Consider the following 72,089-nt stretch of genomic DNA (forward strand, 5'->3'; position numbering starts at 1 on the left):
CATCCTGTCAGGGAAGAAACCATATGTCTTATAAATCTGATCAGAATTAATCAGCAGATTTGGAGCAATAAAGCTCACAGCTGACAAAAAACAATATAGAGACCAAGAAATACTCATAAAACAACAACAAAACACTTTGATAGTTATTTGGTGTTTACTAGTAAATGTGCGAAAACTTCTTGGTCTTTTATTTACCCAACTGTGAACAGCAAATATGAATATAGAAAGTCCTAAATCCTCCATCCACTTAGGGAAGAGGGTTCGTTTTGGTGTTTAGAGCAACAGTTTGAGAGTCAGGAAACTCAGTCCCGAATGATCCCACTCCTTGTTTCCAGCTCTTCTCAGAATTTGCCTTTGCTACCGTCCAGAGAGTTGACTGCAGCTTTAGACTGTAGCTCGGGTACCTCTAAATCATTCTGGATACAGTTATTGTGTCATCAGGAATGCACTCACATTATCACAGGCCCATGGATGTATGGGGCCCTGAGCAAGTACTCAGCAAGTTGATGTTGATGCTTCTGAGGCTACAGCAGCCAAAGTCTGCATTTGTGTACAAACCTCTCCCACACTACTGTGTGACATTAAAAGAGCCTTTTATCCACATAAATAAGCTGTTAGCTGTCATATGGCAAGAAGGGTTATGCATATGTACACTTGGCTGTTTTGTAGAGTTTGCGTAAGAAAGGCAATTGGTCTTTTTAGAAATTTCGGAAGGGCTTGATTCAAGCCTTATGAAGTCAGTGGGAGCCTTTCCAGAATCCCATAGTATCACTGCTGGAGGAGCTCTGTGTCAACAGTCAGTTTTGTCAGCAGCTTGCGCTGCTGCTTAAGGCAGGTTTCTCTGTGGTGCAGGTTCACTAGTCTTTTTTTTTTTTTTTTTCTTTTTTTCCTTTTAATTGTAACCTAGGGGTGATTTAATTTCTAAAAGGAAAACATTGACAATTTTTTTTTTTTTTTTTTTAGCTAAAGGGATGTTTCTATTATATATTGGGTATGGGTCAACTTTTATAGGCTTAGCTGATCTGAGTATAGCTATCAGTATGTTTATTCCTGTCAGAAATTTCCTTCTTTCTTTTCTCTTCTTTTCCCTTTTCCTCCTTACAGTATAAAAGTTTTATTTTATTGCATTCCAAATTATTTCTGTCTTTTGTACTTTTCTCTCATTTTGACTTCCCAATATTTTTTTTTCAGGTCTTAAATGGAATGTGAACTCTACAAAGTGTTTCAAATTCACTGTGTTCAACCACTTAAGCAATCTTGCCCACTCCATCTGTTGATATGGCATATATCTGCTGTTGGTCAGCCAATGAATGAAGTCTCAGAAGACTGAGTAAAGTTGTACTACTGAACCACCCCCCATCACATTGCACTTACCATCTTACAAGCTGGAAGAGCAGGCAACATGAGGAACTCAAAACAGAATGCTTAAGCTTAAGCATAGTGTTGTACAAATTGTTTTCATACCATATATTTTTAAGAAAAAAAATAATTAAGTGTTATTTCCAAATTTCCATCACTGATACACATCTGAGTGGAAAATACAGAATCAAAGGAAGGTGTCATAATTCATTGTTTAACCTTTTCATTCCATGTAGTGACTTACTGATGTAGGAAAGTAGATGTGCATGGTGTTTAACAGGCAGACGGGAGAAACAACATTAACCAAAGGATTTGCAATCTGTGGGCCAGCTGTGTGATTAGAGCTGGTTGAAGAAATCTCTATAGCCATGCAGAGTCTTCTGGTGCCAGTTGTGCTGCCTACAGAGCACAGACATTTGATTTCAGCATTTGAGACAAAGAAGACAAATCGTAAATGAAAGACATAGTGCATGGATGTCACTAAATGTAGCAATTTTACAGGCTTGTGAGTGTAGGTAAATGTATAACCAGGTATCAGACATACGTCAAGTTGTTGGAGAAAACACAGCCACACTCATTAGTTTCTAACGTTTTAATTTCTTTGATTATTTCCTTAATTGCGCTTTTTTCTTTCTTTCTTTTTTTTTTTTTTTAATAATCTCATAAATATTATTATTATTTTCTTCCCCACTTAAAAGGAAGCTGAATGAAAGGATGGTGATGTGTAGGAGGAGAGTGGAGGCTGGCAGATTGTGTTCGGCATCCTCCACATTCCCTTATTAGTTTAGTCAGACACATTAGTTCACATTATGAGAAACAGATGAGAAACTGTTAAAACATACATTATGAGAAACATTAGGAGAAGCTGCTAAGCATACATCTAAATAATGCTAAACCAACAGCGACTCCAGCTGAGGACCAGCTGACTCACCAAGCTCTGTAAATCTAATCTTCACAGCACTCACACAGTATGCATATTCCTACTAACCATCGGACAGGTTGAGATGTAATGCTGAGTAATCATTGCATAAACCCTGAGTGGAAGAGATGAAAGAGGGCAAAACACAGAGGCAGTAGTACTTCAGTGAAGGGAGTTGATGACAGCATATAGGTATATGTCTATGCTACACATATTCTTCAGCACAACTTACAACTTTCAGCGAGTCCAGACATTTTATTGAGTGTGTTACATCAAATTTCCATAAGCTTTTCTTTCCCTTCAGTTTTCTTCTCATGTTGCAGAAAGGTCAATTTATGCTCTGTGCAAAACACTCAGTTAAAATGTGACAAGTGCGATGAAGTTCTAAGGAGATAAAAAAGATCTATTTAACAGAAAATTGTCTACAGAAAATTATCTGTGTCTTGGCTGAAATTTTAAAATAATGCTTATGATTGCTCAACTTGCCTTTGTTTTGCGCTAGCCCATGGAAAATATCAACAGGACTGGTATGATATTCAGCTCTACCAATATTTTGACTATTTCAGTTAACATGGTTTGATGATTAGTCCTTAACCAAAAGGAAAACTGCAGTGTCTGTGTGAGACGAGGTCACTCCATGTCACCCAAAATGTTTTTTCCATATAATTCTTTTCTAACATTGGGATTTAAAATCAGCATCTCCAATTTTTAGTATCATACATATCATAGTATTGTTATCATAATAATTTTCACTATTCTTTCAAGTTTTCTTTCAAAGACATTTTTTTTCTTCACGTGGGTATCTTCATGCCAACAACCTGATTTATAGGAAAAGTCTTGCAAGAGAGACTTACAGTTTGCTCTTTTGATATTGTACAAAAAATCATTAATGATTTTTTTATTATTTTTAAGGAGGATGCGGGTCCTTTTTAGATATTTAGGAAACGTCAGTGATTATATGACAACCATTGCCAAAAATACTAAAATGCTATGTAAGATATGTCATTTTCACTGTAAAGCAAGAATAAATATAAATTAAGAATAAATATAAATTAAGAATAAATATAAATTAAGAATAAAATAAAATAAAATAAAATAAAATAAAATAAAATAAAATAAATAAAAAAAATTAATTATAGCCTCTGGTAACAAATGTTGGGTTTTTAATAATTACTAAAGAAAGACAAATCATTGCTAATAAATAATGTACAGCATGTAGTACACAAGTCCCCTAACAGGATCATAATAATTTTGAGTGTACATGTTTGCATGTGTAGGCAGATACATTCCTGTTCCAAAGCAACCAGAATTAGAAAGCAATGCGGGGTCATCATTCTCCTGTTTTTGGCTCTTCCTTCTTTTTAAGTCCATCTGGCTATGTCCCTGCACCTGTCACCCCACCAGCTTATCTGCCTGCCAGTGCTTACCTTAACAAGGTTTTGTGGCAGTCTGCGATCGCTCTGTCTTGCAAACGTTTGCATTTTTGCCATGTTATGCCTTGATTTTGCACCCCTTTTATTTTCTCTTAAGATCTTCCTGCTTTCTGCATGTGTTGGTAGAGCTTTTTTTTTACTGCATGCAGCCTTTGTTTCCAGTCTGTAGCTTGGTTCTGTTAGCATATTGGTTTCACAGTGCAACACATTGCGCTCCAAACAAAACATGTTGCTTAAGGCCAACTTCTTTTAGCATAAATGTGCTGCCGTTCTACCACATTCTTTCTGCAGAGTCCTCTCCTGTTATGCTTAGATTTCTCAACTTCCTTGGTATCTCTCCATGGATAGATGAAGTCTATTATTTTCTCTTTCTTTATTAAGGCTTAAAAACATAGCATAGACTGGCATTTGTTGCTATGTGTCTAAAGCAACAGTTACATCAAAGTACATCAAATTACAGGTTATTGCAGAGTGCTTTTCCAACTACATTTTTTAAAAATTCAGCCCAATTTATATGAAAAGTTGTGGTTTAAAGCCATCAGGCAGCTCAGACCCACACAACCACTTGCTCACTCTCCCCAGGTGGGATGGAGGAGAGAATCAGAGAGGTAAAAGTTTGAGAACTCTTAGTTTGGAGTAAAGACAGTTTACAAGGCAAAGAAAAAGCTATGCACAAGCAAAGTCAAACCAGGAATCCATTCACAGAATCACAGAGTCACAGAATTGTCTAGGTTGGAAGAGACCTCAAGATCATCAAGTCCAACCTCTGACCTAACACTAACAAGTCCTCCACTAAACCATATCACTGAGCTCTGCATCTAAACGTCTTTTAAAGACCTCTAGGGATGGTGACTCCACGACTTTCCTGGGCAGCCCATTCCAATGCCTAACAACCCTTTCAGTAAAGAAGTTTTTCCTAATAGCACACCTAAAACACCCCTGCCGCAACTTTAGCCCATTTCCCCCTCATCCTGTCACCAGGCACATGGGAGAACAGACCAACCCCTACCTTGCTACAGCCTCCTTTTAGGTACCTATAGAGAGCGATAAAGTCGCCCCTGAGCCTCGTCTTCTCCAGGCTGAACAAACCTAGCTCCCTCAGCTGCTCCTCGTAAGACTTGTTCTTCAGACCCCTCACCAACTTCGTCGTCCTTTTCTGGACTCGCTTGAGCACCTCCATGTCCTTCTTGTAGCGAGGGGCCCAAAACTGAACATAATATTCAAGGTGCAGCCTCACCAGAGCAGAGTACAGGGGGACAATCTAGACCTGTTGGACACACTGCTTCTTACACAAGCCAGGATGCTCTTGGCCTTCTTGGCTACCTGAGCACACTCTGGCTCATACTCAGCCGACTATCAACCAATACTCCCAGGTCCTTCTCCGCCAGGCAGCTTTCCAATCATTCATCTCCCAGCCTGTAGCTCTGCTTGGGGTTGTTGTGCCCCAGGTGCAGGACCTGGCACTTGGCCTTGTTGAATTTCATACAGTTGACCTCAGCCAATCGGGCCAGCCTATCCAGATCCTCCTGCAGAGCCTTCCTACCCTCGAGCAGATCGACACACGCAGCACCTAACTTGGTGTCATCTGCAAATTTACTGATGCCCTCATCCAGAACATAAATAAAGATATTAAAGAGGACTGTTCCCAGTACTGAGCCCTGGGGGACACCACTAGTGACCGGCCTCCAACTGGATTTGACTCCATTCAGCACAACTCTTTGGGACCGGCTATCCAGCCAGTTTTTAACCTAGCGAAGCGTATGCCAGTCCAAGCCATGAGCAGCCAGTTTCTTCAGGAGAATGTTGTGGGAAGCAGTGTCAAAAGTCTTACTAAAGTCAAGGTAGACCACATCCACAGCCTTTCCCTCATCCACTAAGCGCGTCACTTTGTCATAGGAGGAGATCAGGTTCGTCAAGGACCTGCCTTTCATAAACCCATGCTGAGTGGGCCTGACCACCTGGTTGCCCTGTAAGTTCGCTGTTTCCCATTCGCAGGCAGGGGTTCAACCACATCCAGGAGGTCAGGGATCATCAGGTGTAGTGGTTTCTTGGGAAGACAAACACTGTCACTCCAAATATTCCCCCTCTCTTTACCCCAGCTTTTATTGCTCAAAAATCCAAAACACAGCATTACATGAGCCTCTATGAAGAAAATTAACTCTGTCCCAGACAAAACCATGACAAAGTTGGAAGTAGACTAGCATTGCTCCAGAAGTTTTCCTTCACATTTTAAATGGACTTACTCCAGGCATGCTTGTACCTCTTTTGCATCGATTTTTCGATTAGCATTCCTGTTAATGAGAAAACAATGATACAAATGTAATTACAAACCAAATGTGAAAATTCCACACACAAATATTTCTACCAACTACATGTATTAGGGAAAAAAGCAAAGACATGTAATGCATTTAATAAGTAATGACTAGCTAACATTGATGAAATTGAGGTTATTAAACAAAGAATAATTGCACAATACTTTCTATGTTTTATCTGCAGTTAAACAAATGTAACCAAAAATGTGGTTGGTTAATTTTGAACAACAAATGTACTTGACTGAGGAAAAACTTTTATTTGCTTGCAGACACTGCACAAACAGAATTTGAGGTTAAGCAGGTTAGATAAATAATTCCTTGTGAATTATTTACTCAGCAATAATACAGCTTCACTTTTTCCTGTCGTTGTTACCTTTAACATTACCTCCTTTTTACCCTTCTCAATTCTTCTGCAGAGAGAAAAAATTGATAGCTATATAGGAGGAGTAGCTGACAGCTTAATGAACAATTATTAGGGTCTCAGGCATATTTTCCAACAGTTGTTCATGAAGAGATGGGTAGTATAATCCACAGCACTGTTTAAGTGGAGCCTCTTTTGTTAGCACCTGCTATTAGAGAGCATAGCACTCAGTTGGACTAGAGTGTTTGCATCTCTTTTAAACAAATTTCCAGTTGTAGGTGGCTGAAAGCAAGCTGCAGCACAAGTGGGACCTCTCTTTCTGTCTCAGCGGATACAGAGAAGCCATACACTATTCAGAGAAACTAAATATTGTCTGTGTTTTGGGCAGATTTTTTGAAGTGAAATAGGGTCTTAAAAATTATTTCTCTCTTTATTAAAAAAAAAAAAAAAAGGAAAACAAAAGGAAAATTGTAACATTGGAAAGCAAATATTGATAGGGACTCAGAGTTAATCTTAGAAACTCCAGCCTGTACTATACCTTTGAAAGGTCAAGGAATCAGGGAAATTGAGATTTTTCTAGTGTACTGAGCCACAGTCAGTAAGGGCTTGGTTTTAAGAACTGTGAAATATAGATTTTTATTTTTTTTTTCCAGTTAACCCAGGTAGTTAAAGAGAGCTTTGTGATTAATTGTGAATGCAGTTATCCAAATTGTAAACTAAAAGGGTAGACACTGTTTTTCTCTTATATAATCCCATCTACTCTTCCTGCTGAGTAGACTGATATACAAGATAGTCCTGTTTTGGTGGCACTAATGGAAGTTGAGTGTTGTCAGTACTTCAGCCTGTTAGCCTGTGCAATTACCAAGGATAATTTTTATTATAGTATTTGTCTTGGTCAAGTTAATTTTGTGATTTCTACTAAGACCCTCAGGACAACCTAAAACCAATAACCTATGTAGTTGTAAGTGACGTCCATGTGAAATTTTTATAATAAATTTGTCATTTAAGGCAAAGACAATTTATCTAGAAAGCAAAAAACTATGTATTTTTCGCTTTACTTAAAGGTCCTATATCAGTACATAAAGGGTACTCAACAGAAGGACTCCGAGAGATGATCTGCATTGATTTTGGCAAGGTAGAACTTGATAGTCACAATTACCCTGTGGAGTTTTTAATGTATCTACAATCAAGGGCAATCAGACTTCCAAAGATGATTGTCAAAATTGGCAGTATAAAAGAATTTGGCACAAGTACTTGCTAAGAAACCTTTTCACCTGTAGCAAAGCAAATAGCATTAACACTGAGCTACATGATCACCTTACATCTTGTGAGCTTTAGTTAAAGCAACCAGTATTATCTATAATTCTAGTTAGCAGTAAATTTTACTTTGTTTTCATTCAAGTAAATCTATTATACTAATTAATGTAATAATTAATTTCGTAAAAAGCAAACTCTAGATATTTTATATAGTATCTTCCTAAGCCCAATGCTTGTGCTTTGGGGTAATGAGCAATGTTATTGTATTATTTCCTACATGGCATCTTTAGGAAGAATGTTTGCAATAAAATGTCTTATTTGTTCCCCCTGTAAGAGAACAGCACTGCACTTTTCTTGGATTAGGAATAAAATCAAAATAAATACAATGTATGGATGTCACAAGAAATGTCATCCTGCCAAAATATAAGTTAATATTGCAGCATCACAGTGATCAAGTTGTCAGTTTGTATGAAACAGTGTTTCATATAAAAGGCACTGTTTGGAAATAACACTGTACCAATTATAAAAGACAGAATCAGAGTCCTGTCATTTCATGATTTGAAATATTCATGCCTTAACTCAAGTACATGAAGAAATGCTAGCTGGTGCAGCAACAATTAAGACTCCAAATGCAGACAGCACTTAGGAAAGAAAATGTTAAGATGTACCATATTTTACCAAGATTGATATATACAAAGTATTTGACAACAGTGTCTTGGAAGAGATTAAATGGACAGTATTGTCATTTGTATAGCCAAATAGAGTACCAGGATATTTTTATTGACAAAACATCCCTTTTATTTTTGTTTCCCTATACACAAGGTTTCTTTACCTAATTTTGTTCTTTTTAATGTCATCCAAACCAGTGCTGAAGACTTTAGATTTTTTTTTTTAAGTTTTGTGACAACATCAGAGAAATATGGCATGTGGATTAACTAGGAGTCCTAAGTGTTTTTTTTGTGCACAGACGAGAAGTTGAAAGTATTACTGGAAAATTAATAATCCTAATTCATGGTGCAGTGTCTCTCTCAACTTTGCAATGTTATTTACTTTAATTCCAATAATATATTCCCTATTCAGCAAAACAGCATTAGAGAAATACAGAAGGGAAGTTTTACCTTAATTTTCTCTTGTGTCAGTGTTTCATTTCAACTTTCATTAATACTACTGAGCTTTTGTATGTGTTGAGTGACTATTTTTTCAAGCCTCTTGAGAGATGGAAAATCATTTTTAATCTCATTTTACATCAAAACCCTGATTCATTGAGAAGCTGAGATACTTGCCTGATGTTACATAAAAATGACCAAATCCAGTAAAATATGTAAAAATGTGAACAAGTACACTAACACTGAAGTCAAAGTCAAATCCAAATCTTAACAACTGATCACCAGGAAATACAAGATGTCTTTGAGATGTTTTAGATTTTCAGAAACACGTGGTTGTAGCTGGTTACCATATTGATGTACAAAATATTTACATGAAGGTTTAAAAGCAAGTTTTCATGACCAAAGACAGTTCCATCTGAATGGCTTAGAAAGACAATTTAAGTATAAAGGCAGTCTGAAAATAAGCCAAATTTATCTCACCTAATCATTTTATATACTGGGTTATGAATGGGTTTTCTTGTAATTTTGTCATTCAAATTCAGATGCAGTACTGCTGACCTGATTATAAGAAGACATGGCTTAACAGAGTTAAATTGGGCAAAGAAGGAGGCACTGTGAAGGTCTACAAAAACCGCTCTTGGTCCTCATGTCTCAGAACGTCTTCAATACTTTAATATTTTATCTTACATAGTTTCAGCTTTGCAAATGTGTCATGGTTTTGGCTGAGATTAAGTTAACTTCCTTCATGGAGTCTCATGTAATGTTGTACTTTGGAATTTTGAGGAAAACAATGTTGATAACAGATTTATATTTCAGTTGTTGCAGAGCAGTGCCTAGACAGAGCCAAGGCCTTTCCAGCTCCTTGTGCTGTCCTGCCAGTGAGGAGGCTGGGGTTGCACCAGGAGCTGGGAGGGGACACAGCAAGGACAGCTGGCCTACACTGAACAAAGGGACGTCACATACCATATATATGTATTTATATATATAAAGCATCATCATATTCACCATCATTGTCATATTCATCATCATTATCATCGTATTGATAAATACTCTTTGGAACCACTCTGATGGCATGGGTAAGAACAGGAGTTGGCCTGTTAGTACCTCAGCACCTCTGTTTCCAACCAATTAAAAAAAAATCAGCAATAAAAGCTGGGGTAAAGAAGGAGGAAGGAAGGGACATGGGGAGTGATGGTGTTTCTCTTCCCAAGAAACCATTACATGTGATGATCCCTGACCTTCTGGAAGCGGCTCAACACCTGCCCGCTGATGGAAAGCAGCAAATAGATGCCTTGCTTTGCTTTGCTTGCATGTGTGGCTTTTGAGTTACCTAGTGAACTGTCCTTATTTCAACCCATGAGTTCTCAGACTTTTACCTCTCTGATTCTCTCCCCCATCTTACCTGGGGAAAGTGAACAAGTGGCTGTATGGCACTGGGCTGCCTGCTTGGGTTAAACAACAACAAAAGGTGAAATGTGTGGATCTGGACTCCACTGCACTACATGAAAATACCAAGATTCACATGGTAGTCAATGTATTTTCTTTCTTTTTTGAGTAGTACTATGTATCTACACTTCCTCCTTGTAATCTATATCTAAGCATGTCTTCAGTAATGCTTTTACATGGTCTTTCAGGATCATGAGACAACACTACTCGACATTTATATCTACAAGTCAATGGATAGATCTTGGTATCTATTCCATCTCTATGTTTAGTTTATATACATAGCAATTGAAATGTCTCAGACGTACAGCAAATATTCAGAAGTCACATCAAGGAGGCTAGGAAAGAAGACAATATATTATGAGAGCAAATAATTCAAGTGTGATAAGTGTCACCTGACAAAACCGGTTTGGGTTTGCTTTTTCTCAGTTTGATCTGACAATTTTCCTGCTGATATCTGTTATTTTAGGCTTTTCATTTAAAGACAAACAATTAAGTAAAGTTAGTAGTTTAATTCTTTACCTCTACTGGCACTCCAGCAATAATGTAGTCCTGTCCTGCTGTACACATGTAGCTTCTATTTTACTGCTATCAAATAATTGTGAGTTTTTAAGAAAATCTTTTTTTTTTTTTTTTTTTTTTTTTTCTTAGCTGATACTCAACAGACCAGTAGTTTCATCTACTCGAAGAGGTTCTTGTAAATGGAAAAAAATCAGAACATATCTACATATCAGAAAATACCTACATTTATTTATTTATTTATTTTGTAGGCTTTATGTGGTTATTATGTTTTCATATAATATAGTCAGTGTGGTATTTATTTAAAAACTTTTCATAACTGTATTTAAGTTAAGTTATTTAAGTATTCATAACTGTATTTAAGTTAAGTATCTGATCTACCAAAATTATTAGATTATTGGATGTTATTGGCTGAATATTCTTAACATTAAAATACATGTATGTTCAAGGTTATCATAGACATTAATTATGATTTTTTATATTATCTCTGACTAGCTAGCACCATTTTGGAAGGAAAGGTTTACCCAGTACCTCATTGTGGCATTTTGAGATGTTGCTTCCTTTCAGTCTGTTTTTGGACTCTGTCAGGTAGTAATGCAGTCTGTGAAGGCAAACATAGATTTGCAAGGAGGCAAAATTGTTGGGCTTGGTCCCTTGGACACTGACTGCCAGCACAGATCTACAGACTAAAGCATGCAATTTTCAGGTTAGTGGTACCATCCCTTGCCTGTAAATATCAAAACGAATCTCTAGTGTCCCACCTATGACAATTTAATCTGAAGCCAAGTGTTATGCTCCTTTGCTCTTGTTTAATGTCTGTATCTCATATGCATGCCCTCTCATCACATGACTATGGTTACATACCCTTTACATTAGAAATTGTGGTCAAAGTGAAACCCTGAAACATCTTCAGGAGACATCTTCTTTTGTCTCATTTTTGAGAAGTTTCCTTCTAATTTCAGAATTCTGGCTTCAAAATTAGCCAGGAGTATCTGTATGTTTCTGACCATTCTATTTGGCAATGGTGGTAGTGATGAAAAGAGGAGCCCACTGATCACTGTCTAAGTTCAGATGGTTGATAAATGTTAGGAGTACACTATCTCTTACCTTGGCAATCTCCTCCATAGAAATCTCAGCAGGAAATTATTAAACCAAACCTCCACCTCTCTTTTCCTTTTTTTCCAGTAAAACCCTACAAGGTGAGTTTTGCTAAGGTTCTCTCACAACTTTTGTATATTGCTGTAGATCAGACTAAACATTGATGGCTGGCTGCATTACCCAGAAAAATTGCCATTTGATCAGACAGGCTTGGCTGAAGCCTTGTAATTACAAAATGATTCCATGACAATATTATTAGGAAGAACTAGAAACCATTGATTTATTTAGCACTTCATTGAGCTTTATTCAAGTTAGAATCAGATGTGCAATAACTCACTATAACACCACTGGAGACATAGGCAGACCTACTTTTGTCCAATTGTTCTGCCAAGGAATAGAATTCCTAGTTGAAATGGAATGAAATAAAATGTAAAAGTAGGTTAAAAAAATGGCTGATGTCTTTCTTGTCTTGTCAGATTTCCAGAGCTTTTTCAAAGTCTTTTGAATCTCTCTCCCTCCCTCCTGATTTGTTCACCTGTTGTTCATCCTTTTACTCAGCCCTCGTCTTGCCATAAGTAATAATTCAACTCAGTCTCTATTAAAGTATGTAGGACTAACTGTATATAACTCAGTGCAAACTTATCAGAGGAACTGGGCACAAGAGTCGGCTGGAAATCCGGCAAGTTAATATGTAAGTTGAGCTCACGTGGCTTTGTCCTAGATACAGAACTACTCCTAAGATGCTTCTTGAAGCTACAGAAATGGTCAATTCAGATGGCAACACTTCTTTCTTTAAGCCAGGAACTTAGATCTGCTTTGCTGGTCTTTGTAGTGGAAATAACATGGTTTTCTGTTAAAATAGAAAATATGGACGAGCATGGCAAAGGAGGAGTTCTGAAGGGGAACAGAGCAAGCAAGGGCACAGGTTATCAAAGCAGGTTATCGGGTCTCTTTATGCTTGGAAAGGAGGGAATCCTCAGATTTATGATTTACTCAGACATTTCCAGTTTGTGCTGATCTTTTACAGCTTCAGTGATCAGTTACTCATGGCTGTTTTCATGATCTGAATGTGAGGAGGTAAAGAGAAACTTTTGTCTGCACCTAAAATTATCACATACTTCGAAACATTGTCCTTTTATTCCTAACAGTAAGTTAAAATAATAAAGGTGAATATAGTCTCACATGCTCAGATGAAAATTCACCTCAGCTGGGGAGCAGCACTAAATAGCTTTATCACAGAGATCGATCAGACTGTGGGCTGGGGATAGTCCTCATCATGATGAGTCAAAGCGAGCAGATCTTTGGAACATCTTACTGCCCAAGGCAATTGCTACCAAGGGATAAAGGAGTCATTATGGGATGCAGGAAAAGGGCAGTTCGGGATTGCAAAAGAGGTACTATGGCCTGTCTAGGGAAGGAACTAAAGGTAGGGAAAGGGAGGGATCTAGATAGTTTGGGGCAAAAACAAGTATGGGAAATGAGGAATAAAGGGATAAAAGGGGCCTGGTTCTGTGTGAACAGGTTCCTGGTCAGTACACTGACATTTAACTCTATTTCTAAGTACTTTCGCAAGTGAGGGATTCTCTGTGTGCATGTGTGTGCATGGAGTCATGAGTGCCAGCAAACAGTCAGACCACAGATTGAAGGATCTGTGTACCAGCAATGGGAGCAAAGGGAGGGACCATAATACAAGCAAAGGGAGGGACCAGAATGAGTGGACAAAAGTGTCATTAACTTGGCTGGGACCTTGCGTCATGTGGGCTCACATGTTCATGTTGCCAGCAACTGGAAAAGGTGAACGTTTCTAGGCCAGGGAGTGATTGATAGCAGGTGTCAAGCAGGACTAGGGATTTATGACAGGGTCTGAACCAACAGCTGGAGCAGGACTTCAGACCCTGGTGCTTGCATACCCAAGTGTCAGCAACTGGAGATACTGGGATCCTGGGGCAGCTGCTGGGAAGACTGGAGGTATTCACACTGTACATATGTGTATATATATATAGACATATATGCATACACATATGTATGTTCATATATGTATATAAATATATGTAAACACAAATATTTGCCACTCATGGACCTTCATTCTGCTCAGCCAAGGTGCTGTGTGTGCTTGTGTGAGTACCCTGTGAGTCTACCAGTGTTTATCTGTGTGGCTGGTCATGTTGATTTGGACATATGCAGTGTCCATATATGTGTGTGTGTGCGCACCTACTACACGTGCCCAGCCATGTTGTTGGTTGGACTTGTGGGCATGCAGATGCAGTGGCCTCACCTGTGCTAGGCTGCCAGATCTGGTAACTCCTAACAAGTAGTACCTCAGTAATGTGTAGGCTTTGTTGCAGCCCTCCGTGGGAAAGGCAATTTTGCTATTAGTGGACTAAGACATGGTATCATACTTTGAAACAGTTGATCAACAAATATTTAACAGTAATGGAGTATAAGCATTAATAATAGAAGTGTTATTTAACATCTAAATAACACTGATTTTAAAACGTCAGTAGCAATACATAATAAATAAATAAATAAAATAAAATAAAAAACACATAAACACATACTAGTAAGTAGGTTGAAGGGACATATGTTAATATCCATGCCAAATATTTCAGTAGCAAGAAAATGTAAGCATACAGTCAATGGGGGAAAGTTTATATATCATTTAAGTACTACTTACATTTTCACTGGAACATACAAGTAGCTATTAAAGCTGCCAACATCCACTTTGAAGCAATTTCAGTTACACTTGTGAGACAATGATCAACTTAATCTTTATAAACCTAACTTCTTAATTGCAAAATATAAAAGAAAAAAAAATATTTTAATAATTACATTATTTATCCATATGTGTAGATCATGTTTTCTGCAATCAGAAAATAAAAAAACACATTTAGTACTTAAAAGTGAAATGAAAATGACCAGCTTAACACACACTTCTCAGCTCAACATTACTTTATTCCAACTGTAGAAATAAGTTTTGAAGAAGAGAGTTGTTTAAGACCATAGTAATAAATAGTGATGAACTTACAATGAAATACAAATTTACCAAAGATATATTGTGTCAGACTAAACTGTCATCTTTCTCTTTTTAGATGGCAGAGTTTTTCAATAGGAAACAGGAAAGTATCTATGCAGTAAAGTATCTGATGTAGTAAAATATAGGAAATTATTATTTACATTGCAGTAGATAGAGTAGAAAGATCATTGAACAGCTAAAGAGCTAGCTATAGGAAGGATGAAAGCAGACTGCTGTTGAAAAGAAAACTTTGGCCAGAAGAAAATTATTGATGGAAGTCCCTCCTAGTCATTGCTAGGAGCAATGTTATAAAAAATTTCAGTGGTGACTTTAGCATGGTGAATAAGAGGTGGCTGGTGAAATCTGCTACTGGTAAAGGGAAGAGTTAGAAAGAACTGGAGCATCTCCAGTATTTGAATGAAAGCAATGGGATAAAACTCTTTAATATGAAGTGGAACCTTGTGGACTTAAAGACTTCAGCCACTAGGAACTGGGAACCAACATGTGGAAATGGCTGCTGGAAGGAATGGATGATTTACTCTGCCATTGGATGTTCCTCAGTTGCCAAAATAACATGACATAAATGAACAAATCAAATAAATAGAACAAATGCAATCATAAAATTCAGTACTGAAACTATTTCCAGTGGGAAAACAAACAAACAAAACTGTCAGTGAAGGCACTGATGGCACCAGGTCTAGCATATAATACTTTTGTTTAGCCCAGAAGTGGTCAGGCAGTTGGTCTCAATGATCTTTTTATGTTCCTTTTAACTGAACTTTTCCATTCCATTCCATTCCATTCCATTCCATTCCATTCCATTCCATTCCATTCCATTCCACTCTAAATTTGATCTTAAGTTTCCCAGAAAAGTTGATAAATAGGAAGGCCCTGCAGAGGGACCTGGACATGTTGGATCAATGGGCAGAGGCCAGTGGGAAGAGGTCCAACATAGCTAAGAGCTGGGTCCTGCACTTTCGTCACAACAACTCCAAGCAGTGCTACAGGCTTGGGGCAGAGTGGCTCAAAAGCTGTGCAGAGAAAAAACATATGGGGGTACTGATTGATGTTCGACTGAACATGAGCTGGAAGTGTGCCCAGGTGGCCAGGAAGGCCAATGGCATCCTGGCTTCATCAGAAATTGTGTAGCCAGCAGGACCAGGGAGGTGATCGTCCCCCTGTACTCTGCTCTGGTGAGGCTGCACCTTGAGTACAGTGTTGAGCTTTGGGCCCCTCACTGGAAGAAGGACAACAAGGCCATGGAGTGTGTCCAGAGAAGGGCTAGGAAGTTGGTCAAGGACCTGGAACACAAGTCCTATGGGGAGCGGCTGAGGGAACTGGGGTTGTTTAGTCTGGAGGAGGTTCAGCGGGGACCTTATTACTCTCTACAATTACCTGAAAAGGATCAGTCTCTTCTCACAGATAGCTAGTGATAGGACTAGAGGGCATCGTCTCAACTTGCACCAGGGGAGGTTTGGGTTAGAAATTAGGAGAAATTTCTTCTTAGAAATGGTAGTCAGGCATTGGAATGAATTGCCCAGGGAAGTGGTAGTGGTACTGTCCCCGGGGGTGTTTAAGAAAAGGTTGGTTGTGGTGCTTAGGGACATGGTTTAGTGGGTGACATTGGTAGTAGGGTGATGGTTGGACCAGATGATCTTGAAGCTCTTTTCCAACCTTAATGATTCTATGATTCTATGAAAGGTGCAGAGGACAACTATTAGGGCAATAAAAGGAACACAATTTTTCTTGGAAGTTAACATTTTTGATAGGAGTCTGTGTTGCTTTAAAAATTGTATGAAAATGAATTGGAATGTTAAGCAAAATGAACAACAAATACTGTTGAGATTATAAAACAATTTAGCACATTCTTTTTATCTTCTTCACATTGAAGCAACTCTGTTGAAGACTGTAAAGTATCCATAAGAAAATTGCACTGGGATGAATTTCTTTTAACATATGCAGCCTCTTTTATGCAAAAGAATATGAATGAATTCTGGAACTTTTTTTTTTTTTTCCCAGGAATTTCTCTGGGAAAAAAAAAAAAAAAAAGGCTCCTCTTCATTTATAACTGCCCCTATGTATGAATCTATGTCTGCTTGGAAGCACCCACTATTCTAATATTTAGGCATGGTGTATTTTCATTTAAAGATAAAAGTGAAAGAAAACATGTGGGAGAAAAAAATCCCCAAAGGACTGAATTTTGAAAGGTTAATTCTGAGTGCTGAGGGTGTAGTGTCCAAAATCATAGAATCTATTTGACTGTATCTGATATTATCCTTCTTTATAGCTGACGAATGTTAACATTAAAAAATATGAAAATGCCCTCTAGTTCTCTTCCTTTAATCTTAACACTGGATGACTGCTCCACTATATTAATACTTGCTCTGACTGTTCTTTTGACTCCCTTGGTGATTTGATCCATAAATCGCTCCTCTCTGGAGCACAACAAAAAATACATATTTATTTTTCTACCAGGAGTTTATGTTCCTGAATTTTCAATGTGTTTTCCTGCTATAGTTATACAATGGCTGTGTTTTACTTAGTGTCTTATTTCATGTATGCAAAACTTCTACAGTGATGGGTCATCATCTCATATGGGAAAAACAGTGACATTTCCAATATGTTTATTAAAAACAGTTGAACACCCCATTTAAAGGTTTTCTGTGCTTCTGAAATACATTTGTTTCAGATATGCTCTATTGACAGGTCTTCTTTAAACATAAAAAAGCAACATTTTTTTTCTAAACACTGTACTTTTTTTTTTTTTTCAGTAAACAAAAAAGAAATACAAGGTTATGGCTCTATAATCTGGTATTAAATCAAAATAGTGCATCAACCCACACAGCATAAGAGAGCACCACTGGGAGATGTCTACCACTGATCTCTCTGCCTTGGAAGGCTTAAGATTACATAAATGCGTTCTCTTTCATTTAACCTACTCAAAGCCTGTCTCTTTGAATCAAAACTCATGTTGGCCACTCCAAATTATCAAGACACAACTTATCTAAAATAGACTGCTCCAAAAGATTACTGACAAATTATAAGCAATTTCAGCTGCCTGTAAATGTTTCCTGTGGATCATTTTGACTGACCTTGAGATCAACCTTAAGCAAGTTGGGTATTTGTCTTTCATATATTTCCCTAGTGGATATGAATATCAGTTGTATTAAAAATGATGGATGGTGGCAATTTCCTATTAATTGCTACAGAAAAAAATAATAAAAATTCTTAGCACTTCTGATGGGTAGCACTGACCACAGAGAAAAGGGAACTGTGTTTCAGGTGAATATTTTCTCTGGCAATTTTTGTGTAAACAAGTCTTGAATGATGCCTTTGAATAGTTGTGAGAATGTGTCATTGGCAATTGTCCTAGAATTACAAACAGAGTAAGAGAATGATGAAGCCACCTATTCAACAGAAGTAACGGCCAGAAACACAGAGGAAAATGTGCTGTTTCTTTTTCCTCTTACAGTTTGTCTACCACAGGGAAGGTTAGTCAGTGATCTAAGACTATTAGGCTTAGTAAGTATTCCAGTTTTTGAATACTGGCAGATATACCATCCTGGGTATAATTATCTATTGCATGCCAATGGACGTATTTTTACTATCTAAATGCAATTTCAAGCAATTCTAAAGACTTTAAAATTAAAAATTCAGGAGAAAAAGAAAATACTGTATTTCCACTAAACAGCAAGTAAGCCCCAGTGATATTCAGTTTCTACCAGTGTTATTTAAGTAGTCTTTATCATAAAACTTTTTGTAAACAGTTGTTGCCTGGTTTATATACATTTCTTGACACACTCAAAATGTTCTTATGTTCTTACTAAAATTAAATTAGATGCCATCAGAAAAAACAGGAAGAAGTGATTATCCTCATATCAAATTATTTAACCTTTGCATTGCTTACTGTTTTTTTCTGACATGGATTCATTATTTTAGGGGATTATAACAGCTAATCTAAATCAGTCAGAGTATTCTTCTAAATCAGAATGAGCATTTGCAGAATATTTGGCCATTAATAGTGGTTGTGAGCTAAAGCACAGCATTTTTCAGCACTCTCATTTCAGTTGTAGTATGGAACTCTAGTTGACAGAAAAGGTATTGTGGCCTGAAAGATGAGAAAATAAGAGCCTGAGGAAATGTGCCTCATGGTGATAGTCTCAGGGACAGTATTTTAAAGTGTTTTGTTTCTTGTAGATGCAGACAGGCACTTAACAGTGTTTTCAAAAACGACTGGATTCCTACTAGCTGAGATGCTTAAGTGGCTTTTTTTAAACTCAGCTGGGCATCTGTCTGCACTATATCTCTGGCTCTCCACTACTTTCAAGTTAATTTTGATCAGCAAAAACACATTTTCTTCTTCTAAGTATCTGTTTTACCCTTTCAAATTCAGCTGCACATCTGAGACTGAGTTTTGATTCTTCCTTTCCTTCCATCACTTATAATAAAAGTTTTGCAAGCCCAGATATGCCTTTAGGCCTAGTTTTAGAACAGAGTGAACATTTTTTACAACTTTGCTCAATAAATAAGAGAATTCCAATCATATTTTTTCATCTGTGTTGTTCATCCAGATAAAACCAGAAAAGTACACAGGAGCACAAACCTATTCAGATGGTGACATGCTTGCCTTTACTCCAAATGATACTGTAATACAGAAAAGTAAGAATGTCTGCTTAAAGCAATGTTCTTTTTATAAGACATATTTCTTTCCTCTTATTTACTTTGACTTTAAGAGTCATTTGTCTATGAGGATAGATTTTAGGGTGCCATACAGGCACTGAAATAGTGAAGGAAATGCTTAAATTTGTCAGTTTTTAAAGATTTCTCTCCATCAGTCCTTTAGCTCTTCTGTTCTTCTAAACAGAGAATCTCAGGGATTGTTCTCTGCCATGAAGCGTGGATATCTCTGGATTTCACATGGATCCCAGAATCCTTTTCACCACATTTATTTCAGTAGTTCTTTTTACAGTCCTTTCACAAACTGTAAATCAGAAGCATGAACTAAAGGTCCAGGTGAGTGAGCAGAAATAAATACTTTACAAGAGTAAAAGATGCAGCTGGAATACTGGGTTCATAGCTGAGACAGTTTGGTGTGAGAAAAACACTTGGTTATGAGTAGAGAGATATGAATGGAGTCCAGATTTTGCTTAGGACATTTAGTGTGTGTAGGGTTGGCCTTGCTTAGCTGACCTTAATTACATTATTTTTTTTTTTCTGTGCAATCTAAATAAGGCTTTTAATAGTTTAGTTTCAAGTAATAAAGTGCCATTCATGTGTGTAATTTATTACTAAGTACATTAATATTTATAGACAGCTGAACTTCTTTAGCCAACATTAAAGAATTTTCTCAGTCAAGAAAATAATCTTTGGTCCAATTTATTTAGCAAGTGAGGAACTGTCTAATAGAAACCCTTTGCATGGTTGCTGTAGGTCAAGCTAAGCTGATAGAATAATAAAATGAAGTTGAGTTTTACTGCATTCCCATCTCCTTTATAAACCTTTTGGCTCTGTAGCCTGGCATAATGTTCCAAAACATATCCAAGCCTGAATGTAATTCTTGGAATCACAAAATGCTATGTAACTTGGAATTATCTTAGCACACTGATTTTAAAATTTGGTGAGGGAAATTCATCTATGTTATCTCTTAATTGTTTCTGGGATTAATTTAGCTGAATAGTGCTCATTTTCTTTATAAAGAGTATAGCTGTGATTTTTCAATATGTCTAAGAATGTGGTGGTATGGAAATTTTCTCACACTCTCTGAATGGGTTGTAGGGAGCAGAATGGCTCCCGTGGATGTATCATTCTTTCTTCTGAAGTAGGTCAGGATTGACTAAGTAAAGACACACAATGAAATGGCTTTTTTTTTTTTTTTTTTTTTTTTTTGTCTTTATCATACTGACCAGCATAGTGAAGCATTATGAATTTAAGGAGTACAAGTGACCATTAAGTGCACACATAAAAGATTTCTGTACATTAATTAGATAACTGCAATTAAGTCCAGAGAAAAATGTCAGCTCTTTGTAAGATCTGAGGAATATCAGAGAAAGACAGCGTGTGTCTGAGAATTTAAATGTCATTAAAATGATTATGACTACAAACATGTAGTCAAACAAAACAACATTTTATTTTATGTATGATTCCAGAAGACCCTTAACTTTGTTCTCTACAAAACCAAAATGAACTAAGTTCCAGTATTTGACATTATCAGAGTAACACCTCATTTTTCCCATTCAATTGCATTCTGTATACATAGTTACTGCAATGTTCTTTTCCCAGTTTCACTTTGAGTCATTGCTTTGGCTATCAATTTAACAATGCTTATCATCAAAGATGTACTCTAAATCCCTGAGTCATAAGTGCTGCAACATGATAAGAGTTTAAAAGTTATTGAAAATCCAAATAGCTCATAGTTAATATGGATGAACTGATTACTGTTGATTGGCATAGAAAAGAGTCTTTCTTTGTATCAGCACTCATGGTTTCCAAATAACTGCTGTAAGTGTGTGTAACTCTAGTGAATGACAGAAGCTTTGAAACTACGTACAAGCCACTACCTGGCTTCTTAAACTTCCTTTGTGCATACATGTTTTTGTTGTCAGTGTCTTTTTCTAAACATCTGGAATAAAGAGAGCTGACTCCACCCTACAGACAGACCATGTGGCCACAAAATAGAGAAGGCAAGAGGGAAAATAAACCAAACAGCCAAATAAAATAAACCAGAGCTGGTTGAACATTGAAAAAGGGCACTCTCCAGTATAGTATTCCAAATGTTGCAAAATTCATATCTGATTTCATATAAACACACATTATTTATCCAATTTATAAGCCATCTGAAAAACTGTGAACTGGCTTCCTCCCCAAGGGTGTCTTCAAGATACACTGTTATGTCCATTATGCTTGACATGAGCTCTCCTTGCTATAGCTCTAGCCTAGAACACAAGATCTTTTCCATCCCATCCTCATCTTCTCCTGACTCTTTCACCCTCAGAAATCATCTGCCTAAACCCAGTGCTCAACAGCTTGGTGTACCAGATCAGATCTATGTATTCCAGATGTTTAGAAAAAGACATTTACAACCTCAGCAAGAGGTCTGGTATGTAGAAACCATACCATTTTGCTCCTTCAGGTTGTCTAACAAATCAGGTAGGATTCATTCAAGCCATGGAATGCAGGAAGGCCAGACTAGTACTGTTCACTCTGTGGAGGACAAAGGAGAGTATTTCCTCTGCCTGCTGGCACATGGGAAAGCCTTACATGTAGAGCATACAGTCTGGGAGTGCAGGTAATCTATGAATGAGGGAATGGCTGTCTAGGGGTTACAGCCATGTCTACGTGAGTGCTTGTGAATGAAGTTGGTGTGTGCAGGTCAGCTGGTATTTATGTGTATAAAGTATCAGATCAAATATGGGTGTGTGATAAATTATTTAATATTCAAGAGCTATAAAATTAATAGAGCTGTGTGGAAATGTACAGGTATGTATGACTAAAATCTTACAAATAAGAATGAGATCTTTATTATAAATGAAAAGTTCATAGAGTTCCCAAATTCAGATGTAATTCTTTATTAAATTATCTAGGTGTTTCCTAAAAAGAATAATGAACAGACATGATGAGCAGCGGGATGAAGAGAACAGTAGATGAGTTTGCATGTTTTTCAGAGAAAAGTGATTTTGTGTTATGGAGATGGCAGAGCTGGAAATCACCAGGTCTGTGCTTATATGTAGATATGTAGAGGAGAATACAGGAGGACAACTGACAGTCTGAGAGCCAGAACCATAGTGGCTTGTGTGTGAAGAGCACTGAACAGAATCAGCAAGTAGAAATAACTGGCAAAATTCAGAAAGGTGGAAATATTTTATTCTTCATGAGAACAAATCTGAAGGGAACAAATCTGGAGAAGCAGGATGGAAAACGTATGATGAGATTAGTTGTTAGCAGAAAGGGAAGGGTCTCTAGGAAATATAAAAAGAAAGAAGATTCAACAAAAAGGTCAGATAACAAGCATTAGTTAAATATATATTTTTTTTTCTTATAAGACTCTTGATCTCAGTATGGCAAGTTAAATAAATAATAATAATAATAATAATAATAATAATAATAATAATAATAATAATAATAATAATAATAATAATAATAAAAGTAAAGGAAGAACAGAAAAAGAAATATGAGAGATCAATGGGCAAAGAGGACAGGGGCCACCTTCTGCAGTTCACCCAGGATAGTGCAGCACCCAAAGGGTGGCCCCAGGTATGAAGTAACATTTACATTAGATGGGGAGTTGTGAGCAAATTCATTCGATCTAATCATTATTTTAGCCTTTGGCTATTATATACAAGAACTGCCATGTCTTTTGAAATGTGTTTATAACATCTGACACATATTCTGTCATTGTTATAGGGCTTACAGTAATAAAAACAATTCTGATCTAGGCTTTTATTACTAATGATAATGAATGTCAATACATGGGCATCTTATCCAATCATCTTGATAATGGTGTGCACTGGATAATGATTTATAACAACTTTCTGTAGTATGGGTTTTCTTCCAGGGCACTATTATTATTATTATTATTATTTATAAATATTATTATTACTATTTGAGTAATGTGTCCTGATTCAGACATCAAGAAAAACTTTGATTTCTATGCTGATTACTTAGGCTCTGTGTTATATTCCATTTTCCTTAAGTTCTCATCATTATTTATCATTTCAATAAATGACACTGATTTAAAAGCCATTGATCAGAACTTTCAGGTAAATTGACTGAAAGGAATCAAAATAAAACAAAATCATACAGCAAAGTAAACCCACAGTCTTCCTGTAAATAAACACATCAAGCTGTTCCATTTTAGAATCATAGAATATCCTGAGCTAGAAGAGGCCCACAAGGATCATTGAGTCCAACTCCTGGCTCAACACAGGACCACCCAAAAATCAGACCATATGTCTGAGAGTGTTCAAGAAGTGTTTTCATAGCTCAGAGCCATGATCACTTTTCTGGGGAGCCTGTTCCAGTTCCCAACCATCCTCTCAGTAAAGAACCTTTCCCTAACTCCCAGCCTGACCCTCCCCTGTCCAAGCTCCATGACGTTCCCTTGGGTCCTGTCACTGTCCCCAGAGAGCAGAGTTCAGCGCCTGTCCCTCCGCTTCCCTCGTGAGGGAGCTGCAGGCTGCCATGAGGCCTCCCCTCAGCCTGCTCTGCTCAGGGCTGAACAAACCAAGGGACCTCAGCTGCTCCTCATACGGCTTTCCTCTTCCCATCTTCATAGCCTTCTTTTGCACTCTCTTTAATAGTTTAATGTCTTATATTGTGCTACCCAAAACTGTGCACAGTACTCGAGGTGAGGCCACACCAGCACAGAGCAGAGTAAGACTACCACTTCCCTCTACCAGCTAGTAATGTTGTGTCAGGGTATGGTTGGCCCTATTGTCTGCCAGGGCACACCGTTGACTCATACTCAGCTTGCCATTGATCAGAACCCCCAAATCCCATTCTGCAGGGTTGCTCTCATCCCCCAATCTGTACATATACCTACGGTTGACCCACCCCAGGTGCAGAATCCGACACCTGCTCTTGTTAAACTTCATGTTGTTGCCCAGCTCTCTAATTTGTCAAGATCTCTCTGCAACGTCTCTTTATTCTTGAGAGAATCAACATCTCCTCACAATTTAGTGTCATCTACAAACTTATTTAGTACACCTTCAAGTCCTGCAAGTCATTTATGAAAGCATTAAAGAGAACTAACCCTAAAATAGAGCCCATTTGTGACTGGCTACCATCCTGATGTAACATCATTCAGTATTGTCACTTGAGACCAACCTGTGAGACAGTTGTTCCCCCTGTTGTATTTATCTAGCTGTATGCTAGACAATTTGTCCAAAAAGATACCATGAGAAACAATATTGAAAGTTTTTCAGAAATTCCAAAGATTACATCAGCTGCCTTCCCTTGGTCAACTAGGTGAGTGACCTTGTCATAAAAGCAAAGTAAGTTTGTCAAACAGGACTTTCCCCTCATGAACCCTTGTCAACTGTGACCAATAACTGCATTGTCTTTCAGGTGTTTTTCAACAGCTCTCATGAGCTTCTGTGTTACTTTTTTTTTTTTTTTTTTTCATTTTAACAAGGTTTTTACATGCTGGAATGACAAAGTCATTTGTCAAGTTAACAAATAATATTTAAGAAATCTTTAATGATTCTTATTTAAGCTAGGATCTTTTTTTTTTTCTTTTTTTTTTTTTTGTTTTGTTTTGTTTTTGTTTTTCCCCATGGATATCTCTCTTTTTCATGCTTTCTGACATTCTTGCTTTCTTTCTCAGACTGCATGCTTATTGGATACAATAATGGACACAAAAATACAATGCTTTTCCTCTTGGTGTAATATATCCTGACAAAAGAGATGCCTAGGCTTCTGTTATAGTAAAGTGTCTTCCTGTAATGTTCATACACCTGCCTGTAACATCACAGGCCAGCAGGCTGTATGATCCTTTAGAACTACAAGCTGAACTGCAGCACTTAAACTTTATTTGAAAAGCACTGAAATTGTTTTAAGTGAATACATAAAAGTAGGGGGAGGGCAACTAATCAGTATATTGTTATTTTGACACATTTGGTTGCCTTTTAGAAAATGCATTCATAATTTTCTGTTTGACGTGATCTCAGCATCCAGTAAAAAGCTGAGAATTTTTCATCCTACTGACAGGACTCCATTAATAAAACAACAATCTTTTGTGTGTAGTAATCTTTAATCTTATTTTGTCACACACTTCTCAGTAGCATTTCCACTCGTTTTACAGTATAATTTATGGCACTGAAACAACTCTCTGCCCTGAAAAAGGTCAGTCTGTCAAGGTTTACTTGTCTTTGAAGAAAAGTAATAGAGCATTATTTATGAAGCAAAGAATACGCTTCAATACTTTAATCAATCAGAAAGATACTTGCATTATTGTATCTTTTGCCAAAAAATACCATGAGCAAAGGATACATCAACCTTGTATTCTCTTTTATGTTGCAAAAAGCCTTTTACCTTTTATGTCTCCTTCTTTTTTGTGTTTACTGCAGTATGAAAATAACAAGGCTGATGGTATCTGATATCTGGGAACAATTTATAAAATATAAGAATAAGGATTGATCTTATCTGAAGAGTAGAAAGTCTTTGGACAGATTAACTAGAGCTATGCATTGTGCTCATTACAATAAATTCGTCTGATAAAATGTTGGGGTGTTGGATCGTATGATGTAAAACATTGTCTCTAGAGAGAAAACTGCAATGGTTTACAGGATGTACCTCAAAGATGATAGGCACAAGGCATAACCACATTTGGTACCCATATATTTTTAGACATCATCATAAGCACAAATTAGTACATGTGATGTGGGGAAACAAATTGGTAGTTCATTAGAGAGAACAGTCACTTTAAATTAAGTCTCACAAATAAGGATTTAATTTAGGCTTACATAACAGCTTTATGTGAATGAAATGCCAATACATTATTAAAACTGCTCTATTGATGTTTAACGGGTGTGTAATAAGATACATATTATCTATTAGTTGTTAGACATTTGGAAGTTTTTTTTTTTTTTCATTTTCTTTTTTTTTCCTAATTAGTCCCTATCTAACATGAAACATCCATTACAACTGGGGTAAGTTACTTCTTGCCTGCATGTCTACCTGATGAAATATCCCTTCCCAGGACCAGCTAACTAACCTATCACCAATGGTACTCAAGGTACCTGAGTCCTATTTGAAGTCCCCTGTGTTTTACTCTCACTATATCTTCAGCGTTACTCAGAGAGTTTCTGTTCTCAAGAGATGGACATTATCTCTTTTCTAAATCTCTGTCGCAGTCCAGACAATGTTGACAGAAACATGAACTCTGCCTGAATACTCATGATGTCAAAGCAAATTAGATGTCTGGACTACAAGTAAGTTCATCTGATGATCACAGTCCTCTTTCACATGTTTCTATGTCCAAACACTCATGAGGGAAGCAAATGTCATAAATCTTAAGATCAGATCCCAAGTAGATGGGAAATATTTGCAACTCTATCATTATGATTTCTTAGTACTTCTATAGCTTAAGAAGACGATTAAAAGATATAAATCCATGCAGTTAGGTGGACTACCAATAAAATGTCTGAAATCAATACCAAATACAAAGGAAGTGCTAACAAAGTGCATAGACAGTGTTAATATTTGCTATTGATTTTCTATACTCTCAGTGGACATGTAGATTCTCACGGTGAGCAGATGGTCCCTTCACAGTCAGTGGAGACTGCCATCTCAGTTAAGTCTAGCTAACCAAAATTTGGGTGATATACTACCTAGTCTGATGAGACATAAATTTAGTGGATTTAGCTATTTTTCTCTGGTTGTTAAAAATGTGTCTATTTTCCTTGAATAAAATTGTTTTCAAGATTTAGCATACCTGACATGCTACTTTGTATATTATTTCTTTTTAGGACATCTGAGTGCAGGACTATTTGCAGTAAACAAGGTTTTTGTCCTACAAAGATGAAAATATGACATGAGTTTCACATTCAGTTAATGATGGTATTTTAAATTAGCAAATGCTGTGTAACTTAAGAAAGAGTGGAATTGTAACAATGATTATCACACAAGCATTGGACTATACAGAATACATTAAATTAGGTAAAGACATAAATGCTTGCTTGACTGTGACCAGGAGACAGTTATGAAATATGAAATAAGAAGCAGTTGTAGTTCCCAGGTATTCAAGGCACTTTAATTTAACTTGTGCAGTCCAGTACCTGAACTGAATTTGTACTAACATTTTTAGAAGTCCAGAGCGGAATAATTTCATTCTGAAATACATCTCCCAAAATCAGCAGTGGTATGAGTGATGATGAATATTAGCAGCCAAATAGAAATGAGTCAATATGGTGTTAAAATTCTGACATTACCTGACCACTCCTTAGGGACAGAAAGACCAGAACAACAGTGATCAAATCTCACAGTGGGAGTCGGTATAAACAAGTATATGAATGATTTTAAAATATGAATCATGACTAAATGGGACCTTTCAGATAAAGGTAAGCATGTATTAAAATGGTTTGGTATCAGGAGAGCCAAATTGTTCCAGGTTTTGCAACAGCCATCTCAAAAGCATGGTGCTAATGTACAGTGTTGTACCTCAAGTGTTGGTGGCACGTAGCTGAAATGTTATAGCCAGCTCATGCACCAGTATTTTTCTTATTTATTTATTTATTGGTCACAGTGTTGTGTAATTTATAATTCCTAAGCCAGAATCCCTTGAAATCGCCAAAAGCTTACAGTAACTTAGAGGCCTTGGAAGAAATCCTTAGAATATGGAACCCGATTTTCACATTCAAATTAGAAATTAAAAGACAGAGAGAGAGAAGCTTTAGCTTCTCTCTTTTAGCTTCTGTCTTCTTTTGTTTTTAACAAAAACAATTTTGTAAAGATCTTCTTTGGTTTATCTTTATATTTGTACATATCTTGCAAGGTAACATTTAGAACTTGAAGAGCATGACTTCATGGAATGGTACCAGAGTTTAATATTCATTGACTATTCATTTCAAATTTCAGACTCTTTTTGCTTTTTAAGATCTGGTCTGTAGATGTAGTTCAGATCAGGAATGTGTGTTAAACCATTTTCACTACAACTTTTATTCTTCCTGACCACCTCTTTTCTATTACGTACTGAGATGAATTTATCTAAGTAAAACCAGATATTTCAAGAGAAGAAATTATTACCCTCTGCAAATGCGTGTTAGATTTTTTTCTTCAGTTGTGCTGGCTGTTTCAGAAAAATATACTAAGAGAATATGAAAAGGAAATAAAAGTGTGAATGACACAAGCAAGGACTGCCTTCTGTGTGATAAAGATAGCAACGAGAAAGGGTCTGTTGGTTTATACTGTTTCCCATTCTTGATACAATCATTGTCTCAAGAACAGATTCATATTCTACATCATTTTCTGTTACCTTTATAGTCTTTCTTACGAGAATGAGGAATGAAAATTTTAATGCCTCATATATTCTGTGAATTACTGTAGGCGAGTATGCTGTACTACTTTGATCTTTCCTATATTCTGTGGTTTGATTGGGTCGTGATGTGAATGGAAAGCAGCACAAAACAAATCACTTTCTGAGAGAACAATTGCAATGAGAATAGGTGCAGAAAGAAAAAGGTACCACTTCAGCCCATTTCATTATGCATTAGATTGGGTAGAAACAGAGTTCAAATACCTGCTTTTAGAGGTACTAAAAATTATCTCAATTTTTAGGTTAACCAACCTATCAATTCCTAGCAAAAATTTTGCCTAGGTGTTCATAATCTGAATATAACTGTCTAGACTTAAAACCAGCATTGCTTTATCGATGTTCACTAGAGCTATATAGTGCAGAGGGAAAGGGGAGGAGAAGAGAGACATAAAGGAAAACAAAAGATTAAAAAGAAAATAAAACAGCTGAAGAATTAAACATGTATAAAGCGTCTTAAAAATTCTGCATGTGCATTCGTAATGGAAAATGAAATGTGGAGGGGGAGGCAAAAGGAAAGCTAGGTTGCCCAAGAGACAGAACTACTGTTCATTTACAGCTTCCTGCTGTCCAAATGTTGTCCCACCATTGGTACTGGTACTGTCTCTGCCTGCCTCATGCCCCAAAATCTCTGGGCCATGGTAGCACTGGAGTCAGAAATCGCAAAGGCCAGCAGCTTGTGCCTGTGATGGGTAACAGCATCTCCTCCAGACATCGCAGGCACCTGGCATCCCCTTTTCTTGTCCAGTGAGCCCTTTCTCCAGTCTGCCTTGGGTTTTATACCAGTGTTATGTGGTGGTGTTACAAGGAAATGCACTATATTTGCAAAACTACATTGACAGGTTTTCACAGTGGGGAAGACCTTCCATGAAATGTTTCAGGCTTGCTTGGAGCAATGAACAAAAAGAAAGAAGAGGAAGACAAATATTATAAACAGCTTGCTGCTACTAGCCATGCTCATGCTTAGAGTCAGTCATTTTTAAAGGGGGCAGGAATATAGATGGTACTGTATTAGATAAAGGAAGGAAGCTTTTGCCTCGTTCTGAAGCCAGAAAATGGTTGTGCCAGGTTTTTAGAAATGGCGCTTACAGCATTTGTTCACCATGCTCTGTCATATCCCTGAGTTTATATTCCACATTTCTGTGTATTCTTGAGATTTACATAAGAACATTTTAAAGATAGAAATTTTGCATCTATATTTTAACATCTAAACTTATGCTATACAAAAGCCAGGGTTCTGAAATGATTTGAAAGATTATTTAAGTGTTCATTATGTTACTTAGGTTTTAATATATAAAAATAGATCATCACTGTGTTATAATTCAGAATATAACTCCAACAGCCTTGATATATAATTATTTTGCATGGTCATTTTGTAAGTATTGTCACAAACTAAGTTTGATAATCTGTGAAATATGTACAATAAAATTTGTCTACTTCTCCATGAGCAAAGACAAAGCTACTGCACCTCCCATGAAAGCAGTGTCATATTTGTCTCATCTTTTTTCACCCATGCACATCTACCTTAATAGGGAACAGAACCAGTGCTGTATCAGACACAAAAGAGATTATTTCTTCAAGATACTGAATGAATATAACAAATACTAGTGGTTCTCTTATTTCCAGACTGAAAAGCAAATGTCTGTATTAAAGTGATGGATTGCAGACAGCATAATATGCTATAACAAAGCCATGGCTGTTTGTATAAGATTTCTAATACCTGTACTTTCTTTACCATGAGTGTTGCTAAAATCTCTGACTACTGGAAGCTTCTCCATTGTGTCTTGTCTATTACATAGTTTGCTGTGTTTCAAACTTTATAACTACATGCATATATTACTAGTTACACAGAAAATAGTTCTTGTAGCTACTCTTGACTTAAGCATCATGAACAAGCAGTGCACAACATCACATACCCGCATTGTGTTCAGATCTTAGTGTTATCCAAATAACACAAAGAAGTAGCAGCTTCTACCCTAGATGGAGGGCTGCACCCATGTGGCTGTGATGAATTCAATCTCTGCAACAGCTCTTTCAATACAGACCAAATGATATCTGTCTGGCATTGTGTTAGCTACATACCTGAAAATGACTGTATTTCTTCCAGTTTCTTTTCAAAGATTCCTCTCTTTCTTCTTTGTTCTATTTCTGACTTTTTGCTTTCTCATGTTCTTATTCTGCACTACACTGTTTCCTAAATACCATTTAAGTATCCTTTTCAAATACAAATTTACCTACAATAAATAAATAAATAAAAAAGGATAAACTTGGCAAACCTTTTACTGAAAAGGTTTTGGCATTTGGCATGATTAACAGAAGACACACATTTTCACTTGTGTATTTTGTTATGACTTTATGGGACCAAAGAGATTTTTGCTTTTTGTTTTTATGTTCTTATTTTATTTCAGTGTTTCCATTTCAATTGCTAACTTCAGTGTTTTACTCTCTTCACCCCCTCTCACTCCCACCTCCTTTTTTTTTTTTTTTCATTCCGGCATCAAACCCTTACTTTCCAATTTTATTTTGATTTAGCACTGGGATATTTCTGTTACTGTCTTAAGCTGCCTTATTTTTATTTATTTTTTATTCAGATGAGTATACACCATTTAAAATTTGTTAAACATAGCCACTTGGAGTCACACTTGTAGTCAGTCTGTCCTCATGAGGAAGAGCTTAATTTGCTTCTTTGAAAATGTGCCTGGCTGCTGCACTGAAGCAGAGCAAATGGCATGTTTGGTGAAAACAGTATAAGAAGTGGAAAAGTGGAAGCACTTTGAGAGATTCTCGCGGCATATTAGACAGGTATTGTTTTTCCCTGACCTCCACTGCTTTACTGGACTAGTATTTTGTACTGTTTGCAAGGCAGAAAAGATGTATTTAATTCATTTTCCCACTCCAAAACTTGCCCTTTGCCTTTGTTTAACTTGATGAAAAAAGACATGGTAAAGCTGTAAAGTAGCAGCACCACTTCTGAAAGCCTTTTTTTTTTTCTTTTTTTTTTTCTTTTTTTTTTAATATATATATATTAATCCTAATACCAGTACAAACAGAAATATTAATACTTAGCTTTTCCAGCCACAGCCAGTGATCATGAGAACTTGAAGCATGAATTTGGGCAGCGGCAGCATTTTTTTGTGGATCTTCTCACAGGTTGACACCCGTGGAAACTGGCTAGGCAAGAAACTGGCTCTGGCAGGAATTTTTCAGGGCAAAATCTCACAGATGGATGTAGGGTAGATCCAGCAAATCAAGAGGAAAAGTGTCTATGGTACAGGCGGTGGGGTGCAGTGGAAAATTGTGAAGATGTGCTACAGCAGAAATCAAAAAAGTTCAGTCAGCAAAAGAATGCCTCTTCAAATCATTGCAGCACCTTGCTATGCTGTGGGCTATCCAGCCATTGAATTACACTTGCGTATGCCTCCTTTTGGAAAGAAAATTTTTGTCTGTCTGGAGAAAAATCATGATCTTTACCTCCAAGAGATTTTTTTTTTTTTTTTTTTTTAACAGAAAATCTACCAAGGAACCAGATATTTCTCCTGCAGTGTATTTAACTTTGCCAACACCATTGCAGCTTTTTATTGCTGAGTGTGCTGGGAAGAAATGTTTGTCGTACACAAGATCATTAAATGTACTTAGTGAGGGTTATGATCTGGGGACAACAAGCACACCTGAACACATGAAAGGCAATTCCAGAGAAAGAATCTATAAATCTAGCTCAGGAGAAATCCAAAGAAGCAATGAGTATGTTTAAGGGCCAAAAGAGAATGCACCAATTCTCTGCAGGATTTAACACAAACCAGAATACCTTAGTAGAATCTTTTCAGAACAAGGAAAAATACGATTGCAAAGGTCTGACATCTGAGACATCTGAGAGTGAAGACCACTGAAGCCAAAGTGATTCTGACTCCTAATGTGCTTTCCATGTGGTGCTCCTGCTTCAAATGCTCTGTCACACTTGTCTGAATCGGACAAGACTGGACTACCCTATTTTCTTAGAAAGAGAGACCAGATGTCCATGATGACTTGGGAAACAGTGAAACATTCTCAATAGCTGGGGAAGTAAAAGGGTACTGCTAAGCCATAGCATGCATGGTGGGTCCCATAGTACTGTAATGAGACAGTTAGTCCTTTCTATTGATGACATCATTTAACCCAACTTCTGTCATATTGCTACTGTTATATGAATTTCAGAACTGAAGATAGCTCACTCTGATTTAGATTTTGGATTCCGACACTGTGCTGGATTGTAGTATAAGTATGATCTCACTGTATAAGAAGGTGGAAAACTAATGAGTATGGGGCGGCAAGTTGGGTAGGAGGCAGTAGCAGCTCAAAAACATTAGAAACTCTCTCCAGCACATGGATTGTGATTTCTTACAAAAGACCAAGGGTCACTGGTCCTATTTGCATTGCTCTTATATATATAGTGATCACTGAAACAATGGCTTAGTGCTACCTGGGTGCCCTGTGAACCACTGAGGAAGGCTTGTGCATAGCAGAAAGCTGCCTGAAGGACAACAGGGGGGCGTCCTTCCCTCTTCACCTTCAGCCATCTCCTTTCCTATTCTAATTCTCTGCCTCTTCATCTCACCTTGGAGGGATATTACTCTATATTGCTGTGTGAAAGAGACAAATTTCTGCACCTCACTCAGTTGTAACATGAAAACGTTACCTATCAGCTTCTGACTTGTGAACTCAAAACAAACCCAAAGAAATCTAATTCTCAATTTTACCCTAAAAGTGTCTTAACTACATGTTAATGTTGATAATTCATGACGTATGGATTAATCAATCATTTCAATATGTAAAAAGCAGTTAAGGGGGGACAGTTTTATTTCACCAAAAATTCCAGAATTCTGATTCTTCACAATTTTCATATTACAGGAGGATCACCTTTGTGAGATGAATATTTCATTTTCATTCTTTGTAGCATATTTGTTTCCAAGCATTCCAAGTCAGTCATTTATCAAATGTAATATAATTATTGCTTGTCACATTTTAAAATCCTCACTTTAGGAACATAATTTTCAAGCACTTTTGCACATTACAATTTAGTCATATAAGCAGTATACTTGAAATCAACAATACTAACCTTGTAAGTGTTGGTTGTGATGACTCACAATATCAGGCCTGACAAATTTATTGTAAACATATGTACCATTCATGTTGGAACTGTATAAGACTATATAAGTCTTATACAGCTAGCGGCTCCTCAAGGCAGGACTTGTCTTTGTCTACATTTGCAAAGTGTGAACAGACAGTTGGCTCATGATAAGTAGTATAGTACAGTTACTTAACTATAAGATACAGAAATTTGCAAAGAAATGGAATTTCAGGTTGACGGTAGAGAAGTGCTCAGAAAATACATTTCAAGAAATGAAAGTTGTTGAACAAGGAAACAATTGTTTTACTTTGTAAAATTCTGAGGTTAGAGGTTCAAGGTTGGCCATTGTCAGATTAATTCCACTTAGTTAGCATGACATTAAAATGAACAGTGAAAATTTCTAGGGATTAACAGTAAAGAAATGGATTATTACTTTTTTTTTTAATAAAAAGAGATAAAACATTTTCAGGTTTGTACCATCCCCTTTTGCTACAGATAAGAATTCTGCTTTACTGGCTGTCTGTAACCAAGATGATGTGACCTTTACTGGATTAATATCTCCTTTTCCTAACTAGTCTACTCTATTAGGAAAGGAAGATATTTTGGAGTATAAAAAGCACTCTAGAGGACTGGAACTGAGCATTAGCGAAAGTAAAATCAATATGGCATGATAGAGAGATGTTAAAAATCTTACAAATTTGTAATTGTAGCACATGAAATGCTTGTTTACAGTGATACAATTTTCATGGTATTAATTCTTTTCTAAACAAAATGCAATGCACTGCTATAAAATTTACGGAGAAACATATACTGATTACACCAAACTCAGCTCATAGGCATATAAATGATAACAGCTCAAATCAGCTGCCTACACCTATCCCAGGAAAAGATTAATTCTGAGAGGAAATAGCAGATTGTAAGTGCTACTGTCTTTCAGCATTTCCATGGAGGGCAACGGCTAAACTCCTGTTAGAAATGAAATAATGTGCTCCTGGCAAAAGTACAGAGCACTGTATTTATCCCAATAGAGCTGCTTTCTCACCCAGCTTCAGTCAATTTTTGTGAAGATTATAGAGCTCTCTGTTTAAAACTTGTCACGATTTTTGTCTTCGTAACTTTATCTTTGTATCCATATTCCCAAGAAGTCTGTTCAGGAAGGTCTACTTTTTTTTTTTTTTTTTTTTTTTTTTTTTTTTTTTTTAAGTTAAATTTCTGCTTTATTTTACCTTATTTATTTTTCTATTTATAAATGTTTGCAATTTTTGCTGTCTCTGAATCCTTGGAGACATGAAGAGTTTGTCTTGGATGGATTTCATCCATTTGACTATCATCTGTGTTTCTCTTCAGATATTAAAATCAACACAGTTTCTTCTGATGGGATCAAACTTAGACGGTTTCTATACATCTGCTGTACTATATGCTATCAAATTCCAAAAAGGGATTGAGACCAAAAAATAGCCTAAAGAACTAAGGCAATAGTAAGATATGCAATCCCAATCATCAAGGAAGAAGAGAAAATGATTATCTTATTTAGTACTCTACCAGAAATTTACCAGAACCATGCCAACTATCAGCACAGATATTCAACACAACTAGCCAGTGTGATATGAATTCAAGATGACAGGTAATGCCTACTAAACATTCGCCACATCCATGAATTCCCCCTCAATTTTGACCAGTGCAGAACTTTACCCTCAAAGCATTGGAGAACCTGTATTTTCTTAGAGACAAGGAGAAAAACAATTTCTGCAAGGAAGTGAGTGAGACAATGCACAACTCAGCATTTTCATAGATATTCATAGATTCATAGCATGTGAGTCCAGAAGGGACTAGTAGATAGTCTAGTGTGACTTCTTATAAATCATAGGTCATTAAGTCTTGTTCAGCTTCTGTATTAAGTACAACAGTTTTATGTTTTGCTAAAATATGTCTCCTTCTCTAGTGTGAAGCATTTTTTTGAAAACATGCAGGAACAGGAAAGCCACCATTCCTCTTAGGGTTTGATTCTAATGTCTTGTGGATGTTCTTTAAGAAACATTTGGGCCTAGTTTAAAATTGGAATTTTGCTTGTCTTATGCTTTCAGTCATTTTATTCCTGTTATGACTTCTCTGTTAGATTAAATAACCCATTAATATCTACTATCTTTTCCCCGGTACTTAGGGTCTGTGGTTAAGATATTTGATCTCCCTTTAAGTAAACAAGACACTTTAAATGCCTCACTGTGAGGTGTCTTCTCAGGACCTATAATATTTTCATATTCCAATTTTCCCTCTCCAATTTCTATCATTGTCTGAAGTATGGAATCAAGGATTAGTTTCCTATTAATCTCACTAGAAATGTATACCAGGATCTCACCTGATTACTTCCTAATTACTTTTCCCATTATTTATCCAAGAATTATGAGCAGCCTTTCCTTCCAGTCTAGCACTTACAAGTTCATGTGCAATCATATATCCATGTTATTTTCACAGCCTTAAAATATATGTCTGCCCTTTGTTTCTCCCTCCATCTTTCATATAAATATACCATATATCCTTGTTTCTGAGTGTATAGTTTTGCATTCAGCTGTATTAACACCACATTTTTTTTGGAAAAGATCTTCTTCAATCTGTGAACCCAACCTCCAGCTACACAACATGTTCTAAAAGCAAAAGCAAAATGATAGTGGCTATAAATAAAATAACAGAAGATGATACGTTAAATGCTGCATTCAATAAAAATTAAGAGCATAGTGACAAAACAAAATGTATTAAAAAAATCATAAATTTTACTTTTTCTAAAATGTACACACACTCATATCAGAACAAATAAAAAAACAACCAAACACACCTGCAAATATATGCAGATGACTGGGAGCTTGGCTCCCAGTTTATGAAGTCCATGTAACATGGTTTCCGCTTTGCAAAAATTCAAGCTTTAAGAGAAGACAGACATATTTCATCTTCTGAGAGGTTGCTGGGATGTGCAGTGCACCCAGACAGTTGAAAACACAGCCAGATCCTCAATTTTGTACATTAATAATGCTCTCCAAAGTGGTATGGGCACTCCATGTGCACACACCCAATGCATGCTTTTCTATGTTTTTGATTGCTTCTTTCATAAGTACTTCTTTGATTAGTATTTCACAGTTATTCATCAAGGTTAAATCCGCATTACATGGATAGACTGGTTTCTTAGTCAGCTTTATTTCTAGCCCAGATCATTGGTTTGAGAAATATGCCGCTCAGATTATATTTATATCATCTTAGAATTAACATATATCTGATATGCATGTCAGTTAATTTCATATACTGTGTTATTTTATTATTGCCCTGCACTTCGATAATATTCAAAATTGTTAGAAAGGATTAAAAATAAAGCCATTCGTGAGACTCTTAGACAGCTGGGAAAAAAAAAAAAAAAAAAAAAGACGTTTCCAGGAACATAATGAATAGCTTGTCAATTTTGTGCAATTTCAGATGTATTAAAAATATAAACATAAAAATATAAATTTATTACTCAAATGTCCTACATGAGAGACAGCATCACCTGCTTTCCACTAGCCACATCACTAAAGTGTCCCTTTCTGGATTTTCTTATTCTTGTATTTACCTTTTGGCAATGTCATTTATCTCATGCCCTCTTCCTCAGGAGAGTCTCTGCTGTCAGCTCTTCTGACTTTTCCTCTAACAACATGCTCTTCACTCAGTTTGTATTGTGTTTATCTTACAATTAACCACCTTACTCCTCTTCTGAAATACTGTGCTTATTCATTTTTATGGTTATCCGTACAAATGCTTGAGGACAAATAACAGTACCCTACTGTTGATAATGATAATTCTTACAAGATTGCAAACAAATTTTATAGCATATCTCATTTTCAACACATTTTACTTTAAAAAAAACTCTTATTTCTATTACTGTGTTTTTGTTTTGTTTTGTTTTTAAATTTATTTTTATTTTTATGATTTTAGCATTGGTTCATTCCTACCTACATCAATTCAGAAACTGAGAAAGTTGTGTGTCTTACATATATGAGAAGCTTTTAATATCTTTGTTAAACTTTTCTTTAGTGTAATTATCCAACTTTCTTTGCCCTGAGAAGTCAAATCAAATCATCTGATTTTTTTCAGATCAAAATCTGAAAGACAAGAAGAACATTGCCTTAAAATTGAACTTTGAAGCATGGGTCCTCAGATGTTTTAGAGGTGCTGAAACAAAAATTTATGTTCCAAAGACAGTGATGACACAGGAACACAGAATATTTGTAAAACTATTTTAGCTAATGTCAACCAGGAGGCCAGTCAAAAGATAACTGAGCCACAGAAGATCCACCACAGCTATACCACTTTTCATTTTGCAAGATGCCCTCCAGTCTTGACTGGCTTCACTTCCAGCTTTTTGACAACACAGCTGTTGTAGCCAACAATGTTTTTGGCATTGACTTCAGATAGAATGACAACTGAGTGGAGACCACCTCTGCTAACCATGGCACTTGAGCATGTGATCTCACTTCACATGGATTTTTGAAAAGTGCAGTGGTTGTGCCATGCTTTCTTTAGTGGTGTGTTTTACCCAGGCATTGGTGGTCATAACAGCCACTGTTTTGGAGATAAGACTGATAGTTTGTCAGATTTGATAAGGTGTTAGTTGCTTATGTGGTTTTCAGACATGTTGATATTATAGTAATGACTTTCTTCTAAATGTGTTTAGAACTCAGCTAAGGCCTTGAAATACACCTGGAATCAGCTGGTTCATAGATACCTCTGGAAAACCTAAACAGTCAGCATGATACGAGCACAAAGTGAGCTTTAAATAATGCAAAAGCCACCAGAATTCAGTGTTGTGTTCAGTGAAATAGAAGAAAGAGTGTTAAATCTTGTCTTGGTACCTTTATTCCCAGTTTGTCTACAGCTAAAGTTTACCCACTGAGATGACTTTCTTAGAGCCCTTTGTATATTGTAATAAACTGTTTCTTCCTTTATCTGACTGCTAGAGCCCAGATAGCAATGAGACTGCCCAATAAATGTGTTAGACTTTCAGTGTGCTGTCAACCTTCACTTCATTCTGCAGAGAAATTTCATGATTTTTGTTGTTTTGTTTCATTATAGCTATTGCATGTGGGATCAGCCAGGTTTTGTATTTTCCTCAGCAATCACTCAAGACTATAGGATTCTTTTTCTTTTCTGTTGTTAGAAAAAGTAGCTATAATGTCTATCTTTGTGTTACTATTTTGGTATATTCCTGTCTTCTGTATCTTTAAATGTACCACCCATCTAACCCAATTACCTTTTAATTCAGGAAATTATACTACAGCTCAAAGAACAGAAAAATTATAATCACACAGTCAGAAGAGCATGCCTTTTTATTAAAATAAAACAAACAAACAAGTTGACTACATCAAATGTAATCAACTATACTACTAAAAATCAAAATAACTGCATCAGAATTTTAAAGGAGCTTATAATTCTGCATAAAAATGATTTAAAGTAATTTTAATAAATATTTTGCCAGTGTGGGTAGGTATAACTTTGCTTGTCAGCACATCTGTATTTTTCTCTCGTCTAATAAACTAGCTAGGACAGTGCAGCAAAGGAACATTATAATATTAACAATGTTGCTGGAAAGCTCTGTGCTTTAGAATGAATTAACTTTCACTGCACTACAGAACATACAAAGTAAAATTGGCTCTGCTCAGAAAAGCAAATTTAACCCCTTAGGGACAGCTAAGCTCTACTAATATTTTGACAACTATTTTTGAGCAGCCTTTGGATGGGAGTCAAGGAGGTAGCTGATATATTTGGCAAGTCTGGAAAAAACAACCCACCACCACCAAATATATCTATCTTATCTATCTATCTATCTATATACATATATATATATGATTCTATATTATATATGTAAAGGAGGAACCTTTTTATTTTATGCAAAATGTTACAACCTGGGAATGTGCCAAGAGACAGTAGTCAGGTTCCAGAAATACTGAGGGGTTAATGTTGTGGAAGTAGAACTGAGACATGTATCTTATTATGCAAATATTCATTAACAGTAGAAAAAGCAATCCTATTCTGTGGTTGCATACAAGTTTCGGTTTTCTTCCTCTTAAAAATGTATTGGGTAAATAATGGAAAAATGGTTCAGTGAAAATCTGAGGGCTGATAAGGACTTGACCTCTTCTGCATTAGTCCATATAGAAAGGTTCGCTGGAGAAACTTTCATTATCCCACTGGCTTCCATGGGATCTCCTAAGCATTTTTTCTCTCAGAGGTGAAAGCACTGTGTGGGACAGAGGCTTCTGTGGTATGGACAGAAAAGCAAGAAATGGGACCACTTAGTGCCTTTTTAAAATGCTGTAAAATAGATTTTATATATATAACATATATTTAATTACCAGACTATACTTATCTAGACATCTAAAAGAGAAACTTTCCGCATAATAGATTTTTTTCAATGAAATTTGGTAATTAAAAATATCTTTTAATTGAAAAAAAATAAAATATATTGAAAATATTATTTTACTATCTGTACAATGGAAGGACTTTCCTGGGATTTTAGGGGGTTGGGGAGACTGAGAAGGCTATCATTTTATGTGATAGTTATTTTATACATTTTCTGTGTTAAAATTTTTAAATCCCCAGCCTGACATACCTCAGATGGGTTAATTTTCTTCTTTATACTTCACACTACTAATTTCCTCTACTTTTAAGCAGTCCCTATTCATTTCAAATACCATGGGAAATCTGGAGAGGGTGATATGTCTAATACTGTTAAGTTGCTGTTTATCTTTAAGGTTTGCTATACTGTATTTTTGTGGATTTCTAATCTCTGTCTTTTGTATTTTCTAATACTTATTACAGAGTAAATAAATTCTAATGTGATGCTTTTTACTCGGTGTGTTTTTGTCATTATATTTTATTCTCTCAAGAAAATTAAAGAGCCAAATATGAGGAGGAAGAACGGAAACTCACATGGTAAAAAGTGTTGCAAGGATTCTGTAGTGTATTCTGTAGTGTGCTGAAGATTGAGAAGAGACAAGTGATTTCCAACTGTAACCCTTTTTTTTTTGCTGAAAGCTCTATTTAGATGTTTTCTAATGTATTTTTCCTTAGCCAGCTCACAGACTTGCTAGCCTTAAAAAATTTAAAAGTTATAATGTTCTGTTGGTTTTATATCTCCAAAATTTCACCCACTTCCAAATGGAACAAATTATCCAGTCTGTTTTTGTACCATGAGCTAATTAAAACACTATTATTTTCTTTTATTTCTTTCAATAAATCTCTCAGTCCCCTCTTTGCTGACTATTTCTATCTCATATTTTTGTTTTAAACCTACCCTTTTCAGAAATGATTCTTCGGAAAACTTACTTGACTAATTTGATTATTAGTTTTGAGATCTATTCTTCATTACTTACAGAGATTCACTTGCAATCATATTTCATTCTTCATCACATAAAAATGGCTCACTTCAAAGCTAGCAAATCTGTTTGCTTGATCAGCTTTACTTTATCAGTATAAATAGCCTGCTTTTAAGAGTCTGTGAGATGTTTCTATCATATACAAATACAAGTATACATAGAAGCAACAGACTGTACAAGACAGCCTAATATATAAAAATATAAATATATGAATATATAAATAAAAATTATTTAAAATTACTAGTTTCCATGTCTCATCCAAAAATCTCATTTGGTCCATAAAAGTTTAGTCTACTCAGTTTCCATGAAATAGAAATAATTGTTCCTCTCCTCTCCTCTCCTCTCCTCTCCTCTCCTCTCCTCTCCTCTCCTCTCCTCTCCTCTCCTCTCCTCTCCTCTCCTCTCCTCTCCTCTCCTCTCCTCTCCTCTCCTCTCCTCTCCTCTCCTCTCCTCTCCTCTCCTCTCCTCTCCTCTCCTCTCCTCTCCTCTCCTCTCCTCTCCTCTCATTTCTGTCATGTATAGCAAAATGCTGGCAATTTATACTACTCTCAGAATGTGTTAGGTGCTGTATATCTCTTCCTAGAACTGCTTAAACAGAAATGAAGTTCCCAAGAAAATACTGAGAGGTTGTTATTTTCTCAGGAAAAGACTGAGATGGAAAAGTGATCCATCTTCATGTCTTCTGGAATAGTCTTAAACTGGACAGTTGCAAATATCGTTAACTGAAAATGGGTGCAAGAGTTATTTCAACACTTTACTTTGCCCTTAATATATCATTACAACAGAAAGAACCTGATGAAGTCAAGTTTAGAAAAAGGTTGTTAGGTTGTTGAAAATACTTATGAGAGTCTCTAGTTATCTGGTCTCTAACTATTTATTATCACTATGGTTGCAAAACTAATTTTCATTATAGGAATGAAGTTCACAATAATAACAGAATTGAGAGGAATGGAAAGGCTTACTGCTTGCATTAGGATTAATGTTAAAAAATTTAAGATCTGATGAATTAGACTGGATCAATTCTGATCTTCCTGCTGGGTGGCTCTGTGATCTTGGTCCTGTTTCTGTAAGGATATGTACATAGACTTCAGTGTACCTTCTTATAATACAGAAATAATTTTCACAGGATTAAGGTGTTTTCTTTTGTTTGTTTGTTTGTTTTTGGGCATGTAACTGTAATCTGTAACTCAGAAGGAGCTCCCAAAGATTTATGTACATATATGGGCAATTGGAATTCATCTCATTACTACATTTTTGTTGATGACCCTGGAGGCTATGTTGTCTTCCAGTCATGAACAAGTAGCATGATTATACACAATGATATAATGGTTAATAATAATTGATCTATTTTTTATTTTTTTTTAATCTCATCACCTCAGTAGCCTTAACTTCATATTTTCTTATCATTTTTTTTTCCCCTGACACCCCCTTATTAATCCTCCTAAAATGCAAAAATATGACATGAGAAAGGAAGCTGCTGTAAGCAGCTTGCTTGTTTTTAATAGTGAATTAATTACTAAAATAATTGTAATTTTTCATCTGTGTCTGGTGTTTTCATCTTCATTCCTTTGGCCTTTTTTTTCCCATTCATTCTCTGCCTCTCAGTTTAATCGTTTTAACTTCAACTCTAAGAAACACAAATGTGCCAATGAACAATAAACTTGAATCAGTCATAGGGTCAGTGTTTTATTTACCAAAGATTACAACAGCTGCTCTAAACACACAGCACCCTAAAACATTAACCTTCATCAATGAAGACTTAATTAATACACTAGAATGTAGTCAATTAGATGACAGATGAAAGGATTATCTTGTTTCTTATCAGATACCTGTCTGTAACTACTATCTCTGATCCTCAGTGACATTTTAATTTATATATTCTGCCTCAGAATTATTTCTTATACTGATATCTTAGCTGTTCCAATGAACCTTCTTGTGACTTCCGTGTTTACAGATTGCTGGTGATTGACCCAGTATACAATTATTAGTCAGTAACATTTATGTATCTTCAAGAGACAAAAATCACGTGTCCTTCTTTGTTCATTTGTTAAGATTGACTTTTGGAAAAAGTATAAAATATTTCCCTTGTGGAAGTAGAAAAACAGTAACAGAAGCGAATCTTTATTCCAGCTCATCCACTTCAGCCTTAGACTAAGAGCTATTGGGAAATCTGTGAGGTTTGAGGTGTACTTCTATATTTCAGTTGCTGTATACATTACAGATTTCATATTCTTATCTTCCTTGGCATCATCCTTGTCTGGTCAGGGTAGACCATATCAGGCAATTATTGTTCTTAGTTTTCTTATGGGCTCTATCTTGCTCTTCCCTAACAGTACCTAATAACAATATAGACAGATAATTCCTAAAAGCTGCAATTTAATTTAAATACTCCAATCTTCTCTTTTACTCTTGAAACTCCCAATTATTTATTTATTTATTTATTTTTCATTTATTTTCCCTATAAATATTTGGCTAAGATATGAAAAAAAAAATGTGAAAAAATCTCCAGTCTGAGGAAAATAACTCATCTGAGAGTCAGAAAAGGTATGGAAATTATGGAAATTGTTAGTTTAATTGGTTAACTACCTTGAGTGCATCTAAATCCAGAAGCATGATTTTAAAAAAAAAAATACTGCATATTACTGTTTGTTTTGCTATATGTCATCTTTCTTTTCTTGAGTGTGTGCGAAAGTTTGGAGAGGAGAAAGACTGGGAAAAAATGCCAAAGGGATATGACCACTTGAAGAACAATAAACTTTGTAGTTTGACTTCTTGCCCTAAGGATGCTCTGACATCTCAGGGCTCCTTGTTTGTAGGTTTTGAAGGCAATCTGCATTTTCATGAACTGTCAGACATGATTGCCAAAGATGATGATATTATGGCAATGAGATTATGACAAAAAGATTTGATTCTGTGTGAGAAACCTTCATGTGCATTGTCAGAAAATTTGAAGAATTTGAAACTATAGGCAATGAGAACAGACATAAAATTTCTAACCTAAAAATTGCAACTGTGTGACTTTATTTATTTATTTTACATTGCCAAATAAACCCTCAGTAAAAATAAACTGGAATGAATGGAAAGAACATTAGGAATTTTATATTGAAAGTCTTTTCTCTGTCTGAGAGAGCCACTCTGTAAATATTGCCTTTTAAAATGGCTACCTCAAATGCTTGGAGCTCAGATCATCCCCTCCCAGTTATGTCTATCAAAGCAAATAATAAGCAGAGCTCTTGCTGTGCCACTTTTTCCATTATGCTTGTCAATGAAGAAGCAGAATAAAATTCTCAAGATGTGAGAAAAATGGAACATATTTAGTTAGAGGGATCTTGGATTCACTTATAAAGTATATATTTTCTTTGAAAATGTTAAATTGTTTGAGAGACAGGAACTGAGAATAACAGCTTTTATTTTCTAAACACCTATTACATATGAGTGAAAAATATGTATCTGTGTAACTCAAAGAATAGGCTTAATTTTTTGAAGGATCACACAGATAAGCTCTTCGGGGAAAGGTACAGATGGTTGCATGTACACCCCGTAAACTCATGGGTGTTATGGCAAAGGCCAAATCCTTTGACAGAAGTATCTGCTTGTTCCTGTACATATACATGCAGCTTTGTTTTGGTTTAGAATTCTGTAGGCATAATGAATTTCAGTTGCACATAAGGGCAGCAATAGGGGCATCCACCAAAAACATTGTAGTGTCTGTAAACTAGAATACAAACTGTGTTCTCTTAAACTAAATTAAAACTTTTAAAATGTACCTAAATACTCCTGTTATATTTTGAGAAAATATTTTTAATGGAGGTCTGGTCTGCAGCAACATATGCTGGCTGGTGTGGATGTATTTTGTTATGGTTTCTTGGTTTGCAACTCTTCTGGCAGAAAACCTGTGCCTGATTTCTGAACTTAGCTCTGCTGGCAGATATTCCTGCCTAGCTTGTTAAATCAGCTTCTGAATAACAGCTGATTTCACATTTTAAGCATCAATATGTAACCACGTAGCTGAAATCAGAATCAAGTGTCTTCAATCAAAAATGTTAAAAAATAAGAAAAAGCAGTCATCCCCCCACCCTCCAGCTCTCTGGCTGCCTGCCATTTTGTAAAGATATTTCAGTCTCTGTAGCTCAGGCCTTTTTTTTTTATTCTAATGCCTCCTTGTGCAAATGCTTCTTCTCATGTGTCTTTCTCTTTGCTGCGGGCATAGTGCACCTGTTTGAAAGGAGCACATTACTTTTTTTTTTTTTTTTAATATATATATTTTTTTTATGATTTCCCAACTGCTAGCCCTGTTGGCAGGAATCTGTCTTCAACAGCTGAGAAAGCAGAAAAGCTAAAGCTCTTTTGCTACTTAGAGAGCTACCTTCAAGTTTGTGAAGTGCCGTGTGATGCTACTAGAACTTGCTTCCCTCAGATTCTCTCTCTGAAGCTGAAATTTTGGCAGTAGTGCTGATTCCCACTTGTGTAATGAGACGGTTATGTTTCTGAGGGACATCTAGTCAAGGGCATGGATAACCTTTTCCTGACCTGCTGCTTACTTCTTCAACTTTGTCAGCACTCCTTATAAAAATATGGGATCTATTCCATATTACAGAATTTGATATACCCATTTTTCTTTTTCAGAGCTGAAATCCATATGGCGTTTACTTCCTGCTGATACCTCCACTCCAGGAATCTCTTCAGAAAACTAACCAAGACTCAGAAAGAAATACATAACATGTTCTTTGCTCTATGTTCTCACATACCTAAACGCCATTTGCAAAATCAGAGCCCCAGAGAATACTTTGGTGAAGACCAGGAAATTTTAACTCCAGTTCAACCTCAGTGTTGAAGAATTTCCTATTCTGGCAGTCACAGAAATGAATCACCCTTCTGTGCTACATGCCTCACAGAAGCACTGCTCCTTAAATGTATCCATATCCCCCTGGACCATGGATGCCAAGCCACAGTTCTTCTGTGCTACCAGCAGTAAAGTTTGTGAAGTTGGGAGATGGTTAATAATTTTGTAGACTTTGTTTAACCAAAGCACAGTACTGCTCATGGTTCCACAGCTCGACTGACTCTAAAGGGCTGAAAAAGTAGCACAAACATATCCCGTTTGATAAAGAAGACATGGTTTTGAATACACACAAGAAACAGTTCTTTGGAGTAGGAAAGTACATTTTAATCTGTTGACTCTCAGTAAACAACTTCACACTGGGCGAAGACAAACTAAATGACAATTATACTATTCTGGCAATGAGTTCATGAGGAAAAGGAAAAACAGAAAATCCATCCATACACACTCTTTACTCAAATGACACAACTTGTTTTCCTTCCTTCCTCTCCCTCCCCCCCCCCCCCCATTTGATGCCTGTCTTTTTGTTGTTGTCTCAGTCTATTCTTCATATTAAGTTCCTACATTAGTCATGTGCTTTTCAGAGCATCTGATTGTATTTTAGCCCAGGCAAAATCAATTTTAGGATGGTGCCCCCATGAAAGATTTACGAAGATGCCTCTGTGAGAGGTGGCTGCTTCCAGATGTGAGCATAGCACTAGTGCAACCACCTCTGCGTTTTAAATTTTTACAAACATATGGTTTCCATTTTGGTAAATTCTACATGTCAGTCAGTTCAAAAGACCTGATACATTTTATATTACAGTTATTCAATAAAAGGCATTGTCCTGGCATATCTCCAGCCCAAGGGCAAGAGAAAGTGTTCTGACTATGTTGGGATTTGTTCAGCTCTTCTTCTTAAGTCTACAACATACTGATGAGCTATATACACAATAAAATCGAAGTTAGTCACAGGATGATCTTTAGGTGGTGAACATCCTGAAAACAAACAAACAAACAAAGGAATAAAAAAGGAAGTGTGGGGGAAGGGTGAGCACTAGGATCAAAATCTTCAAGTACTGATGGAAAAAGTAAGAATATGAACTTCCTGTCCATGGTAAAAAGGACATTGCAGCAAGAATGACTGAAATTATGCATTGGCAAAAGTAATGGTGCATTGGAATTAATTGCAATTAGTAAGTATTCATCACTGGATGATTTTTATGAAAAAGATACAGAAATTTATAGAGTTGTCTCTGTTTGGAAGAGTAGGATGAGGTAGATAACATCATACATTCTGTTTTGTCACAGATGGCAGAATAAAACAAACAAAAAACAGCAACAACAACAAACACCCTAGTAGTTTGGCCAGAAGGCCTAGTTAGAAACTGGTTGTTTGCAAAGCACACCTGCAATGGATAGAAAGTGTAGGCAAGCAGGAGGGTCATTTGGTACAAACATTTCTTACAAAGTCTCTCTTATGTATTCTTAATGTACCATGTATAGTATCTATAGAAACAGAATATACTATTATACACTTACATTTTTATGATGTGCAAGGTGAAGAAACATAATGCTTGAAAATACTTTTTACATGTGCACAAATGCCATCTCAAACAGAAAAGCCACTCAACTTGGCTGTGTATTTCCTTCTCAGAGAATTAGACGGGAGATAGAGAAAGAAACCCTGGCAATGCTCTTAGTTTGAAAGGTGACCATTTCTCACTAAATCTATTCACATTGGAAGGGAATAGGTGGTAGCTATGATGAACACATAACCAAGAAACACTGTTTCAGGAAGAGAGAACAGCAGAGACAGGATTTTGTTGTATATGTCAACAACTGTCTCTAGTGAACAGTATGTATCTTAGATTATCTGTGTTACAGTAGATCATCTCTGTACAGCCGAATTTGACCTGGTATTGGATTATAGATTCTTAGTTATATAATTAATGATATTAATATTAATAATGATAATGTTATTAATATTATTAATATTTATATAGATATTAATATTTATATAGATATTAATATTTAGCATATTAATTTGACTATAGTTGCCAGCATTTCCATATGTTGCCTATGGACACAGGCTATTGCAGATACAACAACACGTGTAGATACCCCAGAGAACCTGCACCCAGAGACATGTTTAAGTATTTTCCGATGAACATAAGGAATCAATGTTGGGTGCTGGGTCTGTGTTCCCTTTGGCAGACCCAATTCAGGACCTTTCTTGCAAGGAAAAGGTAACAGAGAGTTGTTTCACTGCCTTAGGGAAGAATAAGAACCTTCCTAAGGATGCAGTGCAATCAGTACCTCCGTGCAATATGTGCATTATGTGTAGCTCTTTTATCCACCAATTCACATTACATTCAAATAATTTTTTTTAAAAAGTGGGGTGATATGGTACAATGAAATCATAGGGTGGGTGAGCATCTTTGGATGGTAAAGGTAAGAAAAACATTCTCTAAAAATTAGCTTTATTTTTTGAATACTAATATTGTGAAGTTTCCATGACAGTCAGACGGACAGAAGCACAATTAAGTCTGCAAATGGATTTCTGCAAGGACATTTGTTAAGGACACTGAGCAGAGTAGAAAAGCGAATGTAAAAAGTTACTTTTGACACAGCTAGAATAAATGAATGAGGTAAAGTATTGTCATTTATATTTGACCATGGTATTGCTGATATTGTTCCAGAATTTCAGTTTTTTTTTTTTGTTTTTGTTTTTGTTTTTTCACATTTCCATAACTTAATCACAGAATCACAGAATCACAGAATTTCTAGGTTGGAAGAGACCTCAAGATCATCGAGTCCAACCTCTAACCTAACACTAACAGTCCCCACTAAACCATATCCCTAAGCTCTACATCTAAACGTCTTTTGAAGACTTCCAGGGATGGTGACTCCACCACCTCCCTGGGCAGCCTGTTCCAGTGCCTAACAATCCTTTCAGTAAAGAAGTTCTTCCTAACATCTAACCTAAAACTCCCCTGGCGCAACTTTAGCCCATTCCCCCTCGTCCTGTCACCAGGCACGTGGGAAAACAGACCAACCCCCACCTCACTACAGCCTCCTTTAAGGTATCTGTAGAGAACGATAAGGTCGCCCCTGAGCCTCCTCTTCTCCAGGCTGAGATAGCAAGCTAATTGCTTTTATTTCTTCTGTGTACTTGCTTTTCAAAATTAGTTTTCCTTTAACTTTTTCTCTTTCTTTCATTCGTTTTCTTCTGTTCATACTCTTATGTCCTATTGTGCTATTTGTCTGCATTTTTCTCAAGTTATTTGGGATATGTTCCTGAAGTTTAACAGTGTAAGACTACCTACCTCAGCTGAAAACCACAGACAAAATTTAAATTGTAGCTGTAGAAGATTGGCTTGATGTTTTGATTCTTCATCAAAAATAAATAAATAAATAAATAAAATAGATTACTTGCTTCATTTTTATGCTATAAAATGGAGAGAGTAATGAATTTATGTTTTGAGACAAAAGGAAGTTGCATTTAAAATGAAGGTAGACACTTTACAAGAAAAAAAGAATCTGTTCAATCAAAATTGTATCTTTCTGTCAAAGAAAATATGGAGTAGAAAATTTTCATCCAGTTCACTTCTGTTTTCTGTACATTCTCATGGGATAAAACTTCTCATTCCAAACAGAAGAAAGAGAGCTAAAATCCCTAAATCATATACTTCAACTTCCTATCATATGTCAGTGAATTTTTCCTTCAGCTTTCTTTTATTGCAGCTGACTTATATTTTTCTTCTTATATGTTCAATAATTTTAAGTGGTCTGTAACTTCTCTCAGAAACCTCTGCAATTCTTGATACCCTAAAAAGTAAACCCCCAGACATGATACCTACTAATTTCAGTGTTTAGTTTCTCGGCAAAACAAACAAACAAAAAAAAACCAAACATCCCTCCAAATAAAAGTGTTTTACTTTTCATCAGCATTATTTTTCAACAGGGGGAAAGATATTTTCATACTCATATTCCAGTAATATTCTTTTATATAATTTTCTCTTAAATAAATTCAGTGAAGGTTATGAAAAGGCAATCTTATTGATTATACAATCTTCTGACAACTGTCATCATAGGACACTATGATATTTGACTCTATCTTTTGAATTGCTGTCTTCATTTTTGCATTTCCACTGTGGTTTAATAACTTATGGGAGTAGTGATCATACACAATTATATTTTTACTTTCCCTGTTTAATTCATATTTCATCTGATCCTCTTTCTGTCTTCACTTCACTTTCAATATGGTAAATATCATACTGTCTACATTATAAGAATGTTTATACACAAAAAAAATTGCCTATCTCCTTTCTCATAGCTGTAGGTACCATTTTTTTCTCTCATAAACCAGAATACTGTGGAGTAAAAATTATTGTCTACTATGGTTGCAGTATGGAGAAATTCTGTATTTTATTCATTCAGAAGTTCAATAGATAATGAGCTTTCATGATACTGCAACACCATGAAAAGACTGTTGGTAACATGGATGCAGCTGAGGATTTAGTACTTTTATACCACTGTTAAAGATGTAGCCTTTCAAAGCATGTACCTTCAATGACTTTTAAAGAAATTAGCCTATTCAGAAAACATTTTCCTCTAACCAGACTGTCCTGGACTTGCCATTGTTTTGCAGCCCACAAACAAAGGTTGAATGATTAACAGCAACTACTGAATGTGAAACCTCTGGATTTAATCCCAGGAGTCTGTATCACCCCCAAAAGGGCTCAGCAACCAATACAGGACCAGGATCATGAAGTCTTTGGTAAGTTCTCTTATGGCTGATGGATATACGATGAGAAAATACCCTAAAGTAGTTATGTGACACAAGAACATAAGGACATGGTAATCTTACATCTCTGTAGTCTTAAAACAAATATTTCTATGAAGTTGTGTTTCCCTTAGAGTTGTTGAACTTGGTTGTCTATCATTTATGAAACATCAAGCTCACACCTTCCCCTCCATAGGTAAACCTTCCTCCCTGTAGCTGACTATTTTCACAAAAACAGTAAGAAATTACTTTGTGACAGCTGAGCTCTGCCAGCTGAAGTTCATTCAAGTGAAACTGGCCAACAGGTTTAAAAGTTAGTAGCTCACTGAAGATTCAGTGGGAACAGGTGAAAAACACTACATTTAGTACAGAATAATCAGTTGTCCAAAGATAGGCTGAAATATAGATACCTAACTAGCTAGCAAAAGCAGATGTGTATATTAGTGTTGATGACAAGTTAAACAATGCCTTACTATTCAGAAAGACATATATATTAGAGTGGATAAACAGGAATATTGTCTGTTAGCTTGAAATACATTCTCTACCTCTAGATAAATATGGAACATTTGAGAAAAATACAGAGAAAAACAAAAAGAAGGCTCAGAGTCTTTACAATGCAACCTCCAAGGAAAGTCTGAATAGGCAGTGGTATTTGAATATAGAAAGCCTTGAGGGTGGATGTGATATCCGATGTCAAAAGGGTAAAAAGCAAAAAGGAACAAAATGAAATTACATTCAAACTCTGTTGGGCAGGACAGAAAACAATAGGTTAAAATCACAGTAAGGAAGGTTCTGTTTGTGTAACATGAGAGCTTTTAAATGCTAAGGAAAATGGAGCATTTGTTTGGACAAATTATCATCACAGAAAGTCTTTAACATAGAGCTAGACACATGTGAGTGGGAAAAGTTTAAGGGAGTACTGATCATTCCTTGGAGAAGGAGAAAGGTGTACATGTGCTCTTGGGCTCTCATGCCACCCACAATCTACATAGGTTTGTTAATCTGTCACTGATGCACAGACTTGCAAACAGTACAGCTGTTGAGCTTCATCTTGTTAGAGAACTGGGCTAGAAATAAAAGATGAAGATTTGAAGTGTGTCATCTTCCTTCTATACTGCTCAGATCTATTCCTCCTATCTGGTGGTAGGCAAATGGTTAGGGAGCTTGGTATTTGAACTATGGATGCCTGTTATCCAAAACATGAATGAAACAATAAATGCAGCTGGTAAACAATACAAAAAGTGATTCTGAATATTTTTTGTGCTTTAATGCAACAAATCCTATTTTATTCCTGTTAATAGAAGTGTTATTTGTTGTTAAAGGTTAAAAATCCTCAGTCATATTGTTCCCACAACATATACTAGTTCAAAAATAAATAATCTAATCTAGTCTGATTTATTTATTAAATTACATTGTGTGTTTAGGGTCCAACAATTATTCATTGCCTTGCCAGGCATCCAGTTAGGAAACAGGAATCACACAGTGTAGTTCATACGACTTGGACACATGCTATGAACAATAGCCAGTAAATAGCAGAAAAAAATCACATAGAATCACAGAATTGTAGGGGTTGGAAGAAGCACAAATCTCTGATTGAGATGTGTGTTTAAAAATAATCATTGTAACTACAAATATGGGAATAAGTTTACAATTCATTCACAAATACAAAAGTTATATGCCTTTTAAAATAAGTTATGCCTAATTAATCGGTGACCCAATTCTTATCATGACCAAATTACTCAAAAAATATTTTGCTGAGGTAGCTCGTGAACCTTGAGGTCTGCTTTTTGCATATTCTATCAGCTCAGTGGAACAAGATGGAGCACAGCAGCATTAAACACGCAGAGGAAGAAAAAAGATAATGTCTTCACCTATTCTGATTTGAATGTGACTGCTGCTTTGGTTTTCATCCTCCAATTATCGGAAGTGATCACACAGAAACTAAAAGCTGATGGAACATCTTTAAGCCAGGTGCTGCCACTTATCAGCTCTAGTATCTGCTTTTTGCTCCCACACTAATGAAAAATGATTTCAAAAGAAATGAAGATCCTGTTTCAATAAGACTGGGGAAAGATGTAACCTAAAAGCTGTCTACAGACTCAGGAATAAGTGAAATGTTTTGACAGGGAAAAATATGTGTTGGCAACATTGCTCGACTCAGATTTCAAAAGTAAAATTGAAACCATACTTCTACAGGGTGCAGACGCTGACAACTGGAAGCCTGTTCTGCAATATATAGTAGTTCAGAATATGCCAGCCATCTTCTCCTCTCCCCAGTTCCTTTCATGTACAGGACAAATACATTTCAGGGAAAAGAACAGTCTGACTTGGTAAGTTCTTGAAAACAAACAAACAAAATCCAAATCTGACTCTCATCTGACTGCAGAGAGTTCAGAGAATACACACAGCATCTGTATTTATAAACTGTCTACATAAAACAGGAATAAAGATGATATTCTTCAGACTTCTGTGGTTGTTCCAGGCTGAACTTGGGCTGAGTCCATCTCTGTGAGCAGAGTCAGCCTATGTGATGTGCAAAACTGGACCCATGAAAGAGTTACAGCTGAAGAATCTAGACTTCAGTTTTAAAAAAGGTGTTTTGAAATAAGGTTGTGAAGAAGGGATTCACTAGAACAGTTTGAGCAACAGCTATGGAATGTGAAGTCCCTAGATTTGTACAGCCAGGGTAGTAAAAACCCTTAAATCTAATGAAGAAACTTTGAAAACAAACATTTTAAAGGGTGTGTGCTGTGTACTTAATTTCATGGTCATGGTCACTGCAAGATGGTAATGTGTTTCTTGTTTGTGTGCAATTTGTAAAACAGCTTTTGACCAGAAACTACAAAGGACAAAAACAGTCAAATACCTCACTAAAACATTCAAATACAAAATTTAAAAGAAGGGTCATGGGGTCAGTAATTCTCTCAGTCTCCTTCCAGTATGTTCATAAGAGGATATCTAGAGAAAAAGTTAAGATTCCATTTCTTGAAACAAATTTCAAGCAATAAATAAATAAATATATATATATACATATACAAAAATCTAGAATATTGACTTTTCTCTTTCCTTTTGGACAGATATTAGTTGTTTCACTATCTTTCCCTTGATTTTTATTTTCTTTTTTTTTTTTCTTTTTATTTATTTTTTCATTTTCCTCCTGTAACATTATACAAGCTCATATAAGGTCAAAATCCTTAAGGAATTTGTTCGACAACCTTCCTCTAAGGTTTCCCAACACTATATATTAACTTTCTGCTGACATCTGATGCTTTGTTTCTCAGGGCAGTTAGCAGAGGAGGAAGCATATGTCTGAATCTTTTTTCAAAGAATCAATTCTGCAGATTCTGTTCCCAAAGAAGTGCATTTATAAGACATATTTCAGCACTTTCTGATTTGGTTTGTAACACAGATATTGCTATGCTGTATCTCCCGTCTCCATTTTCTGGTGCTGCAGTGCACAGGAGGTTTTTGTGTGTATATGGTTCTTCCCAAAGTATGAACTTGACATGGGAATTGAAATGATGTGGGTCCATGTGCAGATCTGGTCAGCGAAAGGTTACTCCTTCAGTAACTCCTGGGTGATGCTCACCTTCTCTCACGCTAGGACAGGGTATTGCAGAGCCCTGTCCTATCCTATCTGCCCCAGCTGTGTCCAGCAAGCCTACAGCCTAGAGGAATAGGAACATGATCCAGCTTTGCAAAAAGAGGGCAAAAGGGGGGCAAAAAGGTCTTCATGGTAATCAACAATTTCCACAGCACCTTCATGTGAGCCATCACAACAACAAGACAAGCCTTTGTCATGACCCCACAAACAGTGGTGTTGTACAGCAGCATCCTGAAATGCTGAGTGGTTTTATAGGCAGCTGTGCTGACACATTTCCCACACATTCTCTTGTTTAATTTCTTCCATGGTTTTCTGGAGTTAAGATAGGTACCAAGTATCTCAACTTCATTCTTATGGTCCTTGTTTGAATTCAGTTACTGAAATACATAATAAGCCTTACCACTAAAGGTATGTGTGAATTAACTACACAAAACAAACAAACAAACAAACAAACAAAAACCATAAAAAGTGGGGGAAGTAGCCTAAGAGAAGAGAAGGATGCGAAAGGAGAAGAAATGATAAAATTCAAAGCAAATGGGAAACAGGAAAGAGTCAGAAATTAAAGAAAATTTTCTTCTCATTTAAAAATTTATTTCCACCCTCTGGCTGGCTTCTGTAACAATAGTTATACAAACCACCAACACCAACACTGTAGGGATTATTTTTTAACCTATTAAAAAGATGGGAACATTTCTGGCTGAAAATATTAAAACACTTCAAGTAAAATATTGTTGAAAATCATCTATCATCGTGCTCATTGCAACTGTCTCTCTCTCTTTCACTTTCTCACACTTAATGTTCAAGACTTCTGTAGCTGAATAGGTCCCTAGATAATAAGTAGGGATGTGTAAGGATTGGTTAAGAAAACTAAAACTAGGGATAGAAGGTGAAAAAAAAAAGCATGAAGGAAGACAAGGAAGAGGGATGAAATGGACTGAAAGAGAGAAAGTGAGTAGAGATAAAAAAGAATAAGAGATAAATGGGAAAGAACTTGGCTTTCACTTGCACTGAATCCTTTGTACAAATCTGACAGTGAAAAGTTGCTATTATTCTTTTTTACCTCTATTCCAATAAATCTAAATTGCAGATAGACCTTTCTGATTCACACCTAGAAGGAAAGAGAAGGAAGAAAAAAATAGATATAGAAAAAAAAAAAAAAAGCAGGAGAAAAAGATAACTAGGGCTAAAAAATAGTGAAAAAGTTCTTATGAACTTCAACCTTTTTACTTCAATTTTTATGTACAGCTATTAATAGTTTTCTGAATTTACAAACAATTCAATGAATATTTTGAAAAAAATCCCCAAAACAGAGCTATTGGAAAATTTCACTGCTGTTGTTAGCTTTCAGTCATTTTTATTTTAAATATTAAAAACATATATGTGGTTTAAGAGGAGGAAGTATGTTTTAAATAAACATCAAGTTTTAGAGAACAGGAAGAAGGAGACTAGTGAAAAGCAAATGACATTGTTACATCGGAAGGACCCTACATAATAGCAATAATAATAGTAACAATACTACTACTACTATTAATAACAACGACAACCAATTACTGAAATTAACATTTTAAAAAGAGGATGGCACTTTATGACAACATCAAAAGCTTATATGTCACTAAAGGAAAAATTATATGAGTGGGTTTTTTTTTAGAAAGTATGAGAAATGAGGCAGAAAAGAAACACAGAAAATGATATAGTGAAAGCTATAAAAACAACCAAATGTTTTTTGATTCTCCAGCTGAAATGAAGATAGTATTTTGGATCCAAATAAACATTTTGTTTGAACTCAAATGAAATGTTTTATTTCAATTTGATGTCCTTTGTTTACTTGCAAAATATTTCTAATGCAAATTTAGATCAAATTTTAAATGGAATAACATTTTAAAGTTATTAAAATGTCAAAAATAACTCAGAGTGTTTTGCAACTCTTTTCCAAGGTTATTTTTTCCTCATGTTGAATCAGCTACATAAATTTGACACTATTTACAAATAGTTACAGACGTTCTCGTTTTGCATTCTCTGGCTTGTAAAACAGACGACCTTTTCTGACAGGCACTGCGTAGAAAGTCAGAGATTTCTTTAAGATTTCATTTTCTGGTCTTTTATTTCTTTTATGCTTTGTCATATTTATTCATCAACCTACTGGGAGCATCCAGAAGCCCAAAAGCTTTCTAGACTTAATCTCACATTTCAAGAACTTTCTTGAACCTCAGTGCTTTCTCCTCTAAGCAGCCAAGCTGTGTACAGTGGCATGTCCTGACCTTTGGGGAGAGACCCTCTGCTCCCAGGATGACCATATGGTCTTCTGGAAAAAACAAACAAACAACAAAACAAAACAAAACAAAACAAAATTGCCTTGACTGGGTGGCTCTGACAAAGGTTTATTTGATCTGGCTGAGGGTAATCCTAATTTTCATTTCTCCAGTTTGCTTTTGTAAGTGGTCAGGCCACATCTGCTCTGTGCAGCACCAAAGACAGCTTGCAGCTGCCCATGGAGGATCAGTTGAACATACTTTCTTAAATCCTTCTCTGTTGAGGGACCAGGTACTGTTAGGAAGGCAGATTTTATTCCATTTCTTAAATGGAGAAGAGCATCATGCAAACAGGTATAAGTAGCATATGTGGTGGTTCTGGGTGCTTTGGACCTGAAGGGATATTACTAGAAGCGTGTGCTTCTGCAGGAGCTGGCTGTGCTCCAGTTGTTGTCCCTGTCCAACTGATATAACTGATAAACTGTATCGATATAATTCCCCCTGCTCTTTGTTGGTAGATATCAAAACTCTTAAAGTATCAGTATCCCTGTTTTAAGTATATGGAGACTGAGTCTCTGAGATGAAAGTGACTGGCCAGCACTATTTTGGTAGGACTGGAAACTGAGCTTGTGAGTCCCGTTATGGCACCCTGAGCATCACTTAGCCATTTTTGCTTGCCCCAGACTACTGCACTGCCACACTCAGTTATAGTGTTGTAATGAACATTTTGTATCCTAACAAATTATTTGAATGCATATATTACATCTCATATTTCAGAGCAGTGGCTGCTCTGAAATGATAAACATGCTTCAGGTTTTTGAGCAGGATAGGCTCGAGTTGATTTCCTACCAGCCGTATGCCAACTTGCATTGAATTTTTTTAAAGTAACTCATGATTTACTGTGGAGTGAGTGGGAATAAGATCATACCTACTGGGTGAATGGTTTTTAAATTGCTTGTTTTCTGTTCCTTGTCTTTCAGTTCCTATTTCGTTAACCTCATGTTTTAAAGTAACTATATGTTATATTTTCAGAAATTCACTACGGGATATATTCTACTCTGAATGTATACATGTAGCTCTTCCTAATACTAGTGGAAGTCATGAACATGTACTGAATAACACAATGCAGTCTGCCTAAATCCTATGGGGAATCCAAGTTCTGACTACAAGAAAAAGAAATCACAGTATTTCAAAATGCCAATTGTAACATTGCAATGAGTTCCAGGCACATGTTTGCCAATAATGAATGGAAGAGTGGAGATACAATATTGGAACTGTCTCCTGCAGAGTGATATCATATATAATCATACATACTGTCAGCCTGCTTGATTATGTTGAGGATTGCAACCAGCTCACTCAAAAACAAAGCAGAATTTCTTATGTCCCCCAAATATAATTTTCATGAGAAATGTATGAATGAAGTTAATCGGTTATTACAGCAAAGTAAAAAAAAAGTGGCTCCTGCATCTATCTATATTTGCATAATAAACATAGCTTTGTGAATTCCTTTTAGAAAGATAATCACACATTCAGATATATTCATTTCCTTAACTTAGAAAAAAAAAAAAAGGTGTTAAAACTTCATTCTATCATTTTAATTCATTACCATAATGTTTAATTTAATGTACAGAAGCAGCCCATAGTATTAATTATCTTATTATTTTTTTTAAATCTATGATCACAATTCAATCATTAATCAATATATCAAACTTCACTCCATTTGCTGTGGTTTGTTACAGGGTGTCTCAATTGATTAGGCTATGGATTTTTTATGGATCTTGTTTTATAAATTGAACCTAGTCAAGTAAACATAACATTTGGTAATAGTCTTCATAGCAACTGTCAAAATGACTTATTGTTTTTCCAGTCCTGCATTCCTTCAGAATTAATAATACCTTTGTGCCCTTTATAACACTTATTATTAAAGCTGTAAAAGTTCTCTATGTTTAATGAGTAGATGTTTCATTATATGTATGGTTTGCTTGACAGACTGAAATTTTTTCTAATCTGTTTCTCTTTTCCTCTTGATTGAAGGATTGTAAATATGCAATTAGCAGCTGGAGTAGAAGTAAAAGCAGAAAATGTCAACTGTCAAGTAGCTCCACTGAAAGACACATGATGCTTCAAGCTAAGACAGAAAGACAAAAGCATCTACCAACAAGGATGAAGGCTGCAAAATCTCTCTTTAAATATTCCATTAATCTCTTCCGTGAAATAAATACAGTCAATACATACAGGAATGAGGAATCCACTATCAAAACTGCAGTTTATTTTTGCAATAAAGCTCTGTGTGGTAATAATATACTCCATTGCCAGTAGACATTCTGTATCTCATCTCTGTTATAATTCATAACATATAGCCTTTTATGTAACATATCGCTGGCCATATCCCAGCAACATTGCTGATTTTCCAAAAATATATATATGAAAAGAATGCAATGCATCATTGTGCTCTGTACTATATTTCCATTCTAGACCAAAACTTCTAGTTCTGCTTCCAAACAGTAGATTTCTTTTAAGTCCTCTCTACTAAAACCTGGATATGTCTTGGCTCTTATATGTGACAGCTGACTCTACTTTACTCCAGAATTGTGGCAGAGGAATGCTGGAAGGAAGCAAGAGGGATGTACAGAGATATTCATTTTCATCAGGAAGCCAAAAAAAATCTATTTGATGCAACATGTTATGTATCTTAAGGCCCTATAAAAGGTCTAAATAATTACAGGAGGCTGAATTCTCTAGGCGCTCTTAGAGATTCACATCACTAGGAGAGGTTTGTTGTGAGACAGAATTAAAAGAATAAGGCTAGTTTTAACCTATAAATGTAAAGACTTTGCCAAGCCAAGATAAGCAGAGAGATGAACTCTTGCCTGCACAGCTGCCCTCTTAAACCATCATATTAGCCTTGGCTTAACCTTCATGTGTTTTCTCAAAAGCAGCTACCATAGAGTTCCTCTGGGTTTAATGCTGTGAAAAAAAAGTGGTTGTTCGATGTGTTTTTAAATATTAAAAGGATGTGGTAATAACCTCCCTACCAACAAAAGCTTTTGGTAGCTTTCTGGCCATGAGATTAGTGACTCAAAATTATTATTTTTTATTTGTTTTATATACATATATATATAATTTTTATAATATTTTCTTTATAACTTTCAAAGAGATAAAATAAGTGCTTCTATTAATCTCATATTGCAGATTTCCACATTGCTAGTTATGCATATTCAATTTTATTTTAAATTTTCACAGTTCTTACCATTTTTGTTTTATCTGTCGTGTATTTGCTAATGTGTCTGTTATGCTTGAGGTATATAATCTAAAAATGACATATATATCCTGTAATCTAATAGGATAACACCTAAAGATATATCTAAAAAACATTCATACAATGTTAGCTCTGGTATTGATCAAAACAGAAAACAAGTGCACAGATTGTGTCTCTATTGTACTATAAGTAAATTTTATTCCTGCAAATCCCATTGATGATTCATCTGTTTTGCACTGGTAGGACAGGTGAAACTGCTGGGCAGTCTCACATGCCATGGTCTCCTATGGGGCTGGGATCCCAAGTACACTGCTGCAGGTGTGTGCATCCTCTGCTTCCAGAGTGCTTCACTAGCATCATCACAGCTTTTGACAGAGCTCCATGATAACAGATGTGTGGGCTTATATTCTACTTCTTTTCTGGCATGTGATAGCTTACACAAAAAATAACCAGGTTTGAAAAGGATATTTAATTTTATTTTTAATGGTGTAATTAAAAGTTTCTTGACCTATGTAAAATCTGAAGTACCTGTCAGTGTCTTTTCTCGGTACTTATTTCTCTCATATTATCTTAACTTTGCTGGTAGGAATCTGTTTTGATATACATTTTTGTTTTGTTTGATATACACATGTTGATATCATTAATCAAAATGCAGTCAACACAGTCTTAGCACACATTAAAGACCATGGCATACCTTAAAGTAATAAAATGAAACATAGTTGAAAACTGGTTGATTCCAAATGATCTAGAGAAAAACATTAGAAGAGAAACAACCAGTAACATGTTGACAGGGAATGGCAAGTGCAAATTAGCAGCAGGAGCCTGGTGCTGGAAGCCGAAGCCCATCACACTGGCCAAGGCAGTGCCATCTCCTACAGGCACCATGTCCCACCACCCTGAGTGAGGTGAGCAGGACAGGTTGTCTCAATAGAGACTAGAGATCATATGTAGGGCCAGCATAAACCTGTTTCCTTCATCAGGTGGTCATTGAACTGGAAAGAAATAAGAATATGTAGGAGCTGCTCCTTTATTGTAGCGAGGGTTTTTTTGTGACATCTGTTTCCACACCTTGCATGAGTTAACCAGAGGTTGACCTAGTTTATATGAAACAGAATAATAAATAAAGACAGGCCTATAAGTACAGGTCTAGATTTCAGCAGGAAAAACTTTTGTGAATTAGTTAATGAAGTCTGATGGACTGAAGAGTTGAAGATTTTGTATGTGGAGAGAGGGCAGAATTTCCCTAAGACAGGGTGCTAAATTGTTAGGGTTTGTACACAAGCAAAAAGAGAAAAAGGAGGGATTACAGAGCTAATTTGGTAAACGATCACCTGGGAAGTATGCTAGTATTAAGGAGAAATCATGTAAGAAATCAAAAAGGCCTGAAGCAGCAAACCACAAGTTAAAACATATAGGCCTTTCATGAGAAATTCCACAAGTTAAGCTGATTTAGTTTGCGAATACCAAGAAATTCTGTAGACATACAGAAAATTTCTAATGAAAAATACTAAGGGCCACTGCTTTGCAAGAATAGGCTAGACATTAATGACATTCTAACTGTAGACTGGAAACTAACTGAACAACTCAAACTTGTCCTCAGTAAGAATGATACCCTTTTACTATAAGAATATACTTAATATTAATAAGAATCTCCTGAGCTGTCAGTTTCAACAATCTGGGAGTGACACTAAATTCTTTTTCAAGCTGTAAGTCTATTTTAGCTGAGAAAAATGAGGAGAAAATCCAATGCCGATACATACATGAATCCCCACTTGCTTCTTGTCTCTGCTGCTTGTTGTGAAATATCAGACACAGGTCCTTCTCAAAGACAAAACTAGATAGACTTGAAATTAATGCAGAAAACCTAATAATATTTTGTTTACAGTTACTTTAACAGACGTGTTAAGTATGCAGGTCAAATGCCATCCAGTCCAAGAAGCAAAAGCAAATTTTATTTACTTTATAGACAAATGGTGGGCTATTAGTGTGCAGAATTACCTTTTTTTGTGGTCTAGGGCTTTGATTTCTTTAAGAAATATATTTGTTCCTGAATGGAATTCTGTATTGGAAAGTTGCTCAACTTTCCATGGTTCATATTGCTTATTTCCGTAAATAAAAGAGAAAGGTCTGCTGAGGAATCCAAATTCCATCAAATTGTCTGAAGACTGTATTGTCCTCCAGATAATCTCCTGTACATGTCACATGACTTTGACTAGTTATTTTGGGATTGTTTCTAGTATCTCTCACTTTAAAATACCAAGTGAACAACATAGGCCAAAAAGAATGAGAAATGGTCTAAAATGATACAAGAAAGGATTATAGGTTGTCTTTTGGTGAAATCTTTCATCTCAGGATCCAGGGGAAGACAAGCCAAGTGTCTGTCACAGCTCTGTTGCAGGACCACCGTGACAAGGACCAACAGGCTAGACAATGGATACCTCCCTTTTCCACAGTTTCCTCTGATCCCATGCCACCTGGAATTTTACACCACATACCACCTTTTGCCAAGAGGCAGGCAAGCAGAGAAGAACTAGTAAGGACAGGGATTCAGAAGAGATATCACTCCAACAGCAGAGATAATTTGTTCAAAAATTGAAGGATTTCAAGGCCAGATTTCAAAGTGCTGAAGTGACTCTCCAAGAGGAAAGATAATAGATTTGGCTAAAAGATTAATATATATTTTTCTCCTGAAGAAAAGGTAGTATTTCAATCTACTGAATTGGTGGACTGCACCACTTCATCAGTAAAATATGGAGATAGCAAGTAACCCTTACTGCCACCTCTGATAAAACGTTTGTGGAAAATATCCTTCTAGACAGATCTCCTCTCTCATCCTACTATTTTTCTTCCCCAAAAGATGAAGTCAATTTTGCCCACCTAATAAATCTCATTTTAATGAGTAATTTTAAGAGCATTTAATTCAGAACTGTAAGATAACCTTGCTTAAACCAGGAGAAACAAACACACAAGACTGTTCTAACTGAAACTAGAAGAGGAAAACACTGTGATTATTGAATTGCAAAATGCCTGACTACCAAAGATATGAACGTGAAACAAAATGCCCTTTGTTTGACTCACCACTGAGTGTTACCACCAACATTGCCAGAACCCCCATTATTATTCATAAACACTATTCTCCAGAACACCATATAACTGTCATACAAGCAATACAGATTGTATTATGTCACAAGCAATTTTCTTTTTCTATAACAACTTGGCACAACCTCCTCCTGTCCCTGGCATTATAGTCCCTTTTCCTACAAATATATGTGGAGAAGAAATAAAGCCAACACCTGTAGCCACTCACACGCTGAGCTTTCACAGCTGCAACACCCATGTGCCAACTTCCAGAAAAGGTCTTTCCCATGAGTGGTTGTAAGTTTGGGGCTGACTTGTTCCCAACTGCCTCCTTTGTTGTTGGTTAATCCAGTGCTCATGAGACGCCACCATCAAAAACAAATGCTACCTGTATATTGATAACCTTAGTACTTTATCCAAATTCATCAAGCCATGTACTTCACAGGGGGAGGAGAGGAAAGTCATTATTTAACTATTTTAAAATGTCTTAAATCAATTCCTGCCCACTTTTCTGAAAAGACTTCAAAAGCTTTAGGAAATGGATGACAGTCAGTGACAAGACCTAAACCATATGAATCTTCCATCTGACACTTACTGAAGTGTTGACAGCCCAAGCCAGATGAAGTTGTGTTATATTTAATACAGATGTGTCTTTCACTTTAAAAGAAACAGCTGCATTTAATTTAAATTTAATTTACAATGGAGTCAGAGATTATCAAATGCCATTCACATCCAAGCATCATAGGAAACAATATTAGATAAAACTCATGTGAGGTGATATTCTTTGCTGATACTGGCTACACAGTGGGGAGTGCAAGGAAAAGTGAGGATGGTAGAAGAATCAAGACATGGTGACAACCCGCTATATGATGTTAATCAAAGACCATGTCAGTTTGTAGAGCATGAAATCAAAGGCCTATTTAGCCTAGTATTGTGTCTCTAGTAGAATACAATGGAATGACTGGGAAAATCAGAGTGTGTGAGGATCTATCATTCCAAGACTTATGGTCTTCTTGAGTCAAAGAACCATCCTGGCCATCATGCTTAATCCTGTCATTAGCTGATGGTAGAACTACTGTACGATTTATTGTATTAGCTAATCTATGATAAAGCATTCAGATCTACTATCTACAACTTTAAGCTTTCTTTAAAGCTCTTTTTTTGTTTGTTTGATTTTTTTTTGTTGTTGTTTTTTTCCCCTGTGACCTGCAACTCTAGCTCTTTCTACAAAGAGCTGTTAAAAATCAGGCAGTAAGAACAACAGCTACCCTGTATATTACCCTACAGAAGTAGTTGATTTCTACTCTGTCATATTATTGTTTTCTTTTCCATGAGTATTTTTTACTTACATTAAAAATTCTTAACATGAAAGACATTTTATTTTCTATTATATACCTAACCCACTTCTATTAATATAAATAAAATAATAACTGAAAAGAACAAGCAGCCAAAATTCCACTCCAGTTCTTGTTCAAAGATTAAAATAAAATCAGAAAAAAAAAAAAAAAAAAAAAAAAAAAAAAACAAAGATCGATCCCTCTGATATACCAAAGCAGAAACATCTAGATCCAGAGTTTTAATTCTAAATCATTTCATCTGCTTTCTTTCTTCCAGGTTTCAGGTCTCATTCTGATTTATATTTACACATTGGAAAACAATATAATTAAATGCTTGTTGAAGAAGCACTTGATATTTACAAAACATGTTTCTTCAAGGCAGTATTGAAAGTATTCCACAAACTTTATCAATTGACAATTGATGATGTATGTTATATATATGAAACTTAACTTGCTCATCTGAGAAAAATAAAGAAGAGATGCCTTTTTTTTTTTTTTTTGAAATAGTGGGTGTTGTGATGGAAAAGTACGGAGTCCATCAAAAGGAAAACAAAACTACTTGGATTTTCCATTAATAGAATGCATACATTGTAGTAAAATGAGAGAAACTGAATACATTTTCTCAATTCTTCTTACTAATGAGCACAGAACAAAAAAGAACAAATAGTTATGTAAATAAGTCTAATAATAAACACTGCCTTATGACAAAATTCTGTGAATCTAAGAAAAAATATTTTGTTTTTAATCTTTTCTGTTTCTGTGCATACCTTATGTGGTAAAAAGCATGATAAAAGAAGTAGAAAGTATGGAAAAATATTTTCAGTTCACTGCTAGTAAAAATGATGAAAGTAGAGTTGTTAATAAAGACTAGAAGCTTCAAGCTCAGAGGTTTCTGAAAAGCCTAGTAGTCTTTGGCCCATGCAGCTAATTGCTGTTGAATTTCAGTGGAAGCTGTGCACTATTTAAAGTCACTTGCTGTTTTCCATTGGCAAAATATTTTATTTTTTGCTGATAGAATCTTGTTCCACTGTTAAAATGATGATGCTTCTGAATGTAAATCTTTGAGTAGAGAAGTCAGCTTTTATATTTGCCCCAGAATCTGTGTTTTCTCAAATAAATTATTACATTTTATCTTGGAACAAACCTAGAAAATATGCGCCAAAAACATTAGAAACTGTATATAAATATTTGCAGAGTAAAAAGAAGTTATTGTCATGGTAACTTGGGCCCCAGATTTGCAGACCTATTTATACTGATATAACCCAGAGACACTCCATTCTCTGCCAGGTAATGTATGACATTGGTGAAATGCAAGACTAGGATTTAGCCCAGGGACCTCACATCAAATTTTAATCCTGAGTCAACCTTTAAAAAACTCATGCAGAGGAGAAGTATAACTTTACTGAAGTTGCACTTTACATTTCATATAAACCGGCTTTAAAAAATCAGAACAACTAATGTGTCTGTTGAATAACTTATTTTAAATTTGGGTACATCTTAAGACTGACTAATATGCTGGAGAGAGGTTTTGGACTTTAGTGAAAGCTTATTCGTTATATAAGATGAGCAGCATTCAAGTGCAGAATGCTCTATTCATCTATTGTACTCCCAAATCCAGGAAGTAGTTGCTGATAATGATTTTAGATGAGGCTTTATCTGCCTCATTTTATAACAATTCTTCATTCATAAATAACAACAACAGATTTAGCAACAGTGAAAGCTGGAAGAAAAGCAAATATTGCTGAATCTTCAAATTCTCTAATAGTTGGAAGGAGAAAAAATTGAAAAAGTGGTTTTTCCTTGACAGCACTAGAATAATTTATTTTGAAAGGAGCAAAACCCTTCAGAAATAATAAAAACAAACCCACAAATAAAGCACCGGTTCTTTGTGACCTGATTATGAAACAGCCCTGTACTTACCTGCTCTCCAGCTTTCACAGAGATAAGAGTTTCAGCCTTCATGGACTGACAGAGACTGATGGACCAGAAAGGAGCCTGAACAAGTTGTACACAGAATTTGGAATGCAGCAATTTTAACATTAATATTTTTTTTTTTTTTTTTTCCCTGAATATAAAATTGTTACTTTGAACTGATTGTTGCATATTTTTAGCAAGGCTTAATACACTTTTATATGAGTGGACTGATATCTACCTTACAGGAGTACTCAGCTATCAGAGCCAAGATATAAAAAGACAAAGTTATCCAAACCTAAATCATTCATGGAGGATTGAAACTGTCTTTACTACGAAATTATTTCATGACACTTTATGTCAGGATTTCATTTGTTTATCTATGAATCAGCTAAAACATCTGATACAGTTACTGTGGAGAGAGGAAATTGGATAGATAGACTAGTGATGTGTTTCTGTGTAGCAGCCAGTGTGTTCCTGGGTTCTTGTTTTGTGTTTGAGTAGAATTCACAATGCAGTCAATAGAAGCTCTTCACTTGGGTGCTTTGAGTGACCATCTGGAGCCCCTGTTGACTCAAATCAGATGTCTGGAGCTGGGTATGGCATTACACATGTTAAATCTGTCTGTATTTCATGCTGCAAAAGGGAAATAGGCATACATTTAATTTTTTTTCCTTTTTTTTTTTTTTTTTTTTTTTTTTTCCCTGAAGCATTTCATTTCTGAAATGAAAATAAAGAGAAAAAGCAGGCAAAACTGACTAGTTTCCTGCCTTGCTTTCTGGTGAGAAAATTTTGGATCAAGCTGAAAGTGAGACATGAAGTTTAAATTAGACACAGAGACACCAGGGCTAGAAAAATCCAGTAAATACAGTCATTATTTGACTTGATATAATGTGTTTTCAAGTTTACAGCCATGGGATTTCCACTTCAAAATAATGAGAAAGGAAGTGGATGCAAAGAAATTTGACTGTAGAAAGCTGCCAGAAGAGCTGCAGTTTGATGGTGTTTTCCCCAGAGAGAGTGCTCATATCATAGTGAAAATATAGAGTAGCAGTCCTGTAAATGTCAGCAAGGCCAGATACCATTAGAGATTTATACTAAGAGACAAAGCCGTTTTCCATTTAATTCAGAATTGAATTCAAAAGCAGTCAATTTAGATCTTTGATTTGAAGTGTTCTTTCAATGTCAAATCTCATTAGAAAATTAGGACTTGATTCTCATTTATATCAGAATATAAATGAGAACGTACAATGTTCACAAAGGAGAAACTATAGCTATGACAACACTAAGGTTTAGAATTTTTTATTTTTTTTTCGTATTTATTTATTTATTGCTCTTCTAGAGCAATCTGTCCTGGAATTCACAAAGCTGAGAATCACATACATGAAAAGCCTGAATCTTCCAGGTACATGAACATAGATATATACTATAGAATTAAAGCAAGCTGAACTGACAGATAGAGATAGGGTATTAACTCTTATGCTAGAAACAAGTACAAGATATAAACATACACCCACATCTCATACTCTCTTTTAACATAACTCCTCTCCAATTAATAAGATCTGCCAATATATCTTATGGACATCATTTTTGAAGAACCTTAGCTATATTCCTACAAAATGTATGGAAAATAAATTGGATTAAAGATGGGGTCAAATCCATACAGGAAAAAATAAAAAAAATATATACATTCTCTGTGAATTCAGCAGTACAATGTGTGCAGCTGTGATTTCTACCCCATATAATGGCATCCAGGCTTGAAGAAATCTGTTGAAACTAGTTCATGCAACAGTATGCTTTCTCCATTTATATGTAACTAACAGACCAGTAAAGTTTTTCAATGTTACAAACAGTAAATAGCAACCTGAACAGGCCATGTGCAAACTGACTAAGAGGCTGACCTCTATTTGAAAAGATTTCCCCTCCTTTGCTAAGAAAGCAGATTTGGGGCTGAGGAGTGGGGGTGGTGAGTGTTCTAAAAGAAAACTCTGTAGAAGAACGCAATTAACAAAAAGCCTCAGAGAGACTTGTAGTAAAAACCTGAGGAACATCTAAGAGTGAAAGAGCTTTTGGGCAGAGGCTGTTCAAGATGTGTGGAATGATGATGTAGTAAACTGGCTCCCCTTGCTTCATTGCTGCTGTCTGCAGAGTACTTGAACCTAAACAAACAGGTGGCACAAACAGGTGGCACCACAGAAAGTCCTAATCTGAGGCAGGAACAAACTGAGGCTGAATAAACTGATTGGTGAAAGTGAAAGATGTCCCCATCCATGACAGGGATTGAATAATCTTTAAAGATTCCTTCCAACCTAAACCGTTTTACATCTAGAAACACACATCTATGATTGTATGGTTCTTCCCTCCCCATCCTCAGTGCAACCCTTGGATCAGAAGTGATACTAATGTAAAAGCAATGATGAAAACAGACAGAAATAAATCTGACTATCAAAAAATTCTGCTCTGCTAATGCCTATATTAATTGTTTTTCAGTGACATTCACCCCTTTTGGAATTTTCTGTTTCTATTGGCAGTTGGATAACATTTCAATGGAAGTTTAATCTCCCATTTAAATTATGTAGCGCATATGCACTTTTCACACAGCAGTGGGGAAATGTGAAATTTATATTTTCTCTGGTAGCCGGTTCTGTGTGTAATTATTTACAATGAGTAAACAATTTCCTCCAGGTCAGATATGCTTAAATCTTCTTATACTTTTGAAGATAAAGGCAGCAATCTTTGTTACTAGTATGAGTAGTTGCATCTTTACACCTTTAACCTAAAATGAAAAATAACATCAGCAGTTGAAAAATAACAGAATTACATATTGTAAAGTGTTCTGTATTAATAGTTTTGTAGAATTTTTAAAGCTAAGAAAAACATATATATATATTTAAATATGTGGTTTCTTTTGTTTCTGCTTATGCATTTCACTCAGTGAACACAGAATTTCAGAACTCAGATTTCCATGGGAAGCATCATTTAGTGATTAGGCTAAAACTATTTTGTCAGGACCAGGAGATCTATGATGACTATCTCTCCAGACCTGGGCTTTGTGATTTGCTTCTTGTCTACTGTAGGTCAAGTTGTAATCATGAATCTGAGACCTCCCAAACACCCAGAAAACTGTTCTGAGGATTGAAATCACTATCAGAGAAAGCTCTCTGTAACTAACAGCCAAGTATATCTTGTTGTAACTTGGTTAGAGTCACTCAGTAACAGCTAATCATTCATATAAAATAGATAGTGTAGCTGAAAAAGATTTCAGGGCATGAATGGTTGTAGAAGCTGAATATGAGAATCTCTTTTTCTGTGACAACTTCTTTTCAAAAGCAAGCAAACAAACAAACAACAGAAGTACTATTATTATACGATATACCCAAGGTAATATTGTGTAGGATGTTAGTTTCTACATAATATTACATTTATTGTCTAAAAGGGGAGCATTTTGAAGCAAACTATTTGCCCCAAACCTTATCACACATCATCCCTCCCTATCTCTTTTTATCTCTTTTTAGAGCTGTTTGAGCTTATAGTCATCAAGAGAAGAGGATGGAGAAGAGGTTGAAAGGTGGTTTTGCAGGTTTTGCAGGTTTATAACAAAATTGGCTTGTTAGGAGCTATTATAAAAAAAAAATACAAAAAAAAAAAAAAAAAAAAAGCCAACAATATTTTTTAGTACTCAATGTCTTCACAACTATTGCAACCACACTAAGTTATAGTTATAGAAGGCTATTCTGACTTCACTGAGGCCTAGGGGAAAATCCCATTGAATATAGTGGGGTCACAATTACCTGGGTCATTGCTATCCTCAGGCTGTTTGCATTACACAAAGCTAGGCCATTGGTGTAAGTTGGCCTCAGACTTTGTAACTTCTTGTGCCTCACTTTCCCGATTGATCCATGAATCATGTTATTTTAAAGACAGTATCTTGTGTGTTTGCTGTAGAAGAAGGATGCTATTTGCATATTCACTGATGCGTGAGAAAAGGACCTGAAATCAGACCATGAATGTGTGAAGTCAGCTAGCATGGCAAGGAGCTAATTATATATATATATATCTATTATCACAGTGGTAGCAAATGTTTTATGCTCAGAACTTCTTTAATTGTATCAAGTGAACTCCTCCACAGCAATACAGTAATACATGGCTGCTACTCCACAGCAATGTTCTGCTATGAATGATCTGTCATATGAATAAGGACAGAACTCAAGAAGAGGTGAAATTACAGACAGAGAAAAATAATTTACACTGGTATGAAGCAATGTTCCATTTTGCCACAGCAAGTGCACTTCATGCTAACAGGAAGTATGTTAAGAGAAAGATGAACAATAAAAATGCTTCTAATACATTTATTATTGTAAACATACATGCATTATATTCAAACACTCAGTATAACTTACTTACTGCCACAGGCCAATTAGATCATCTCCAATCACATGTGGAAAGAGCTCAAGCTAATCTAATTTGCCCAAGAATGCTCCATTTATTTCTGTGTTTCTGATGTTTTTATACCATTACAAAATGATCACTAAACATGCCCTCCAGTATGGAGCCTCTGTGCACTCAGAAATGCAAGTTCAGAGGACCATCCTTCTAGCAAAACAGTGATAACCGACTGTACTTCTAAATTATGTTGCTTAATGTTCAATAGACTAGCTAATAGGGAATGCTTGGTCCTACACCTGTAAAGATTGCTGCTAACATTCTATTGTACATAAAGTCATCTGTTTACTGTTTACAGAGGAAGAAACAAAAACAAACAAACAAACAAACAAAAAAGCAAAACAAAAAACAAGAGCCCTGATTTTCTTAGTTCTGTGGCTTTTGACTTGTGGCAGTGCTGGTCTTACTTAAAATGCACACTAAATTGGATTGGGTGATTCAGGCATCTGATGGTAGTCTACATGCTCTTTTACTTTTTTGTTATGCATTCAAACTCCTAACTGTACGCTAAATAAACTAAAGCTGCAGTATTGTAAAACTTTAACATAAAACGACAAAAACAGAAAACTACATGAAGAATTCTGCAGCAATATTTGGTGTCTTTGCTTGTTTTATTACAAGTGAAAATATCAATGGGGAAAATATCTATGCCATTTTACCATATTGCATCATTGAAAATTTTGTTATACTTTACAAAAAATCTGGAGAGTGCTCACAATTTGAAAGACCTCTCTTCTAATTCATATGCAAGGGGTATACATCTCTCTGTAAAAACAGGTTTGGGTCTTACAACAGGAAACATTTTGTTTCTTCATGTTTCAGATGGGTTACATTATCTCATTATTTCTATCTAGTGGCATCAGAGTTTATTACATGGGTCAGGTTAACCCTGATAGTCTGTTTTTCATAGAGGCATATAGAATGACTTGGGTTGGAAGAGACCTTAAAGATCATCTAACTCCATGCCCATGGTCACAAGGCATCCCTGTCTACAGGGATAGACTTTTTCCTCCTTGTCACCTAGAAGCACTCAGTCAGTATACTCACACAGTCTGAACCACTAGGTTTAAGTTGAGTACTCTTTTTTCTTTTCGTCATGTTTCTCTTAATGCATGTAATACATTGTATTTCACTGTCATCAGGGAGTGACATAAATATCTATAAGATTCCTATACAAGTTTGTCTTTTTTTGGTAAAACCAAGACTGGGACAGCATCCATCAAAAACCAGCAATATTTGCTGCCATGTGAGCCTCA

At 35.9% G+C, this 72,089-nt stretch overlaps 1 long non-coding RNA gene across 2 annotated transcripts; it reads left to right on the top strand.

Annotated features, from left to right (window-relative positions):
- The first annotated feature begins 13,599 nt into the window (after positions 1 to 13,599).
- LOC106014754 (uncharacterized) lies at positions 13,600 to 59,967 on the top strand. 2 transcript variants are annotated; one of them, XR_002398894.4, is made up of 5 exons: positions 13,600 to 13,775; positions 45,971 to 47,359; positions 50,818 to 50,946; positions 53,149 to 53,282; positions 58,840 to 59,967. It is a non-coding gene; the product is annotated as an uncharacterized lncRNA (long non-coding RNA). The 2 variants fall into 2 exon arrangements; XR_001186319.5 differs by lacking the exon at positions 53,149 to 53,282.
- Positions 59,968 to 72,089: the final 12,122 nt, after the last annotated feature.

Source organism: Anas platyrhynchos, chromosome 2, assembly GCF_047663525.1.
Source record: "Anas platyrhynchos isolate ZD024472 breed Pekin duck chromosome 2, IASCAAS_PekinDuck_T2T, whole genome shotgun sequence".
Taxonomy (NCBI): domain Eukaryota; kingdom Metazoa; phylum Chordata; class Aves; order Anseriformes; family Anatidae; genus Anas; species Anas platyrhynchos.